The 72,089-nt window shown below is 46.9% G+C and overlaps 3 protein-coding genes and 1 pseudogene across 6 annotated transcripts in view; 1 reads left to right on the top strand and 3 right to left on the bottom strand.

Annotated features, from left to right (window-relative positions):
• LOC144105262 (uncharacterized) overlaps positions 1 to 1,239 on the bottom strand; it is a 13,194-nt gene extending 11,955 nt beyond the window's left edge. Inside the window, exon 1 of one of the 2 annotated variants that reach the window (XM_077638403.1) lies at positions 798 to 1,239. In XM_077638403.1, the coding sequence (XP_077494529.1) occupies positions 798 to 895 (98 nt within the window). In that variant the 5' untranslated portion in view covers positions 896 to 1,239. The remainder of the gene's footprint in view (positions 1 to 797) is intronic. The other variant, XM_077638404.1, reaches the window with a different exon arrangement.
• Positions 1,240 to 15,619: 14,380 nt separating this feature from the next.
• On the bottom strand, positions 15,620 to 37,475 carry LOC144105261 (fructose-2,6-bisphosphatase TIGAR-like). Its single transcript, XM_077638402.1, is given in 7 exon segments — positions 15,620 to 15,930; positions 15,932 to 16,513; positions 26,419 to 26,529; positions 28,007 to 28,081; positions 29,240 to 29,358; positions 36,499 to 36,536; positions 37,303 to 37,475. Coding segments are annotated over 7 exon segments (1,116 nt in total). The 5' UTR covers positions 37,329 to 37,475; the 3' UTR covers positions 15,620 to 15,765.
• Positions 37,476 to 71,566: 34,091 nt separating this feature from the next.
• LOC144105258 (uncharacterized) overlaps positions 71,567 to 72,089 on the bottom strand; it is a 22,263-nt gene continuing 21,740 nt past the window's right edge. For all 3 annotated transcript variants that reach the window (XM_077638401.1, XM_077638399.1, XM_077638400.1), the window contains exon 4: positions 71,567 to 72,089. This exon is cut by the window's right edge and continues 2,325 nt beyond it. The gene's annotated coding sequence lies outside the window, so the exon portion shown is untranslated.
• The window catches only part of LOC144105257 (neprilysin-2-like), a 1,419-nt pseudogene continuing 1,099 nt past the window's right edge, over positions 71,770 to 72,089 (top strand).

Here is a 72,089-nt window from a genome sequence, read left to right as displayed (position 1 = left end):
GTTTAACTTCCCAAAGCGACTCAGGCTATGAGGGACGCCGTAGTGAAGGGCTCCGGAAATTTCGACCACCTGGGGTTCTTTTACGTGCACTGACATCGCACAGCACACGGGCCTCTAGAATTTTGCCTCCATCGAAATTCGACCGCCGCGGCCGGGGTCGAACCCGCGTCTTTCGGGCCAGCATCCGAGCGCCATAATCACTGAGCCACCGCGGCGACTCAGGGCGCTTTCATTAAGTGCGTATAGGTAACAGCAGTATATAAAAGGGAGCACCTGGTTTGCACTAAAGAGCTAAATTATCTTCCTCTGCATGCATTTAACTTGAGCAGGCACTGTGCAGATCACGTACCTACCGGAATACTTAACTGTGGACAAAAAAAAAAAAACAAAGCAAAATGCACGCTTCTCGTCATATACTTGCACAGTGCTTGTAGTATGGTATTCCTTTTTATACTGCTTCAACCTGCGCATGCGGATTCAGAGGCAAGTACGTTTCATTTTCCAACTTGCAAGAAGACGCTGTCCACAATGAGCTCCTGCAGGTAACAATTAAGCATGCACATACTTTATCGTTTTACCGCGTGGATATGCGAGCAATTAACAACGCTGTTTTTCACATGTCGCCGGTAGTGGATTACTTGACTGAAGAGTTGTGCGCCTGAACCCTCTGCTGGAAGTCAACGTTAAGCACAAATCAAGGTCCGGGAACTCAAGTAGATACATAACTACAAGAGTCGCGCTTTTATTTCTCATGATTTGAACAAGCCGGCATTGAAGAGGAACCAAAAAATACTCACGCAGGGTCGTCACCCAGAATGAAAGTTTCGGTTGAGTCGAGACACACCCTTGCCTTGGCGTCATCTTGCGAAAAGGGGAAAATTCGATTCAAGCTCATCGAAAAGCACTGACGATCGAAACCCTTCCAAACTACTGCGAGTGCTGTTCCAATGAAATCAAGTAACCTCTCGCATGGCGTTTGTTACAGCCGCCGTGCGTCTTGTTTCGTAGTAAACAAACGTAGTTAAGCAATCGACTCCACTGCGCAAGCTACTGCACAAAAGCGCAAAAGCGATTGAAGCGCCGCTATTAAAACGCACCGCTCATCGTCACTGTCAACCTCATAAAGTTTCTATAGTCAATCTGAAGCGGCTAACAGAATAATTCGAATAAGTTATCATTGTGATGCTCACAGAGCATACCGAGGCATAGCCTCCAAAGGAGGCTATGACCGAGGGTCCCGAAAGTTATTTTGCAACAGCAGCGCGCTTATACAGATTAGTGGTATGATGTACAAGGCAACAAGTATCGGTTTCGTTTTCTTGTTGGTACCAGTTTCAAAGGAATTGAAAATTGGTTGTTGCTTAAAGGAAACGGCGCAGTGTCTGTCTCACTTCTCGGCGGACACCTGAACCGCGCCGTAAAGAAAGAGATAAAGGAGGGAATGAAAGAAGAAAGGAAGAAAGAGGTGCCGTAGTGGCGGTGTCCGGAATAATTTCCACCACCTGGGGATCTTTACCGTGCACTGCCATCGCACAGCACACTGGCTTCTTTGCGTTTCGCCTCCATCGAAACATGGCCGACGTGGCCGCCGCGCTCGGGTTCGAACCCGGGTGCTCTGGGTCAGTAGCCGTGCGCCCCAACCACTGAGCCACCGCGGCGGGCCCAGCTTCAAAGCAGAAAATTGGATTTTGAGGAAGGCGCAGTAACTATCTCATTCGCATCATCATCATCATCTTCAGCCTGACTACACACACTGCAGGGCAAATGCCTCTCCAATGTGTCTCCAATCAACCCTATGCTTTGTCAGCTGCGCCTGCAAATTTCTTAATCTCATCCGCCCGCCTACTCTTCTGCCACCCCCTGCTGCACTTGCCTTCTCTTGGAACCCAATCCGTTACCCTTAAGGACAGCGGTTATCTTGCCTTTGCATTACATGCCCTGCCCAAGCCCATTTCTTCCTCTTGATTTCGACTAGGATGTCATTAACCAGCGTTTGTTCCCTCACCCACTCTGCCCAATTCCGGTCTCTTGACGTTGCGCCTATCACTTTTCTTTCCATGGCTCGCTGAACTTAAGCTGAACCCTTTTCTTTAGCCTCCACGTTTCTGCCCCGTAAGTGAGTACCGGTAAGATACAGCTGTTGTACACTTTTCTCTTAAGGAATATTGGCAAACTGCTATTCATGATCCGAGACAACCTGCCACATGTGCTCCACCCCATTCTTATCCGTGTAGTTATTTCCCTCTCATGATCCGGATCAGCTATCACTACCTGCCTTAACTGGACGTATTCCCTGCTGTTTCCTTGCTAGACTGTTGAACATTACTTTGGTTTTCTGCATGTTCATTTTTAGCCCCCCCCCCCCCCCTTTTCTGCTCTGCCTGTCAAACTCATTGATCATGATTTGCAGTTCACCTCCTGAGTGACTCAGCAAGGCGATGCCATCAGCGAATCGCAGATTATTTAGGTATCCTCCATTAACTCTTATCCCTTGGAATACATCCTGTAAACAGGCGAATAGCATTGGCTAGATCGTGTCTCCTTGCCTCACGCCCTTCCTTATTGGAATTTTATTGCCGACTTTATGGAGGACTATGGTAGCTGTGCAGCTGCTATATATATGTTCCAGTATTTTGACATAAGGGTCTTCTACACCCCGATTACACAATGCCTGTATGACTGCCGAGGTTTCCACCGAGTGAAATGCTTTCTCGTAATCAATGAAGGCTATATATAGGGATTGGTTATATTCTGCGCATTTCTCTATCACCTGATTGATAGTGTGAATATGATCTATTGTGGAATATCCTTTTCAATATCCTGCCTGATCATTTGACTGATTAAAGTCTAAGATTGCCCTCACTCTACTAGCGATTACCTTAGTAAATACCTTCTAGGCAACGGACAGTAAGTTGATTGGTCTGTAATTTTTCAAGTCCTTGGCGTCTCCTTTCTTATGAATTATGATAATCCATTAAGAGGGTGCAGCGATGGCGTAGAGGTAGAGCGTCCGCCTTGCATGCAAGAGAACCGGAGCTCGAATCCCGGTGCTGAACAGTTCTCCACCGGTCTGAAAAAAAACAAAAAAAAACTCCACGTGTCGATGGAATTGCATAAATAGGCCTGGGGTGCGGCCTGCTCTCGGTGACCAGAACCGACAATGCACTCCCTCAACAGAAGAGGATTTGGCCACCCTGGTGTAGTACTTGACCACGACCTTCTATGATCAAAAACCAAACCCTCGGCCCTCAGTTCCCAGCGGCTACAGAGCAACTGACCAAGGCGGCGGTCAGACCTGTGACGCAGCAGAGGGTGCTAAGAATCTCTGGCTCTGGACAGGCCGCCATTGGAATCTGAACCTGGCGTCGTTTAACGCTAGAACCTTACATAGTGAGGCTAGCCTAGCAGGGCATTAAATGGGACTGGCTTAGTGAAGTTAGGAAGACAGGTGAGGCATATTCAGTACTGAAGGACAGGCACATACTGTGCTATTGCGAATTAGCAGATAGACGAGAACTAGGTGTGGGATTCCTCATTAATCAGCATATAACTGGCAACATTGAGGAGTTCTATCGTAATTAGGCTCATAGGAGGTAAAAGCTGAAGGTGGTGCAAGCATACGCACCTACGTAATCCAGCCATGATGACCAGACCGTTGAGAGCTTTTTTGAAGACGTGTGATTAGCAATGAACAAAGTAAAATCACAGTACACTGTATTGATGGGCAACTTCAATGCGAAAGTGGGCAAGAAGCAGGCTGGCGACTAGGCATTAGGCGACTATGGGATAGGTCTCACTTCTCGATGAACAGTAATTGACCTAGCCGTGTGGGAAGGGATAGAGGAGAGAATGCAAGGAGAGAGAAAGAGGTGCCGTGGTGGAGGGCTCCGGAATAATTTCTACCACCAGGTGCATTTTTGTTTTTTGAATATAGGAAATTTAGTGCCAGCCTCTAGCTACCAGACATGCGCATTAGTAAGCTAACCGCGTCTTTGTTATTTCTGAAACAAAATAAACAACAGGATACAACTAAAAAAAAATAGAAGTTACAGTGGACAACGGTCCACGGCTTCCTGTATTACTCCGCTGACCAATCACAATAGTGAACAGAACGTAGTTTCTAAGTAAGACACTCTATGGACCATATAATATTCCATGTATTACTTTATCAAACAAGCTAGAGGAATTAAAATTATTGAGCTTATAATTTAGTCTCATGATTAGCTTCTTGTTCAAGTTACAAGAAAAGATTTTTAACAGTCAGCTTTTTGCCACGGAAGAATTCTGTTCGGCAGTCCTGATTGTGGGCAGAGTTTCACTGCAGACTATTTGTATCTACCGACGCCCTCCTACTCCCCCATCCCCCTTGCCCCAGCTTAAAAAAAAAATGGCTGGTGGTTTAGCCTTGCTCAGCACAGAATATTGTGCGAATGCACAGTGGGCTAAGCCCATTCTGGCAGTGTCCCAGGTCGAACTTGCGGAACCCCTGGCCCATATTCTTACTCATCTGTTCCAGTTATCATTTCGAAACAATGTTGTTCCTGACGATTGGCGAATGGCTCGAGTGATTCCGGTTTTCAAAAAAGGTGACCGTCTTGATGTTGGAAACTATCGTCCAATTTCATTAACCTCCAGCATATGTAAACTCATGGAACATATCGTGTCTAACTTCATAATTGCATTTCTCGAAAAACACAATATTTTGTCGTGTTTCCAGCATGGATTTCGGAAAGGTCTTTCAACTGTTACTCAACTGGTAACTACCATTCACGAAGTGGCATCCTCTCTTGATAAGGCCGAGCAAATAGATATGATATTCCTAGACTTCAGCAAAGCGTTTGATCGTGTCTCACATAGCAAACTAATCCTAAAACTTCAGAACATTGGTCTTCCTCTACCGATAGTGAAATGGATTCAAGCCTACCTCAGTAACCGAAAACAGTTTGTCCACGTCAATGGCTGCTCCTCTGAAATTTTACCGGTTGGCTCTGGGGTCCCTCAGGGTAGTGTCCTTGGCCCTGTTTTATTCTTAATACATATTAATGACATCGTTGCCTCAGTTGACATCGCATCTGTTAGTATCAGGCTATTTGCAGATGACTGCGTTCTGTTCAAAACTATTCGTTGTACCGATGACCAAATTGCTTTGAACAATAACCTTAATGCTGTACACCAGTGGTGTAGCCTTTGGTCTATGGAATTAAGCCGAGAAAAATCCGTCCTTCTTCAGGTAACTAACAAGAAAACCCCGTTTCAGTTTTTGTACAAAATCAACGAATATCCAATAGTTCAGGTCGACGAGTATAAATACCTAGGTGTGACGATAACTAATCACTTGAATTGGACGAGCCACATTAATAAAACCTGTGCATCAGCCTTTAAGAAACTAGGTTTTCTTCATTTTAAATTAAGATCAGCCCCGTCCCATGTTAAGCTGCTTGCATTCAATACACTAATCAGACCTCAACTGGAGTATGCTTGTGTAGTATGTGCCCTTACTTGAAGAAAAACGTAACCAAACTAGAAATGGTACAGAGAAAAGCCGTCCGTTTCATATTGAATTCATACGGCCGATTAGATTCACCATCGTCTCTGATGAGTGCCAACAACATTTTGGCGTTAGAAAGCCGACGAATGATTTCCAGGCTGCGGTTTCTGTATCTGCTCAACAATCACCAACTTGGCATCAATCCGCAATTGTTCATTCATCCACGTGTGAGTCGTCAAACTCGGCACTCCCACCGTCACAACCTGGAACCAATCTTTGCACGTACTAACAGATTTAAAAATTCTTTTTTTCCACGCACTTTCTACGCAAGAGATGTTTTTTCCGCTGATAATGTAACAGTTTTTGAAGCAAGTGTACGAAAAACCCTGTGCTGATTTTTTCCTTTATAGGTATATATATATTTTTTTGCTTTAATGGTTGCCGATTCATTTTCCCCTTTTCTACTTTATATCATGTGTTTGCACTGCACCCTGTTCGTTTTATATTTTGTGATTGCTTCCCAATGGTGGTGCTGAATTGCATTTTTTGTGACCTGTATTGCCCTTCCTGCTTGGTCTTCAATGACTGCAGTATGTTTTAAATAAAAAAAAAATAACTCAATTTTCATATTTTCGGGAGTGGGCCAGCCCATTCTGGGGTTGTCCCAGGTTGGTTCCAAATGCGGGTCAACTCAATTTTCAGGGGTAGGCCAATTCCATATTCAGACTGGCCAAGCCAGTCTTCCGCCTGAGCATACCCAGATGCACCGACAAACAAATTCGGCCAATGCCAATCCAAGGGTAAATTTCGGGTGTCCCGACCAGATTTGGGACATGCCTCACGTGTTGCCATATCCACACCTTGCAGCGCCATCCCCGAATTGAGTTTTGCTTTGCTGTCTCGCAAATCTTTTAAACCGGCCAAGGCCACTCCGAGGTTGGATTTGTTTGGGTCATGCCTCATGTGCCAACCATGTGTTGCCATCCTTATCCTAAGGTCATCCCCAAAATTAAGCTTTGCTTGTTCCATTGCCGTGCGCACTCATTGGCTTGCAAAGTTTGGCTGAAGCTTCATTTTCTTCGTGCGAGACATCACCAATATCGCTGAGGGTAGGCTAGAAGTGCTTCCCAACTAAATGATGATGTTTATGGATTTTATGGCGCAAGGGCACCTGTGGCCGAAGAGCGCCATGACACAAGGTATTTTCTTAATCTCAAGGTGGGGTCAAAGACCCATTTTGCAAGCATTTCACCCTAAAGAAGCCGAACACCGGACCAACTAGAGAGAGAGAGAGAGAGAGAGAGAATGAAAAGAAAAGGCAGGGAGGTTAACCAGATGTGAGTCTCCGGTTTGCTACCCTACACTGGGGATGGGGGATAGGGGTTAGAAAGATGACAGAGAGGAAAACGAAAAAAAAAAGGAACGTGCACACATGGAGACACACACAGACCAACTAAATGTCTACAACACAGCAGGCCATGAAGAAATCGTTCAGGCCACCATCTCTAGTGTCCACTGCAGACACTTCCTGGTTACAAAAACTACTGCCTTTCCCAGAAATGCATGTTGCCGCCGTATTTTTCTAGGAACGAGCAATCGCACGACGCCAATTTCAAGCAACTATGCCTTTGGCCCTAGTGAGGTGCCATAATTAGCACAGTTGCAGGTCTGCGGTTCAGCCAGAAAACAAAAATAAGGCGTATTTGCTTAATTCGAGTTCTGGCAAACTGCTGCAGGCCACTTAAAACCATGCGAACTTATGTGAGCAAAGCAATCATAAGTAGCACTTATCTCCAGCAGCAATAAGAATGAGCGGGAAAGTGTGCACACAAAAACGCTAGAGCGGCTGATGATGGTGCCATGGTTCTCGCAGGTAGCGCTGATGAGAGGCGCTGTTGCACCTTCTCCAAACAGAAGACAGTGTGCACAAGTAAGCCAGTTGGCAACATTTTATTACAGGCTGTGTAAAGACCGGTGAACTTTCTTCAATCACTTCGTCATTAGTTTTTTTTTTTTTTCAGTTTAAGCTACATATAAATTCACCAGGTGTGTCTGCCACAAGACGCTGCCAAAGCGCACAGAAAAGAAAAAATCATCAGAATCCCAACAGCTCTTATGCCATCACAAAAAAAAAAAAACCGTTGTAGTCAAGAAAAGTCGATTCAGGGCAAGCATTGCAATGATAAGCCAGTTTCCGAAAACGTGTTTGCCACAATGGCATTGAGCTGCCGACATCCATGGTTAATCCAACAGGCTTAATAAAGAATTGCAGGCTGATGTGAGCACATCAACACTGCTGCATTACTACCATGGTAAGAGTAGCTGGTTACCACAGCACTATTGGCGAGCTGTTGTGAAGCTGTGCCCATACAAAACAAAGTTACTGATCAGTTGTTGCCAGAAAAGGCTACTGAACAATTTGTACCAAAAGTTTCTCTAGACAGCTGTCCATTTTTCCCCCAAGAACCACGGCAAAGTGCACAGACAGTTGCGATGTACAGCGAAACACAACTCCACAATGTGTTGTCACTAGCTCTGCGGTTCATGCAGAGACTTGGCACTGTGCTGATACAGCAAAGGGAATACGTGCGTGTCACACTAAAACTCCCAATAAAGTTGTACTTAAAGACAGATAAAAAAAAAAATGAGTACACACTTTCCATTTCTGCTTTAATGTCAGCAGCATCCAATGACCTGCTTTGCTGCCAAAGCAGGCCTTGGTTTCGATCTATTCACAAGGTGTCCTCCGTTCACAGTTTAGCGGTGATACAAGCCATTTCGCGCAGCGTTAAAAAAAATAAAAATGTGCGAGCAAAGGCACCAAGAGTCACTGACAGCAGAATATTCCATCACCCGCATAAAGGAGCAGGGACATTTAATTCTGATTGTGCATACTTTCTTTGGAACCATGCACAAGACATTAACCCTCTAACATCTAACCCCGCCCTGCACTCGTCCTCCGAGATTGTACCTATATTGGCAATGACAAGTCATGCTCATCCAATCCTATGTTGTGTTGCTCCCACTGCCAAAGACTAGTTACGGGCGTCAACTGTGTTGGTTGTAATTTACTACACTAGAGGGCGGTAGTTGTCTGTGATATGTGTTTTGCACCTTTAGCACGTTTTAAGACTGACAACAGTAACTTTTTCCATAAGTTGCCAAAAAATTTGGCGATTTTTGAAACACAATGCATACAGAAACAGACGAGTAATAGCTGCTTACCAGTTTGTAGTTCAGCTAACTTTTACTGCAGGCTGACTTAAGAGTTAAAGCGAACTAAAATGGTCAATCAACGATCATATTGCACAGCATGTATGCTTCAAGCAACTTCAACATTGTCTCAACTTGCCTGCGACATCACAGCCCCTGTTTGGCTATCGAGACAGTAGCAACAATAGAGAAGAAACAATATATTATTGAGTGAGGGTAAACAAATTTAATGTGGTGATCTATGTATACTGTTGTCTTGTGCATTATCCAACAAAAAAAAAAGCATGCAACCGGAAATTGTGTGTCCCTACTCCTATAACGTGTTGTAAGAAAAAAAAACAAGCAAACCCTCCCTTTTCCAAACACTTATCACCCTGCGCTAACACTATGAGAGGACCCCAACAAGGACATTTTTAATCTGCAAACTCAAGAAGCGAACAAGATTACATCACCATGTTGGCAATTCACAGGTAACAAAGACACACTGGCACGGCGGTTTCTAGCCACCCCAGACACATTCTCAGGAAGGCAAGAAAAAACAGAAGAAAACAGCTGTAATGCCCATGAATGATTGCTAACACCTCAGCTCTAAATTTAGGCACCAGAACGCACCGTTCAAACAACACTGCCTCTCGCAATCTGCCGCAAAGGGCTTAACAAACACAGCACGAGGGAAGTAAGTATGATATTAAGACACATTCATACTGTTAGCATTTGATGATCCTCGTAATTCACGAAGTGAGCTAACACATAACAATGCCATGTCATATTATCCAGGCTGCAGACAATACACTCGTCTAAAAAAAAGGTAGCAGAGTGAGTTCCACTTGGCTTCCAACAAGTCCTTCCCGTCCAGTGATGGAAAAGGCTCTAGCATGCACCACTGATCAAGTCTCTTGCATGCACAACACAGCAAGCGGCCGTAATGTGTACAATCCCTTTTATTGCTTGGCCAGGCAGGTGGGTAAACATGATACCCACCAACCGAACGCTCCGCTTGTGCATTCCGCACGTTTCCGCACGCTCACAACACACCCGTGTTACGGCATCACCTGCTCTCACAGCACCACGTAGCGGCAGCTCATCGATGTACAAGAAAAAGCAGTACAAAACAATTCCTTCCGCCCACCGCTTTATGTTTTCACCAAATGTCATCCAAGTAACAACAGTCACACAAACCTGTGTCTTTGAATAACCACCAATACAGCAGTCTTTGAACAACCAATACATCCAGCAATACAGCAAGAGAGCTTCGACTGGGAACATACAATGCATGTTGTTAAAAAGTGAACACTTTTCTATGCAATGTGTTCCGAAAACAGCCGGAAGACGAAGACAGCAGGAACAAGGGACCTTACAGCTACGTCCCGCACATAACAACAACAACAAAAAAAAAAACAAATTGCAAAACGAGCTTCCAAAACATGACAGAGCAGTGTTTGGGAAGTGGTCGAAACCTCGAATGACGTGATGTGCTCCAAAGAAAAGCCCGGAGAGCCTTACAAAACGAGTTTTTCACCACCAGAAAACTCCTGCAAAACACCCTTTATAAAAGGGTGAGTGCTAGAGGACAGCTTACTCCCTTCTTACTCCTTTCTGTTTAGCGTTCAGAACGGCCACATGTGGGCACTTTCAAATGGCTGAAATTCCAAGGCTACTCCCGCATGTTGCGCGCTGCACATACACGTTCTTGTGAACATCCACACCTGACAACAAAAAGAAGACTTCCAAGTACTGAGAAGGGAAGGCACTGCACGCAACAATGCATTACATCTGGAGGTGTTAAAAGCAGATGTACTATGCTCGGATAGCTAGAAGCCCTATGTATAAGCAACGCTTCAAGATCTGTTCTGTATAAAATGAGATGGAGAGAAAAAAAAAGAAAACCAAATACCAATTACTAAACAAGAAAGTTTGTGTCGATGACCTGAAAAATTATAACCTTGCCTGTAGTCCAAAAGGCAGGTCTTAGCAGTCAGTGTCACTTGCGCGGTGCCGCGACAACTGCAATGGTGTTACTAACCTCTGGAGTTTCTTACAGTCAATTCACCAAAAGCCAACATACAGCCAAACAATAATGTTACAAGCGTCCAACGCATCAATGAAAAGCAGAGATAGCTCTTCTAATAGCTTAGTAATATGCTGCCAGATTTGCTGCAACGAAAGGTCACTCAGGACAGACTGATGTTCGTTGGTGTCAATAGGTTGCTGCATTGCCACAAAGATGCTACTTTCACTGAGAGCTCTTGTGATCATAAAAGGGCAAACAATAAAATATAGGTGCTGCTGTCACTGGGCAATTCTGCATGTAAATTTTGTGCGCAACCATAGTTATTTTGGTGCAGATCTCAGAGGCTAGGATACATTAGCATTCACTTCCAACGGTAATCACGGAGTTTTTTTCAAAACAGACGTCATGAGTATGAGTCGAGCGGTGGGAAACTTTTTTGAATCAAATTTTCTCAGCAGGAAATGAGTCTTTTGCTGCCAGAAAAAACGCCACCAAATGCAGAAATAGCCAGAACATAAATTTTTGCAATTACAAAAAATTGCACGGCACTGCCTTCAGTGTCCATCTAAAAGTTATCAAGAAAAATGTCACATAATCCTTGATAACTTGACCCTGATGTTGCACTTCTGATTTTCAACAGGCATTATCATTTCATGTATGACTCGCTGTCCTCTAGGCATTTCTTGGCATGGAATCTGAGGCTCCATTCCGACTACAATTCCCAAACGGAATAATTCCTGACGACAAGCACAGGTTGGACTGTTATGTGCATGAAAATGGGTTATGTAAACAGAAGGTTATACAAACTTTTTCAAGCTAGAAGCACAAAATCTCCCAAGGCCGACTAACAGATTGCAATAAGGTACACCTGAAAATACGAAATTCGGAATATAAAGTACAGAGCAAGTTAATGCTGATTTATTATTGCAAGATGCATACAAGCACTTTGTGATCAAACACCTTGTAGCAAAAAGGGGTCTAGGAAAAACAACAGGTGGAGGAAACATCTTTCCATTTACAAGTGAAAAAAAAAAAAAATCTTTGTTGTCAGTGAGCCTGGTGAGTGACAGTTTCTAGGTAATTACGGTAGCATCATACTACCCTAAATGCCACGATCTACTCAAATAAATGAATGACTGTTCCGCACTGCTGTGTTTGGGATTACATAGCTTAAGATGGAATAACCATACCGGCTTCATTGACTGCTCAAAGAATAACATTTTCATTATCGAACGTTAAAACCATTTCCTATGCTTTCGCTAATCACTCCACCTTGCAAAAGAACAATCGTCATGGAGATGGAAGTCTGAATACGGACTGCCTACACATAAAACCCGTTTTTAAACCAACAGCATTATATTAGGAACTCTACACTCTAAGCACTTAAGGCCATTTTTTTTCATTTTTGCCTGGAGTAAGTAAGCAAAAAAACTCATTCAGCCAAAAGATGCCACCGGCACAATACAACTTACCATAGTTAGGAGCATTGCAGTGACTAAATATCAAACCTCGACCTCTTTCAGAAGTGCCGCAAAAGAAGGCTAACACACAAGGCAAGAGTAGCCAACATGAACAAAAATAATACAAAGACAATCTTGCTTGTGCCTATAAAAACTACAGCGAGTGAGTCAATAATCTCGCTACAGTAAAAGCTCTTTAATTCAACTCCCGTCAATCCGGATAATTCGAACTGCCTGCTTAGTCCTGGCCAAAGCCTATGTAAGTCTATGGCGTTGGATGCTTGGTAATTCGGATGCCACGGGTCTTGCACCGGTTAATTCGACCAGCCTCCCAAATGGAGGCCGCGTAAAAACAAGGCTGCCACATCAAGAGATCACTGAGATAGCCCTTCTCAAAACTGGTGTTCTATGCTGCAGAGTCACCACCGCACCATGACGTGCGTGCGATAGCAGGCTTGATGAGGAATGAATGGCCCCGTCTCCACGGACAGTCCAACTGCTTCGTTTTAGTTTCGCTTTTCTGAGCTTTGAGCCAGTCCGCAGCGAGGGTGGCTTGACCAGCCAGCCAACATAACAAGGCTGAGCATCGTTTCAAACACTATTTGGTGCAACACTATTCCCCCCTTCCTTTTTTTTCCTTCTTTCACATCGTTTCCTTTGCTTTGGCCCATGTGGTTCCATTCTTCCAGTGCACTGAAACTGCGTGCTCACGCTCGTCACGTGCCGCTCGTGCGGTGAAGCCTTCTCAAACGCGACGGTGTCGCATATGATGGGCATGTGCGGCAGCAGTGGAGCTCCACCATGTCCCATTGTGAAGGATGCAGGTGGCCACCACGATTCTGGAGCCATTCTTTTCCGATCCTCCTGACGGTGTGCATGCAATAAAACATTGATAAAAACGCGAAAAACGGTTTGCGCTGTGCTGTTCTCATCTCAAAATCAGGCAATCATTGCCCAGTCCAGTCTATCACCAAATAAATTTACCATGATGCAAGCAGTTCTCGACAGTTTTATTGGGGGTCATTCGACAATTCCTACATTTTTTCCGGTTCCTTAAAGTTTGGATTAACGAGCTTTTACTGTATTAGGAAGAAAAAAAAATTGAAAGGAAAGTTCGGTTTGGTTTTATGGTCTTTAATGTCCCAAAGCGACACAGGCTATGAGGGATGCTGTAGTGGAGGACTCCAGATATTTTCGACCGCGTGGGATTTCTCAACGTGCACCGACATCGCACAGTACATGGGCCTCTCTAGCGTTTCGCCTCCATCGAAATGCGGCCACCGCGGCCGGGATCGAACCCACGTCTTTCGTGCCAGCAGCCAAGCGCCATAACCACTGAGCCACCACAGTGGCTGAAAGAGAATTTTGCCGCCGCTTTCGCACAGGACGCATATGGCAGGACAGGAATCCACACATATTCCTTTAGCGATGAGATCAAGTCAAGAAAAAGAAGACAGAAAAGCATTGGCACCACATATTCCACCGCTTAAAAACACATCTGACACTGAGGGAACGAACAGCTGCGACCAAAACTTTCTTAAAAAGATCACAATTACTGCAGAAGCAAGGAACCTAGTGAGGTTCAAATGACCAAAACTTGTTCCTTTCACTGTAAAAACTGAGTGCAACTGTTAACAAGTCATGACAGTGAGGTCAACAAGGAAATATCACCAAGCATGTCTGATTTCCACTTTGCAAGCCTAGTCCCACTGAGCTGCGTTAAGTGAAGTCAAGCAGCCCAGAGTGAGTTAAAAACGCTGCCCAAGCAGTTTTGTGTCACTTTCAGCGAGTGCCTTTCGTTTCGCGAAATGTCATGGTGAATGAATTGGTGCTACATGGCAATAGAAAGGTCTGTCTGGAATTGGTGCTGACGACAACTGAGGAAAGAATGTGTGCTTCCAATTACTCGCAGTGCTGAAAAATTTTAAACAAACATTAGTTTCCGCAAAAAGCGCTGTCCCAAATGTTGAGGACCTGGCAAGGGCCCCCAAAAAGAAGGGGGTCCTTACCAACTTCACAAACACAGAGAAAGAAAGATGCACGCAACATCGATGTCGCGGTGAGGCTAAAGGAGAATTAAAAGTCAAAGGAAGGTCGTTGGGAAAAAAGACACCCAACTTTTGCAAAAACCTTCTGCTTGTCTTCACCTATATACCGATCCCAACACTGCTACCAAAATCTGACACCTCGGACTTCACTTGCTTTGGAGGCCACACATCAGGAAATTTGGCCGCTGTGCACCACTGACCCTGGCCACGAAAAGATAGCTGGCAGCCACGATTGTCAGACCAGTCCTTAAAAAAAAAAAAAACCTGCACAATCGATCACAAAAAGCTTACGGCTTGGTCTCGGTTTGTCGCCGATTGTGACATCAGCTAGCCACTGTCGATGCTCGAGAATACGACGCACTCCCGCTTTGTCGACAACGTTCCCAGCACAAAAAAAAAAGAGAGAGAGAGAGAGAGAAGGTGGGGAGGTCAAGGAGTGAGAGGCAGAACACAGCACCACACCCACACTGCCTTGCACGCTCTTTCACTTCCGACGTCTCGAAGTCCACACTTACAAGGTGCAAAATACTGCTTCCACGTGATGCACACACGAACAGGAGGGAAAAAAAAGAAGTAAAACGTAGAAAAAAAAAACCGCGCTGCTCGCACAAAGGCGGCGACACGAACCACAACAGTCCCCGCACTGCCACACGCTGTCTCGCCGAAACCGTGCATAGCTGCGGGAGCTACGGCGGGAACGTGAATCGGCAACGAAATTCGCAAGGAAGCAGATGGTTCAAACTCTGTGCCTGACTGGTTAGTCTCTGGGAAAGGCTCGTGCTCAATGGCTGACACTCTGTCAGCGTACATGTCAGGAAATTATGATTCTTATGAGTGCACAGAAGGATAAACGTAATGTCATACCATTAGTATAACTTCAGCTGCATCCAGCAAATGTTTACTGCATATAGGGACTGTACAAGTAGAAGCTACACAAAAGGGAACAAGTAGGCACAAAGATGCCCTTACAGCTGTTCTATACCATTGTGGCGTGCCCCATTGTGTTTCCATGCAGTCTGTGTAGAAAACAATGTGCCAGCTACGCATAGCGAGGTGCTTTTTAGAGCACAGTGGAGTTTTTAAAACTCTTCACTTTTAAGAAATGGAGGCACAGTCTGTCGCATTTGCAATTGGGGTATAAGCCCAATTTTAGAGCAGCTGGAGGCAAGGAATCAGACCGCATCAGCATGTGCTCATATTTGTGCCTTTCATACAGATTCCACTTGTATACAAATCCAGGCAGTGCTCAACACGAATAACGGTAATAGAGGTGACATGTTTAACTAGCATGCCTATTTCAAATTCGATACCCCATTACCTCCCACCACATCTGATTTTCAGAACAGCCCCTCTTATTCTGGTTCCACCTGCACACAAATGCAGGCAGTGGTTAACAGGAGTAAACGTGGTAGTGGTAACATGTTTACCTACTTTAAATCCGCTCACACCCAATTAGGTCATGCAAGCTTCAGCTCCCACAGTGTTGCACTGTCCCAGCGAGACAGACCACAGGGCTTCACAACAGTCCCGGTTCCCATCTCCCCACTAAAGCGCTGTCGCGTCCGCCGATAGGCCCGCGGGCTGCGGCTCTCGCCGCCGAGGCGTTGATGAATCGCGCCGAACCTCCACCCCACCAACGCTTTGACTCAGGAAGGGACACGCGCTGCCGCCCATCAGGTGCTGCCGGTCATGGATCAAGTGGCAGACGACGCTGGGGCCGGTCGCGCGGTCCCGACACGGTGAACTTGGAGATGCCCGCATTGGGGCTGATGCGGAGCGCCTGGCAGCGGCCGCCCGGCACGCAGCAGCCCAGGTCTTCGACCAGGTGCCGTACCATTTCGCGGAGGAGGGCGCCGTGGCTCACCACCAGGACGCTGGCCAGCAACGCACCTCCTCCGCCACCTCCTCCACTTCCCGCTACTTCGCCGTCGTCGGATGAGCTGCACGCGGACAGCTTGCGGGGCGGGTCTGGGGGCCACTGTTCCACGAGCGGTGAGAGGGAGACATTGGGCGCTGGGTCAGCGGTGACGCTGCCATCGTCCGTGGTTGCCGCTGCCACGGCGGCACCGGGGCCGAGTGCGGCACGGATGAACTCATCGGCAAAGGTGGGAGTCGTCGTTGCCGATGCTGGAGAGTTATGGGAAGGCAGGAAGGAGGGAGGCGAGCTGCTCAGTGGGGGTTGGTCTTCACGCTTGCGCTTGCTGGGGCTCAGGTTCTCCAGGTCCTCGGTAGGGGGCGCTCCGCGCAGCAGCTGGCAGAGGTCATCGAAGAAGGCGACGGCGCGTTGCCGGACCTGCGTGGCAAGCATCGTCGGGAGGTAAAGAAAGCATTTAGGTAGACCCATAAGCAAAATAATCTCAGCGGCGAGAGCGTGCAACAAATCTGAAACAGCACGGAACCAGGAGCGGCTTGCATCCACTTGATCCATGAGAGGTAGTGCTGTGCGTGTCTGCGTGACTCAGTGGCTTGAAGTGAAAATTACGATTTAAGGTCATGACATTACGCCACGAAAGAAATGTTACAATCAATTACTTTGGCACCCACACCCACACCACACTACCCATGTGCTAAGTGTGGTCATCACTTTACACCAACAGTCTCTTGCAGTTACTGTGGAAGCTCTATACGTGTTGCTGCCATCACCTAAGCTCTCCCCCTCTCCTTCTCTCATAACAGCACAGTTTTCTGCGGTGTTCATCTATCGACTGAGCACGAAACAAGTCAATTAGTCTGCTATGGGCTGAGGCATAGTGTAGCAGCTCGATTATGAAAGGACTGTTCGAATGCTGAAATACACCGTGCCGATGCAACCCAGGCAAGCCGAGGCACAGATGTGAGCAGACACAAAATGGACGATGACAATTGGCGGAAGGTGGAAATCAGAACCGGAAAAACTATACATGGATGCGAAAAAAAAGGCAGTGGCACACATAAAAAAACCAACAGTGACCAAACCTAAGACCGATGACCTGCCTAGTACCGGGTACCAACCGAGTGCCGAGTGCCCCCAGCTGTTTACAGCGGATGCGAACGGAAGCGCGCCCGAATCGGTCATAGTCGCATCGCTGGTGTCTCCCATGATAGAATCAAAATGAAAACAAAATTTTCGTGACACTTTGCTACGCCAGAAAACTGCGGTCTCTTGGATGCCGAAAAGTGGCCGAAAGACCGTGGGCAGACTTGCGCCATAGCATTCCATGGGGCGCGCTCAGTGAGCAAAATTTTACCGCTCTAAAGAACATTTTCTGGCGCTGAAACGTGCCAAAAAGCACAAAAGAAGTGTCCTTTCGATTATGTGCCCATTCATTCTTGCGAGTCGCGAGCGAGGTGAGCTTTCGGCAACGAACTGAGCTGCTCCCTGGCTGCCGCAGTCGTCGCTAAGCCTAACCATTTCACATCGGCCAAAGCAGACGAAAACTCTCGAAAGCGTGCGAACGTCATTCCCGAGAGTTTTCGCTTCAAACGAGAAGGCGACCCGCTGGTCGCGCTTGCAATCGTGAACAACGGTGTTGTCAGGCTGCTGCCTCGTCGCAAGCGACTGCTGGTCACACGCCTTTTGCCGTGTTCGATGCGAGGAGCTACGTTAACAAATCGTGAAGACGACTTTGGGGAAGCCGGTTTAGAAATTTGCTTGCCGCTTGCCATAATCGGCCTGCAATCGCAATAAAACACCGCCCCTAGCTTCGGTGCACTTTTCACGGCGCAAATTCACCCAATAACTTGTCGAAAACACGAAAAAACCCGAGCGTCGCCAGCGGCGAGTTGGGCTGTCAACATGGCGGGTCAACGCAACCACGGTCTTTCCCCGGCGATTTTCTCAAGCCGGTCATGCTTGATTCACGCCATCCGACTAGACAAACGGTCTAAATGCGCAGTAGGGTTATTGAATTTTGTTGCTAGACATCTGTCAACGGCGCGGACGCAACGCTGCGCGAACACTGACGCTAGAACCGTAGAATTAGCACAGTGTCGTCGACATTGATGCGCTCAAAAACTCTTGCCGAAAAACTCAATTGCAAACTTCACAGCTGTACACATCGGGAAAAAAAGAAATGCCCGTAATCATGCGAAGCCCCTACTGCAAAACCGTTCATTTTTCACGATCGCGCTGCGCACCTACAATGCGTGGCTAATCATTTTTTGAGCACAACAAACACAACCTCAGACTCGAGCCACGGCATTTCCGTGACCCCCCCCTGCCCGAAAGCGGCCACTGCCTTCGCAATTCGAAATACCCCAAAGGTTGAATGCATGGGCGGCGACCGCGGCCTAGTGCAATGCTTGGTCAGATTAGAGCAGGGGTTGCACACGCCCGGTAAGAACTTGAAACACCCAAAGCTCACTGCCTTTTTTGCACCTGAATAAAGTTTTGCTTCACTGAATACATTGTATTTTGACTTCTTGCCGTTGCGGTGCAATTAAAGCTCGACTGCTTTAGATTTTCTCGGGTGCTCGCTTATATCGAATTACAGCTTATAACGAATTTTTTCGCCGTCCCGCTGACTTCGTTATAACGAGGAATTACTGTATGTCTGCACGCATATATGTAAATTCACCACCAAATGGCCAACTAATGTGGGCACCTCAAAGCTGGCATGAAATGGGGGCGAGAACCAAGCGAAATTGCACTACTGGCACCTTTATGGCCTCGTTGCAAGGTTTTCACAAACACTTTGCAAAGAGAGAGAAAAAGAGAGTTCTTTCATGGAAGGGCAGAGATTTCAGCCAATGTATTTAGTATTTTTGTCACATGAGCAGCTTTCAATGCCCAATGAATCAATGGCTGTTTAACTCAATGGGGATTGGTCAGCCCTACACAGCAGTTTTCATTTATTACTGAACTCGATGGGAATCACCTCAATGGAGGTTTATAAGGGCCCTTGAGAGCAGCTTCACTAAAAAAAAATCACTACATAAAACTGAGAACAGATGAGATGAATTGTTCTGATTTAATTACAAATTTTTAGACAATGTTTACCAGTTCATAAGCTATATTTTTTATTCAGTAGTCGAAACCCCAGCTCACCGAGAGCAACTCAGCACCTCAGTAACTCGGTAATGTGCGAAACAGAAGTACCCATTCTTGCACTTGCAGTGGAGAAAAAAGGAGCTGAAAATTGTTTTTGAGGAAATAAAGGTGCAGTAACTTTCGCACTTCTCCATGGACACCTTAAATGCTCAGTGGCGGAAGGGAAGAAGGTGGGAGTGAAAGAAGAAAGAGGTGCCACAGTAGAGGCAGATATCCCAGTCATTTCCACTTGTGGCGATGCAGGTAAGCCATGGTTCAGTGGTACCCTAAAGAGTCTTTCACGTACGAAAAAACACCTTTTTCGCATTGCTAAGCAATCCAACTCAGCCGTCAGGTGGGAAAAATGTATTTCACGTGTCTCAAAGACTATGCACGACTACTGAAGCAGTACAAAAGGAAGTTCTTCCACGAGGATCTTCTGCACATAATGAACCAAAATCCCCAAATGTTTTGGAGTCTTCTTTCCCCAATTAGTCATCATACGCACGACATATCACTTTTTAACTCGGATGGTTCACATGTGCTGCCAGACAATCGATCCGATGTAATGAAGTCGTACTTTTCTTCAGTTTTTACCCATGAGCCGAAAGATAATATTCCAAAATTTCCTGGTACCAGTTTTTCACGGATGCCGCCCATTATAGTCACTGCGGAAGGTATAGAAAAGCTTATCGACAAGCTGAAATTATCAAGTAGCCCCGGTCCTGATAGCATTTCTGCCAAAATACTTAAAGCCACCAAAGTCCCAACCAGCCGTATATTGCAGATAATATTTGCCCAGTCCCTCGCTCAAAGCGCTCTTCCAACAGATTGGAAAATTAGCAAAGTAGTTCCTGTATTTAAAAGTGGCAACCGGTCTGATCCATCAAATTATCGCCCAATATCTTTAACACACATCGCCTGCAAACTAATGGAACACGTCATTTATTCTCAAGTTGCCGTACACCTTGACAACAACGCATTCTTCTTCACTAATCAGCACGGTTTCCGCTCTGGTCTTTCTTGTGAGTCGCAGCTTTTTGAATTCACTACTGATCTTCATTTAAACCTGGATTCATTTTTTCAAACTGATGTTATATTCTTAGACTTTTCTAAGGCTTTTGATTGTGTTCCTCACTTGAGACTCCATCTGTAAACTTTCTTCTCACAGCCTAGACCCATTAATCTTATCATGGATCAAATGCTTCCTCACTGACCACTTTCAGTTCACCGTCACGGGAGGGCATTCTTCAGCCTCAACCAAGGTTCTTTCTGGCGTTCCACAGGGCTCAGTCCTTGGCCCGCTTCTTTTTCTCATCTATATTAACGACCTTCCTTGTGGTATTTCATCATCAATACGCCTCTTCGCAGATGACTGTGTCCTCTACCACCGAATTTCATCTCAAACCGACCAGACCACGCTTCAGGATGACTTAATTTTAATAGATGACTGGTGCAAAGAGTGGCTGATGCAGCTTAATATCTCAAAATGCAAGTTTATGTAAGTTTCGCGCAAACGCTCTAACATCACCCACGTGTACTCTTTAAACTCAGTCAATATTTCACAAGTACTAACGTATCGTTACCTCGGTATCCTAATCTCAAGCAATCTAAATTGGCCCAAGCATATAATTAAACTGGTCACGGAGTGTTCCAAAACACTGGGCTTTATTTGAAGAGCATTATCGTTGTCGCCCCCGGCCCTCCGTAAACTGGCATATGAAACCTTCGTACGATCCAAACTCGAATATGCATGCGCAATCTAGTGTCCACATCAGACTTAGGTATCTCATCAACTCTTTAGAATCTGTGCAGAACGAATCTGTGCGCTTTATATCTTCAAAATAGGACTACAAAATCAGTATCAGCAGTATAAAATCATCGCTGGATCTCCCCTCATTGGTCTTTTGCCGTAAGATATCACGACTATGCCTCTTTCACAAGATATTCTATCATTTCACGCATCTGCGCCAATCTTTTCTTCATCCACCTTCATCCACGCTTATTGAACAGCTTAAGTATACAGCGCCTGCATGGATCAACATCTGCTTTTAATAAGTCATTTCTACCAATTGCAATACAGGAATGGAATGAATTGCCAGATTCTACTGTCATGGAAAGTTACCCTGTAAAATTCAAAGACCGGTTACTGCCTTTCTTTGAACATTAAATTTGTCAATATTCCTTTTGTCGACCATAGTTTGATGTGCTTGAGCCACTCGTTTGTAAATCCCCTTCTCTACTCGATTGATTTTTTTTGTAACTGTTTTAATAGTGTTCTCATTTGATGTTATTGATTGTATTTGTTGTCCTAATTGTCCTCATTGTATGTTTATTGCCCTCATTGTATGTTTTACTAGATTTGTTTTTTTTTTTCAGCCTCTTTGACTTTGTTCTTGTATTTTCCTACGTACGTCGCTCCCCCAACACTTATGTAATACCCTGAGAAGGGTCCTTAAGGGATCAATAAATGATGATGATGATGATTTCCAAAGGAGCTCTGCAGTGGAGAACTGAAGTGATAAGGGGAGGGGGGCAGAGGGGAGCAAGCTAGTTGATGCCGTCTTTTGTCCTGCTTCCCCACCTGCGTTTCCTTCCTTTCTTTTTACCTGCCACAAGGCTGCAGCTGTGGCAGTTCAGGAAGAGTGGTGCGCAAAGGGAGGAAGGCTCGTTTCTGCACCACTGCACAGTTCTGGCGCACTCCCTGCCATGTGGTGCATTACCAGAATGTGCTGTTCAATGTCTTAACTGAGAATTTCCCCAACTAGGCTCTAAAATCCGTATTTCAGGCACTTTTTTCCCTGTAGCAGCTTGAAAACTCCGGCAATTTAGAAAGCAGTAACACAATTTTGGTGGTTAAAATTCCCTGAAAAACTAAAAATTTCCTTTCTGCCAAATTTTACCCCTGAAATTCCATGAAAAAGGGAAAATTCCTCAAATGAAACATTGGTGATACCAGAGCATGCACTGCAGTCTGTATTAATTTCTGACAAGCTAGCAAGCAAGAATACGAGAGTTGCCCAGCTGAACAGGCAATTTCGCTGTAGTGATCTTTGCTAATGCGGCATTAAAATTGCATGGGGATACAAATCTGGGCAGGACATGCGGCATCCTTTCTTATACAGGTCATTTTGTAAAAGAGGTGTCCACTATAGAGGCATCTCAGGACATTTCCACTGCTGATACAAAAAACACTGATTTTTAAAAGATCACTAAAGCGGAATGTTAAGCTACATTGATAGGTTAGCGCTGCGTGATAGCAAATACGCAACTGTTACCAAAAACAAAGCACTGATAAGCAAGCAAACCGCATAAAAGCATGTAAAAGTAAGGCACATGCGGTGCCACCACTTGCAGAGTCCTGAAACTTCACCTGGCCACAACTGGTTCACAGCCAGCCACGACTGGAGAATTGCAATTGCGATTTTTCTATTTCTCTTTAGTGTCCCAACAAAACGGCCGATGTCCTGAAGGCACGAAAACTGAAAGCTCAGTGCATGCCATAGTCGTGGAGGGCAGGGGAAGGGACCTAGTACACTTTTATCTCCTAGTCCTATTTAACACTCGTGTTAAAAGGGCACTCTCAACTGCCGTTCAATTGAACGCTAATTCAGTTTCCAACTGATGAACTGAATGGCAATCAGCAGTAGGTTCTACGAAACTCAGTTTAGCCTCTTGATCACGTGATCCTGCCATGTCAGGGCAATTTATGTATAAAAATACGCTTGCACTAATGGTATCTATAATTTTAAACATCAATTTCACACACCTCACCATTCAATTCCAATTTGTGTGCAATTTTTCCATTTTGCATACACCACAGCTGAACATCACATCTAGTCAAGATATTCCAGTAGAGACATATTTGGCTTGCTCATTTGGCAGCATCCTTAAGATCCTGCTGCACGTGTTTGCACTCGTGCGATTAGTGAAAGTTGTAGGTTTGCACTTATACTAGCCAGGACAGAAACTTTTTCATGATTTGAGAACAGACGGTAGCATGAAATTCCACTGAATTATCCAATGCGGCAAGTCTGTCATCTTGACAGCTGACCAGCTCAATTGAGACCACCGACCTCAGCTAAAATGATCTTCCTTTGAGATCTCAACGGTATTCAGTGGAATCATCCGATACGGCAAGCCCATCTAACATCATCTTGTCAATTGACCCGTTCAACTGGACCCCCTCACCTGCACGACTTCAGCTCAACTGAACTGCCTTTCAGATCTTAACAGCACTCCACTGAATCACTTGATGCGGCAAGTCCGCCGGCTGCCATCTTGTCAACTGACCCGTTCCAACTGGACCCTCTCACCCCGACTTCAGAACTTCAGCTAAACTGAAATGCTTTTGACATCTTAACAGCACTCCACAGTATCACCCGATGCTGCAAGTCCACCGGCCACCATCTTGTCAATCGACCCGTTCAACTGGACCCCCCACCTGCACGACTTAAGCTCAACTGAACTGCCTTTGAGATCTTAACAGCACTCCACTAAATCATCCGAAGCGGCAAGTCCGCCGGCCGCCATCTTGTCAACTGACCCGTTCATCTGTACTACCCCCACCTGTATGGCTTCAGCTAAACTTAAATGCCTTTGAAATCTCAACAGTGTTCCACCACATCATCCGATGTGACAAGTCCGTCGACAACCATCTTGTGAGTTCAACTGCCTGTGACATTTCAAAGGTAGTTGGCGCAGCCGTGTAACATTAGTAAATGCCATTCAGTTCAATTGTTGGTAAATTGAAATGCTGGTAAAGAACACCCAAGTAAGATGTGTATTAAACAGTTAACAGGTGAACAGGTCAACATAAAAGTGTTGGAGAAGTATTGACGGCACATGATGAATGCAAACGAGAAGGCCAGAGGAGCAACAGCTAGGCTTGTTTTATGCACAGACATGGTGCTAGCGATAGGCGATCAGACTGCGATAACGAGGGCACCCGCGCAGATGACGTCTGGTGGTGATAATGCAAGTGCGGGCTACAAGAATAAGGCTCATGAAATAAACCCTTGTCTTTTTCTGGTTGCTCACTTGGCATGCGTGTCATGACACAACAGTGGCGACGAAGTAGGGACCTGATCGAATGGCCGGAGCGAGCTAACAGTATCGCTGGCGGTGTTAAAGAGATGCCTGCCAACTGGCCCCCAGATTTCATCAAAACTGATGGCACCTTATTCGCAGACATGTAGCCAATACTGCTATATATATATATTTTTTTCTGAATTTCTAGCAATGTGTGTCCTCGAACTGAAAATGATTCCATGATTCATAAGGTGTTAATTTTGGAAATCCTGAAATTTTAATATCCCAGTTTGGCAGTTTGTAAGAAGTGTTGTACAAGCATGTAAAAAATTAACCACTGATGTGTTCCACTGGAAAACTAATGAACTGGCTTTTTTAAGGCATAAACATGCTATTTAGGTTAAAAAATATTTATTCTGAACCAAATTTCTAAATGGTGCCTCAAAGGGTTAAATGGTGGGGCTGATATTCTCTGCGGGCTGGCACTTTGTGCACGTGGTTTCGAGTTTCCCGGACGCGAGCCCCGTATCGGCGGCAAAGGTTCAACCTGCGGCGCGTGCGGGCTCTCAACGCGTCCGGAACATCGCGCGCTGTCCGCCCACATGATACCTGCCGTGCTACTCCGCCGTGTCCACTGAAAAAGGGCCACAAGTTGGGCTTCTACCACACGAGGCAGATTTAGGGTTGCTTGACGGCGGAACTTATCTCTGATCTGTCAAGGGAACTGTCTGGTCCAAGACCCTTTTCCCAAGCATCTCACCCCAGAAGAGCCAAGTACCTGGCCGGGGTAAGAGTTGCAAACATCAGAAAACCGGTGGGTCCCCGGCGGTACTAGGGGTTGAACCCAAGCACCTCCCGACTGCAAGGCAGATGCTCTAACACAAAGCCACGCTTCGGTCATTCTCCAACGTCGTCTCCAAGTTGTCACAGTTTGCAGAACTCTGCTGTGCCAAGTCCTTTCATCGCGAATACACAAACAGGAAGCAGCGAAGTGCGTGGAAGGCATACAGTTAAACCTGGATATAACGAACCTCCATATAGCAAATTCTTCAACATTCTTCATTACCCTTTAGCTCGGCCGTGGTGCCCCCACCTCCCCCTTCATCAGACCCCACTCATAACGACAATGCGGGAGCCGTGGCGGAGGTGGCGGTGGCTGCTACTGTGGTCGCACTATTAGCGCAATCGCGAAACGTTTCTCCGTGTTTATGACTTCAAGTAAAGCAGTTTTCTGTAAACATTTTCAAGATGATTTCGCCTACATTTTTTATTCTGGTTTCTGTTCTGCAGTGCCCTTTCGACTGTTCTTGCGAAAACTGCGTGTAATGAAAACCTGGATGTAATGAAAAATCTTGGACTTTTGTCAATTTCATTATAACCAGGTTTAACTGTACACCTTTATGGATACAGTCAGCGGAGGAAAATGGTGGTGGTCTTCAAAGCGAGAAGCATGTACCCACGACAAAATGCACTGCAGTCCTGAATTTGTTATCGTGACACTGACAATATCTGACGTTTTGATGAGTGGTTATACACATGCTTACACAGAGTGCATGCAGTAACATATAGCCAGTTCTGAGGCTGGTATTCGACCCTGGTTGCAAGGCTTTCAAGGAAGGCCAACACCGATGGCACACGTGCTCCACCATCTTCACCTTTTCATTCCGGGCGTGCAGCACAGTTCCCACAGAAGAGGGTTCGCTTCCGCGTCTGGGCTCTGTCCTATCCAGTACATTGGTCCGCGAAGTGCCAAAGGCACTACAGTTACTAAACACCAGGCTCATGAAACTGGTCGCCACCCGCCATGTGCACATGTAAACTTGGGGCATATTCTGGGGCATATTCGCGTGACACTAAATCATGCCACGACCCGATTTAGTGTCACACAAAGCTTTACAATGTGCCTCAAATTTACTGACCCCTTCCTCCACCATACTGGCAATCAAAGGTTGGTGATTTCTTTGGGGGTGAAATTTGATTTTTCAGATATTTCTGCGGTCCTTCAGGCCCCCTCCGAGAGTAAAGAAAAAAAGGGGGTATTCAGGTGTTCACAAATTTCAGGTAGCGCTTTGTCGTTAGCGGGAAGACTTTCATTTGCCCTCACTGTCCCGTTGACAGATCAGAATGTGGGAGCGAGCAGAGTGACGTGTAGGACCCACCTGGGCTAGTGTCTCGGCGCCCGGTGGCGTGTAGGAGCCCACCGACTGGTTGGCCTTGTTGGAGGCCTCCTTCAGGTAGCAGAAGCTACGGCCTTCCACCGAGCCAAATTTCTGTGCAGAAAACATCACAATGTCCGGTCAGTGCTCCACCTGACCAGTTTTTGTCATTCACCGATTAATGAATCGATTCAACATTGAGTTCTAAGAAAGATGGCATGTTCTGGGATAAAATGCAGTGAAATTGTGAGACACAAATGCAGGGCCTCGGCTTTGTTGATTGGCAGCAAGGTGCCGAAAGCCATGGCACCTATGTGGCAGAGCCCTGAGCCGGCAGGCCTTTGTCATCATCATTACCAGCCTAACAACATCTGCTGTAGGACAAACGCCTTTCCCAAAGGCCCCGTCCTGTGCCAGCTGCACCACAATCTTTCTAACCTAATCTCGTCAGCCCACCTAACACTGTGCTACCGTGTGCTACCTAACTATCGGTCATCTTGCAATTAGCATAACAAGCCCTGCCCAGGCCCGTTTCTTATTCTCGGTTTTGACCAGGATGTCATTAACATACATTTGTTCACTCATCAATTATGCTCTTTTCCCGTCTCTCAACATTAAATCTAATTTTTTTCGCCACGGCTCATCACGCTGCGCTAACAATTTAACTTTAAGCCTTTTCGTTACCTTCAGGTATTGTGTCACAAACAGGTTAGACAGTTTTAAAAATTGTCCACAAGTACTTTGTGTGTTCTTCTGTGCTTGCACTTAACTTGCACTCCGTCTTGTCTCATTTTCATATTTTGTCCCTTTAACACCACTCTTCCGCCTGTGCAATGTAGCTGTCCAATTTTAAGTTTGGGTAACATTCCAGCATTTCCATACTCTGCAATCATTCCATTTTGAACGGAAAATTGAATGTAGTTCAACATCATGATAACAAAGTTCACATTGTGATGACATATTCCAAAGCCTCTGGTGACTGTAAGGTTTGAGCCATCTTGTTTCTCTGAGCAACAAGACAAATTGAACCGCAACATCTACTCGGTCGAAAATACGCCTGAAGTAGATGCCCACAGGTTTTGGTCCCAGGAAAGCCCAATCACGCACAAGGAGAGCACAGCAGTTTCTTACAAACAGTCATGTGACTGCGAGAAAAATTTGGGCACAAACAAGTGAGAACCCCACATATTGGATGCGCTTTTCATTAGTTGTCAGCAGCTCTCATGTTTTGTGCCACGAATCTTTCCTTCGAAGTGGCTGCAGGGTTAAATCCTGCTATAGTGAAGTCATAAGACCGCTCAAACTGCTTTGTTACAGTTACTGCATCGTCATATCCAAAGGACTTCAATTACGGCATGCCTTGCAGAGAAAAGTTTTTCTGCTTGGCACATCTTTACATTATAGGAAGTCATAGCACTAACAACAAGGTACAAGTCATTAGAATGCTGGCAATTCCATGAGGATCACGAAATTCCACAGGTTAAGCACAAAGGTACTTCCCGCAATAGTGTGGCTGCCTTGCAGTTTTCTGCACACAGCTGTAGTTTAGGCACTCCCTGTGAGTAGCGATCTCTCACAACAGAGCACTCACCCGCTCCCGGAGCCGCTGGTCTTCAACAATGGGACCGGGCGTCACCTGGTTCTTCTCCAAGATCGACAGGGCTGTCTGGAGACAAAAACATAAGCATACGCATGGTGGGTGAATTCAGATACTGCTTCGGGCAACAAAACATCACTAATGCTTCCCATGCCCTACCTTAGGCCACTGACTGGTGCCTAACAGGCAACATTTTCACTCAAAGGCTCCACTGCAGCAAACGTAAAAATAAGCCCAGATGCATGGATGCAGAACTTTCCTAACCAAACACCAAGAGAAAAAAGTAACTGGGTTAAAATATTGAATACAATATTTCCCGTTTACAAAATCCTGGGACAAACACACAGAGGCCCATGCTGTGAATCAAATCAATTTGCAACATACAAAACATAAGATGCCACTCCGCGGTGGAAGTGAATGTTCATTTGGTTATGTTGCATGCAAGACACCATTAACAGCAATTTTTGTCATAAACATAGCATTTGCATAACAATGGAATTTCATATAACTGGCAACACAAATGGAAAGTTCGATTATGCATCGAAGCAACGAGAAAAGTTATTTTTAAGAGCCCTTGAAAAGATGTAAAGGTAAGATACAATTCTGCAAAGCCACTGATTGCACTGGTGGTGCAAGCACTCTGTAATGGCTAGGCAGCATAAGCACCGGATAAAATTTGCAATCTTCATTATTTTCTCATTAGCAGACCTAACTGCACAAAAGTAAAAAGCTAGTAATTTTATAGCAAAAATACAGTTATTCGGGTAAATAAATTTATAGAACTATGACAATTTCTGAATGTAAAAGAAAGATAAAAATGCACACAAACACTCAGGACCAAGCAATAAATCTTTAAAAAAATTTAGAGCTGTTTCACCCTCTGCCTAGTGCAAGGGAAGAGCTACAAATTTTTGGCTGCTTTACCACTATGGTAAGCTATTCCAGTGACATGATGTGCCTGCAGGCCATCAGCCTCTCTGATAGGCTGCCACATTGGCCTTACACTTCGGAAAAACATGTTAGAAAAAGTTTGTTCTTCACTAATGTAAGAAAGGGATTGATATATACCATGGGAAGCATAAATGAAAACTGTACAAACTTTTGCTGTTTGCCCTGTATGCAATACAACCGCCATATCACAGGGTTAGAGACCACTTCACAACAGTCATCTCTACTTTCCACACGGCGCGTTTCTCTGCTTGGTTCCAGAGAATGTGCTGGACGCACCTGTTTGGCACGTGAAAGGTCACTGCTGTAGACGTGGGTGAACTTCTGCTGCTGCAGGTGCTTTCCAAGGAGCTCTGCCTGCTCCAGGCCGATGCTCGACAGCGGAACATCCAGCTGACCTGATTGAGAAAGTGATGCGCAAGGTGCAAAAGAGGTGCTTGCTCGAAATCGGCTGAGCAAGCAAGCATGCAAGAGCAAGCCTCGTGCTGCTCAATTTATACATTTATTCACTAGCACTGTAAGCCTTCGTCAGGCTTATATACTGGAGTGGGCCAAATCATGTGCACAAAAAAAAAAACAGCACGGACAAGGAAGGAATGATAGGAACAGGAGTGAAATGGTGATAACAATCTCATAATACTCAAATCACATCACTTTTACATGCGGCCCACCCCCAAAAGAAAAGACAGCTCTACTTTTTCTCCGAACACACCAGCGTTCAGAGAATTCACAACTTCACTCGGTAAGACATTCCCCACTTCAATTGTCTTTGGCAAAGCGTTGGTTTTACCACACCTTACACCAGGGTTTCTCATACTGGGCTCTGTAGGACTCTGGTTCCTGGCAGTCAGGCAAATAGCCAGAAATTTTTTTTGGGAGGGGCCTGTGGGGCCCATGGCAACAGAGTAGAGCAAATAGGGGGGGATGCAGGTGTGGGGTGTTACTGGGTGGTACATGCCCAAAAAGAGCACTGCCAAGAAAACCAGGGGTGTAGGCGGGAAGTAATTTCAAGGAATGTCCCCCCCTCTTTTCACTACACAGCCAGTGTCATTATTGACCCACTGAGTGCGGCAGTGATTTTCAGAGCCCTAATCCCGCTGTGTTATGACCCACCGGTGACCCAGGATGCAGTGAATGTGTTAACTGAATTTGGCTTTTTTTTTTTTTGAGGTGCTCATTTGCACATGTGTGTCTAGCAGGAAGGGACAGAAGCAATGACATAAAGGGTCCCTCAGCAGCTTTAAAAGGAATTTGTGTCCCCCAAGGATTTTCAAATGAAAAAAGACCCAGAACTTTTGCAAGGACCGTAAATAATCAGAATTCAACCACACCACAATAAACTACTACTAAAGCACGAAAATCTAAATGGCTCAGTACCATGCAAAGAAGCCCGAATAAGAACACTTTCTAGACTCATCTCTGGTTAAGAAACCAATAGCTTTTCTTGTATCTCTCTCTTCATTCCTGTCTTTGTAGCTCTATTTGTTTCATCCTTATGGCGCACCAACTAGCCTTAACTACTTTAACCGGTGCCACTGCACCTAATATCGCACGACCCTCGCTTTCTTAGTGACACTAGCTGGCTGGTCTTAAAGACTACAGCAGTATTATTTCGCATAACATGCAGTGATCTTCATGGGGGGCACTGCTTTCCACGCAAGCGGCCTTTGATATTAACGGCTGCAAAACTTTCCATAAGGTGCATCACCAAAAAAAAGCCGTGCGAGGTAACCAAAATTCGGATCTTTAAGATGGCCATGCTGTTCGCAGTCAATAACGTAAACTGCGTTCAAGTTGCAAACTTCAAGATTGTTGATCAACACACAACTGCCTAGCAACAAAATCAGTGAAACAGGTGCATTAACAAAAATCCTTACACATAACAGTTCGAAATTCCTTTCACTCAAAATAGGGGACTTTCAATCAAACGATAGTCCGAAAGATAAATTAAGAGGTAAAGAAGAAAAAAAGCTCATTTCCGAGAACAATGGTGACATACAGCAACAGCTTATATTTGTCTCTTCCAGATGGCGCCGCCATCTGTAAGAACTGGGAAGTGGCTGCTGAAAATAGTAACTTTTTGAAGCGAAGCTTCCCAATTGGTATGATTTCAGAGCTCTGTTCCACACTGTACTTTAATTCTAGTTCGCTGCAGTGTTATTCCACAGCAAAAGCTATCATACACGCTACTAGTTCCGGTGACGCCTCTGCTCTTCGTAGTCAGCCTGCTTGACATGTGCGCTCGACACTTAAAGCAGCTAATGAATGCAGGCACCACAAAAGGCCGCAAGAGTGGCAGCACCTGCCCAGGCACAAATTCAACTGTGGTGCCATCACGACCAGAAATGTGTCAGCTGAGATATATGGAGACTCCTTACCATAGTAAAAACCTGAATTAATCAATAATCATCAAAACTATCTATAAAAGCTGTTTTCAGTGATGCTATAGTTTCTGTCATTGGAACACAGTAATAAATCGACACAATCCATCTTCAATTTGCCTGCTACACGTAAAAATATATGTTGGCTGATGTCAGTGCCAACAGAACATTTAGGCTCGAAATGTTAGCCCTAACTAGGTTACGCTCATTTGACACAGCAGGACAAACCTCAACACCATTATATTTGACACCACTGATAAGCTTCCACGTTTAAAAGCGATCGTGGCAGTCTTCCTAAACAGCTAGATCATCTCGCACACAGTTTTTGTACTTCCCAGCGATGAATAGACATCGGGTTCAGTTGAGAGATTTGGCCTGGTTTCATAAGGTTAATCCCCACAACCTGATAAACGCCACATCTAAGCAATCTACACTTGAAAAGCTATATGGTCAGTATCTGGTCTGAAACCCAACATTAGCCCAACAACCACTGGCTTTCTAGCTGCAATGACGTTGGTGATAATGCCATAGTGTCATGAGCAAAAAAGAAAATAGGGATGAGTAAAACAGTGGACCTAATGAAAGGCATGTTAATTGGCACATGGCACTTGAGAGAAAGAGAAGAGGGAAGAAAAGAGAGGGGCAGTGGTATTTTTGGAAGATAAGGAGAAGACGACCACGAAACCGAAAACAAGGCAGAAGTAGAAAAAAATGAAGTGGACGTATAAAAGGAGGGGTGGCGATGTGGACAGGAGAAGCGTAGTAGGTGCGGACGTTGGCGCATGGCCGTCAGCTACTGCAGGAGGTATTCGATCGTGAGGCCTACTGACCAGGCGTGGTGCCCACTCGGTCCCGTGGACCACTACGCCGAGCCCCTTCTTCAGAAAGCGGGCCCTGTGTCAGTGCCTGCAGAGCGACGCTCAGCCAGTGGGTGTTGTTACCTCCCAGACCTCGTCACCGGTACGAGGACGTTCCAATGCCGACATCCAGCTAAGGCGACGTGGCAGCACCGACTCCCTTCACCTGATCCTCCTCAACATCCCCTCGTAGAACAGCGCCGTCTCTTGAAACAAGGTACCACTTGGGTTTTTGTCCGTACTCCGCGTCCGAGATAGCGTGTGAACCACCCGCGTTTGGTAGCAAGACTGTATGAGTGTGACTTTGTGGTTTATACATGAGGACCATTAGTGTGATAGGACTGCGGTGTTTTCTGTAGTGTTATTTTGGTGTATGTGTAGTGTGCTGTTTTGTTTGTTGAGTTTCCCCTACGAAGCCTTCTCTCTGCTTTATATGCTTGCACACACACAGAGTGCTTACCATTCTACCTCATAAGCACGCTTTTGCGCAACAAACATGATGCTTGTCGCCATAAAATCCAGCTTGCAGTAGTCAGGCTGCCACTGACATTGTTAAAACAAGCTGTCAATGAACAGCCTGGAGCAAAACCAAAGAGTAAATATATAGTTACAGACAGCTGTTACCTATACATATTGCAAATGAAATGGCAAGAATTTACCCTGGTCATTTGATACATGACCCTGTCTGTTGGATTAATCAAATCTGTACTAAACCTGTTGACCTTTATCTATAGATAACTGTGTTCTACTGATAAGAGATGCTACTTCCACTTAAAATGAAGGCTTTGTAAGCTGGAAAAGAGAATAACTGGAATACATATATTGCTTCCACCGGCTGTTTTCCCCCCCAAAAAACTGCGATGATGTCCAGAAAGAGTCCATGAGCTAAAGTATGTCATCCTTGAGATCGAAACGGTGATCGTGTGTAATCTTAAGTTTGACACGACGACGGCGCAGCAGGAAAAATAATGCTCCATTTTTAATCACAATTTTCTTGGCACAAACTTGGGGCCTTCTTAACTACACTGTTAAAGAAGAATATGTGATAGCATTTTAGGTTACCTGCTATGGTGTCTTCAATGAGTGTCTAATGGTCTTCTTGTTGGAACTCCTGTTGGAACCGGTTCGATTGCCCTTATATGGTATGCATGAGTCATCACCTTTTAGAACGTTTGAGTACCTTTCATTGTATTATCATATGGGACCTAGAAATCCACCTTAATCCACCCAATAATCCACCTTAATCCATTTTCTGAGTAGGCCTATTTCCAAAAGTTTGGGGGTGGACCAACTTCGGAATTATGGGCATCCTCAGATTTGGTAGTGCCCTATGATTATTCCACTGGTGGTCATGTGGTACTGATGATGTCGTGACCTTCTCGACCAATCAAGAAATTTCGTGACAGAGAAGTCTGAAATTTCTTGCAAGACACAACCTAAATGCTATCTCACTATTAAATGCGTATTTCAATAATGAACAAGAATCAACATAGGCAGAAAAAATTATAAAATCAATTTTTAATCTTAACAAACGTTGACTAAGCCGTTCCTCAGGGTTCCTTTAAAGCTTGAGCAAAAACGTAGCTGCAATTTTTTGCTTAATTCCTCGCCGTATTTTTGCAGGCTTGCCAAGATCTAAACTAGTGCCCTCGTATCACTGTAAAACTGCAGGTGCAAACCTTACAAAAAAAAAGTGATTCATTCAGGCATTAACAGATGCTAACCAGCCAGTCGTACATTCCAGAACAATGAAACCACCTATCAAGTTAGGTGACGCAACAAAACAGCTGCACAATGGCGACGTTGCTGACAACTTCATGGCACTATGGCTAGTTAGGAAAGCTAACCACTTGTCACAACGACACAGTGGTCAACTCGGGAACACTATTCAATGCATAAAGACGAGCGTTCCGGCATTTAATACAGGGCAACTAGGTGCTCTTTCAAGGCCCATGGGAACAGTGAGGATGACATCACCCAATAACTGTCCTCAATAAAAGTTGATTCTCTGGCTTTGGTCATGTCTGTCCAGCAAAAAAATTCAAAATTGGTTTTAAGGAAAGGAAATGACATAGTAACCATCTCACATACCTGGGGAGACAACCAAACCATGCCACAAGGGGAACATATAAAGGAGAGAATGAAAGAAGAAAGGAAGAAAGAGGTGGCACAGTGAAGGTCTCCCGAATAATTTCGACCACCTGGGGATCTTAATGTGCACTGACACCGCACAGCACTGCCCAGCAGCAAAAGAAGCTCCGGAAATCGGATTTAAAATGCTTCTCGCTAGTTAATTTAGAAGTTGCGACACCCTTACCAAAAAGGACGGGCTGCTGCCATTCTGAAGCGATTAGCGGAGTAGTGCAACCTCTCTGATCTGACCCCAAAATCGGTGTCAAAGCACGCAAAATTTAGTTGCAAAATCGCTCATTGACAGCGACACCTGTATTTCCATCTTTGGTCTTTTCAAGCTAAGTACAGCTGTATTTTCAGTGAGACTGGTCCCTTTGTAATTAGAATGCGGCACTCCATCGATGCAGGCCAGCTTCTGCCCTGAATGAATTTACTGTAATTTCCACCCCATCATTATCATTATCAGCACATTTGGCCATTGCGCGGAGTTCATTTGTGAGCAAATAAGTTAAAACACTTGCCACTTTTGTAAGCTTAATTTCAGGTGCCAACGTTTCTAGCACGTTGAAACCACTCCTCGATTGTCATAGAAGCGTTTTAAAACTAGTACATGGTTAGTTCAGCCACTTCACAAACAGAGTTGTCGTTATCACTGCTTCTTTAGCCATTGAAAGCTCACCTGAAAGTTTTTTCAAAAATAACTGACTGCCTCTGGTGATGCAACTGAGTTTAGGTTTCGTTTCACAATTTCAAAAATGTTTTACCAGGTATATTGAAAAATGTCCTGTTGTACTGAAGAGAGGGAAATGTTAGCAATATAAGAACTGCGAAATGTTTTCAGCAAATTTTGGGGCTTCCTTGTTATGAAATCAGCTACCTAAATATATTAAGGCATGTTTCTAAAAATAACTTTCAGCACGAATGCCCAAACTAAATTCATTATTTATGCTTTTCCGAATATTGTGCAACTGATGCCACATTACTTTTGTAGCTATAGACTCTGCTGAATACATTTCAAAACATATGTATCTAAATTGCCTACTATTGTTCACGTCAGAGAACCCCAGGTGGTCGAATTATCTGTAGCCTTCCAATGGCATTCCTTATAGCCAGAGTCGCTTTGGGACATTAAACCCCATAAACCCAGTTAAGACCAAACCTATTATTTTTCAGGGTACACAATTTATACATGTTTATACTAATAGCTTGCTATGAAACTTAGCACATTTTTCCTACCCACTTCCACTAGTTTCTCAATTCATAGCATATAACCTCCTCATCCCCTTCTCCCCAGTTTGCAGCTTAGGGACCTCCTGATGTATTAAAAATGATAACGCATCCAGCAACTCAGTAAGTTAAAAAAAAAAACAGGCCTGAACCCTGTCACTCCAACCTAAACCGTCCTAAACCTGGAGGTTTAGAGTAGTTCAGTCAGCAGTTTAGCACACTGTTCCATGGAAAATAGGCATGAAAACCCGACACAAATAACTGCGCAGTTCACATTACAATACGCTAGCTACAACGTCAGTCACGCATTCTAGAACGCTACAACTGTACGTCAAGTAGGTTAATGCAGCAAAGCAATGCACAAAGACAACATATAAACAACTTCAAAACTCTCAGTGTAGCTGAGAAAGCTTTGTGCTTCTGAGCACCATGGCACTTCGTCAACACACACTTGCGAGCACAAGTTATGGATGATCCTTGGCACTCATGAATGCTGAAAACATTCAAACACAAACCAGGCTGAATGCACAGTTTGAACACAAAGAGCATGACACATCGGTCTGTTGCTAAGCACAAGAAAGGCTAATAAGTGAACTTGAACATGCACAGATTCTGCCAGCTATGGAAAGATGCCTTTCCGTGCGGCTGGCTAGAAGAGATTCTCCAAAGATGCCAGCTTGCTAACAAAACAATCACGAAATGACGTTATCCATAGCACTAATTTCTCAGATGAGAGACACTGCATATTTCTTATTGACACCAGTTTATCATGGCTGGTCATATTCATACATTCGTCCTTTCTCGAAGGTGTGAATATGACTTCAGCAAGTCACCAAAGTTCAGGCGTCAGACAAAGCTCTAGCCAACACAAATAAAACTTTGAAATAAAGAAGGTAGGTTGTTGAAGGAATAATGTCACCAAATATCGCGGAAGCCTCACCTTGAATAACGTTGTCTTTGTTGTGTAGTGTCTCACCACTGAAAGGAATGTAGGGGAAAAAAAAAACGTGAGAAATGCGATCAGAGAAGCACTACACCATCGCAGGAAAGGCGGCAGACGTTCAGACGAGAGCACCCCGGCGCCGGCGTGTTTTTGTTTCTTCTTCACCACATCCCGGCACAATCGGACTGCGTCAGCGGCTAGCAACTGTTCCCAGCCTGCGGATTTCGCTGCCTCCATAACTCCAATGCGCGCATCATTCACGCCTTGCATAAACATACCGGCTAAAAGCATCTCTGCATTGATGATTTGGGTCAGGCGCGAAGCTGTATAAATATACCGCCGGTCTCGAACGAGTTGAGAAAGTTGATGGCGAATACGCGGCGACGCTGCGCCCGACAAGGCACGCGTCCTTTTTTTTTGCTAGAAAAAAACAAAACCTCCCCAAACAACAACCGGCGACAGTAGAATGAGTTGAAAGCGCATCTACATATCTCCAGTCACTCTAAAAAGAAACGCCGCGCGATAGCGTTGTAAGGCTTCGCCTTTTCGGGCCCGCATTCACGGCGAAACGCCGGGCTGCTTTTGCCAGCACAAACAAACATTGGCCGCACGGCCGACAGACTAAACGTTCGGCTCCCGCTCGATCGCGATCCCTTATTCTCATGCTGCCCGTAGGTCTATTCCGTAGCGGCGGGCCTCTACGGCGTTTACTCAAGTGCCTATGTGGCGGACTGGAAAGACGTGCAAAGGTTTTTGAAGGGGCGCCCGCAGCGGCTGCAGCAACGTGCAGGCAGTACTTACTGGCGGACCAACGTGAGTGCAAACATAACCCCCGCTTTTAGGGCAGTATCGAGGGCGGCGAAAACCTAAGGCACGCTCCCGCTGTGGCAGTTGTCTCTCACGATTCGCGCATATTACAAACTCGTACTACACACTTTCGCGAAAACACGCTCACTCGCTCGCACACATACACACGCACGCTCTCCTCTCTCTGGTTTTGCGGGACTGGCTGGCTCAACAGGATGGTGATGATGATGACAGCTACCGCGAGATTCCGTGTTGCGGGAGAGTGGCCAGCGCCCCCCTGCCGAGCACTCTCAATTCGATTCAAATCTAGACAAGACGTGAATGCGGTGCCTAAAATGCGGAGGTACAGGATTTTCTTTACTATCTTTGGAGCAAAATAGAGCCTCAGTTCCCATTTTGCCACGCATTTATTTCATGGCGTAAAAGCTGATTGCCAGAACTGTAGAAGCGTAGCTTGTTGGGCCAGCTTGTGCATTGGTACCAGGTGGAGAGACCAGCAGAACACGACGCGTAATCAAGAAAAGGAATTCATTTGTGTGAATTTCTTCTTGTGAATTCCTTCTCTTGCGTACGCTACCTGTTCTGCTTGTTTCTCTAAATTATTGCGAGAGCCAAAAAGGAGGGAAATTGGGCGAATTTGTGTGGTAAGATGTTTAAGAATTTTCATGGAATAACGTAGCCACAGCTGCAGTAAAGCAGGACAACGGGAAAAAAACAGTTGTTACAGAAAACTAGACTATATGCTACTTAGTTCACCGCATTATTGTCAGATGCACATACGGTATCCATGTTCTAGGACTATAGACACTTAATTTATCTAACCTGTTTTATTCATTCCGATGATACGTTACACAAGATAATAAATAAATCACTACGTGTTATTCACCTGCGACGTCTAAATAGTTCATAACTGATTTAGTCTTGACGCTGTTTCGGTTTCGGTTTCATCAACTGTACGGTCATTGTGATCACTTATGACGCGTAGTTGACCGTTAGATCAGATTAGATTGCGTAACACACACACACACACACACACACACACACACACACACACACACACACACACACACGCACACACACACACACACACACACACACACACACACACGCACAACAGAAATATAATCACTAATACGTAGTTATAATTCACTACAACACTGAAACCAGTCCGTTCCAAACGATGGAATGACAACAGACGGCGTATCAGCGTGCGTCACGTGACCTAAAGATCAATACACGTCACAACCATCGTTAGGTTGATGAGATCAAAACCGAAACGACATTAACCAGAACTTAAATTGTATATTATTTACGAGTAGGTGAATACCACGCCATGATCCGTGTACTCTAATGCATGAAACATACTCTGAAAGAAAACACGCAAGTAAAATTAGTGTCTAAAGTCATTCACTGTGCTCTATAAGACTGATGACGATGGCAATTGAGACAGTATGCGGCGATGAGGATCATGCGCACTAACGACTAATCTCATAGTTCGGGGGGTGGAAGGGAGGAGCTAGTGGAGTGCGTCGCACTAACTCGTGACAGGTGATATAAAACCGGCCCACGCGTATCACACATATCAACGCAAGTCACAAAGAATGAAAAAAAAGGCAAATACAGGGCGATCAAAATTAGCTTTTACAGATATTTTGAAACTAGGCTCCAAGGTACGAAATCCAGCCCTCCACGGTGCGGCTAAGGAACACAAACTGAGATTATAGATGTCACCGTCAGGCAACTATAAATGAACTGTAATATATTAACTTTTTAGTCAGAGATGGTAAGTGTCACCGTCAAGCAACTATAAATGAACTAAAATATATTAACTCTTTAGTCAGAGATGATGATAAGGGTCACCGTCAGGCAACTATTAATGAACTAAAATATGTTAACTTTTTAGTCAGAGATGATGATAAGTGTCACCGTCATGCAACTATAAATGAACTAAAATATATTAACTTTTTAGTCAGAGATGATGATAAGTGTCACCGCCAGGCAACTATAAATGAACTAAAATATATTACCATTTAGTCAGAGCTGCTGAATGTTGTATTGGATTACGTAGGGGCGGTGGAATTTCTAGACTAGTCTACTATGTATTATGTCACTCACAGTCACCGCCTGGTTATGGCCATTCCCGCTTGTGGGTATGCGCAATTATACATCGAGGGCAAAACAACAACGTTCGATTTCCGCAGAACAACAGTCCACGCCTAGCGTAACGATTATCTTCAGGACCCGGTGGCGGCCAAGTACTGCGGAGGACCGACAATGGCAGCCCCCGCCATGCTGGCCCAGCACTGGGAGCGGGCAGCGTTCCAGCACAGTCTCATGGAACTGTCCAGCTGCCTGGCACGCCTTCATTCAATGCCTTGGCCCAAGGAGGATGCCGAGAGCGGCGTGCGATCCTCGTGGAGAGCAAGTGACACGATGCACTGGCAGAGGACAGTTGCGACTCGAGAGGACACCTAAACTGTTTGTTTGCCTTCGAAGCTGTAGCTATTACACGGGCAGATTCAGCCTTTCATAAGGCATGCTTTTGTAAAAGTCATGCATTAATCTAGATCGCACAGGTTCCGGTCAGCAACCAGGTTAGCAGGTTAATAATACTTGAATTTGCCGCACAGCTATGCGCCGTGGTTGCCTTCACAGGGGTTAAGCCTCAGGCTTAACCTTGGGCTTGGGCTGCCTAGGGCGTTGCCAGGTGCTAGCGGTGGACCGCGACACGAAGACAATAATCGATGATATTCGCTCGAAGGCCTCCTTTGAGCGTAATATTGCTCAGAATTCAAGCATTCATTCTCTGCTCGGACAGAATTGCTCCCAGGTGAGCCTGAGAGAAGTGACCAGGGCAGTAGGTGCTCTGAGAACCCTATGTGAAAAAGAGAGGGGTAAGCCTCAAGGTGCTTGCCAACGTTTCGACAAGAGGACTTGTCTTCGTCTTGGCAAAGCGTTCATCATTGGCAGGGTTTAAATAGGGTCTTCTCTCCGAGGAGGAACGCCCGGTGAGGGAGAGGAGGGTGTGAAGTGAAAATGGTGTTCAGACCATTTCCCAGTACGTCATAACGCAGCTTTATTGTTTTTTTTCACACTATCCCTCCGCCCCGACGCGTCCTTTCCTCCCACAATCACCTTTTTTTGTTCAATTTGTCCTACATTTATCTTATGCCCTGCACCTCCTGCTATAATTTTTCACGAACCATTCGCCTCCGCATTCCTCCGCATTCCTCCCCTTCCCCCCTTTGCATTTCGCGCTTTTTCTGAACTCGCTCCCAGTTTCTGTATTCCTTCAATGTCCTTTTTTTGGCCCTCGGTATTCCGTTCCACCATGCTGCTTAATTCCTTTATCTGAGTTTTTCAGGTCAACGCAGCCACTCATACAAAGCCACCTGTCGCAGCTGGGCACACAGCCTTTCAAGCCGACGTTCGCTATCTATCCATGCTGCCCGTCCCCGGATTCCTTTCTGCTGAGCTAGCCCTTTTTTCACACTTTTGCAGGTCAGCCGGTTAATCCTCTTTTTTAAAAAAATAATACTTTATGCCCGCAGGCACACTGTCGCCGTAAAGAGGAGCAGCCATCATGCCTGGACAAGAATCGCCCTTCCCATTCTAACACCCTGCCCACTTCAACCTTCCTCCTCTCACCGGGCTATCTTCCTCGGCGTGATGACCCTATCTAAACCCGCCAATGATGCACGCTTAGCCCAGGCGAGGGGTGGCATCCTGGCCTTGCGGGGCTGGGAGCTAGAGGCTCTCACACATGTGTTGAGAGCTCCTTGTCACTGAGGATATCTGTTGCTAAACCGTCATCATTGCATAAGATGACGCGGTTGTTGCGATGCGCGTCCTCTCTTTCAATCTTTCCTCTTCTGTCTCTTTCAACTCTTAAGGTGTAACCGCATGAGGCGAAAATTCGCGGCGACACGCCGCGCGATGGGCTGAGGGCCGCCGAAGCACTGTCGCTCATCGCGTCGCCCAGGTTCCGGGTTTGCAGAAAATTTCGCCCATAGCCCGGAAGTGCCGTGCGAGACTAGCCAATGACGGTAGGCCTTGGGGGCGAGTAACTTCCGACCCGTCTTGCGCGCGAAAGTCGATTTTTTTTTTCAGCGGGCTTTCCGCGCGGAGCAACAGCCGACGCATCCCTCACCATGGCAGCTATGCAAGAATTTAATGAAATGCTCATTAATGAAATTCGAAAGTAAAGGGTGTTGTGGGTATGTCCTACACGCCCTATAAGTCGCAAGAGCGCAGGAATGTCGCCTGGCGCCTCATCGCAGCGTCCCTCGGGCGCACTTTTCTGCGTCACGTGACTTTGTGTAGACTAAAAATAAAATTATTACCTAAACATATCTTTCAATGTTTATATTGTGTTTTATCTTGTATGAAGCCTTAAGAGCGTTGTTCTACGCGTTAATTAACGCAAAATGACAACGCTGAAGCGGCCGCAATCGAGCAGCACTGAAAACGCGCCGCTCCGACGCCGAGTCCCGTCGCTTCGTGCGGTTTGCGCCAGCGGCAGCGATGGGCGACGGCGGCGTCATCGCGCGACGTATCGTGAAGGAATATCGCCTCATGCGGTTACCGCTTTACTGTCGGCCCATGGCAGCGACTGTGGCTCAGCTTGAGCCAGTGGGCAGGCCCGTGCATTTTCCCTTTCATTCTTCCTTCAGTCCCAACAACAACAACAACAACAACAACAACAACAACAACAACAACAACAACAACAACAACAACAACAACAACAACAACAACAACAACAACAACAACAACAACAACGACCACAACGCTTAGCTGACACAAAGGCAAATCCTTTTGGCGAACCGTTGGCAACCAACCTAAAGCTTCCCTCTCCCTTGCTCACTTCGTGATTTTCAAGAACTATCGCTAACTCTCTCACTACCATGGACTATTAAAACCCTGATATTTTTGTCCTCGTAGTCTTAGTGATCCTGGGATCGGGTGCAGTCGTGGTGACAGCTGGTGCCGTGGGGTCGTAGTTGTCGTTGCCACTTACGTCCAGGGGAGGGCACAAAGTCGGCATAAGCACGGTACACGTCCCAAATAGTACCACTGCACATGTCCCTGCGCCTGCAGGTGGCCAAGGTGATGTCCGCCTGCCCCGTGGAGATGTCCCGCGACGTGTACCACACCGACCAGCGGAGCCAGGAAGCCGTGATCGCAATCAGCGTGTACCTGAAGGAGTCCGACTTCCAGCACTACGAGTGTATCGTGCCCTACCCGATGAAACTGCTGCGCGGCCTCCTCAAGGCCATCTTTGTCGAGGAGGTTAAGTATGAGTCCGACGGGCACATCCCTAGGCCTGTGCAAGAGCTTCTACTTCCTGAACACAGTGCTCTCGGACGTGGCCTACCTTTATGAGGAGCTGAGCGAGGATATCGAAAACTGCCAGACGGAGTTCCTCGGAGCCTTGGTGCGATGGTTCTCAATTATTATTTACTACGGGACACCCTTTGCATACTGTCTCTTGAGAGTGCCTTCAGTATTTTTTCCCCTGTTATCAGCTATCAGCCCGAACAAAAGTTTAACCACCATTCACCACCAGCTAGGGCCCCTTGAAACGCTGGTAGCTTCTAACAAAAACTACTATGCACCAATACAGAAAGCTGAGCGAGTTGGTTCAGTGGGGTCAATTCTGCTTGGAAACAGCGGAAACCGGGCACAACAAGCAAGGTTTTGGGTCGTTTTCATTGTGCGCCTCGCTGTTGAGAGGCAGAAAGAAGTTCCTCTGACAGAACAGAGAGGGGAGACTGCGACAACCTCGCCTGACTGCCCTGAAAAGGTAGTGGTCCCGAGCTTGACCCACGATCCAGGACAAAAGTTTATTCAACAGCAAAGATCTGAGTTGCGTACCTTTCCTATGTAGCCGCATATCTGATGCTTCAGGTGGATGCCAATATGTGATTACTCTATGAGAAGTCCAATGCCTGGCTCACAACCGTCGAGCGCGAGCTGGCAACCTTCTCCAAGAACTGCGCGAGTGCAGACGAACCCGTGTGCCATAGGCGTAAAGAGTGACCTCAAGACGAAGGCGCCTTACATAAGCCCTCATGAGGTCTGGGCCAACTTCATCGTTGAAAAGATCGAGCCGGCAAAGTTCTGCAGTCAGGCCCGGATCGAGACCTTCGCAAACCTGATCTACCGCTTCTTCTATCTTAACATCGGGGAGGAGAAGTTCACAGATTCAGAACTTAAGGGCTGCCATAAATGCTTCGGTGCGCGGCTAGGAAACAAACCACTGTCACCTGGTTACTTTTGGCAAAGACGGCACATTTCTCGATGCTTGCCATTTAAGAGGTTTTTACTTTTTATTGAGTATAAAGCATATGAAGCACTGCACATTAGATGACACAGTGACAAGCAGTGACCACTTACTATCGCTAGGTTTTGAATGAGCAACCATTCTGAGGTGCAGAATATTCCTCGCAGGCGATAGACGTGCGTTTTCATCACAAGATGTACCATCTCTGCTCAGCGCTATGTTCTGTTCGCGTCCAAAGTGGCAAGAAAGCTAACGAAGTAAATAACTAAAACTTCTTCAGGACACCTGCTGACGTCCATATGAAACATGCCCGAAAACAAGCACATAAAGTCACAACACAGAATGTGGAGCTCTTTGCAAAAACGCCACCTCTCCTTGGGCAGGGTCATTGAAAGCACGGCTTGTATACTTCGTCACACGAGTTTGGTTTAGTTTATGTGGTTTAACGTCCCAAACCGACTCAGTGTATGAGAGACGCTGTAGTGGAGGGCTTTGGATAATTTGGACCACCTGGGGTTCTTTAATGTGCACTGAAGTCGCACAGAACATGGTCTCTAGCACTTCGCCTCCATCTAAATACGATCGCCATGACCGAAATCGAAACCGCGTCTTTCGCATCGGCCTCCGATCAGTACAACCGCAGCGGCTTTTGAGCACGTGATACATTGGCTAATTGTAAATAAATGAGCGTAAACTCTGAAGAAAATTCATTCGTGGTCAAAGCATGTCATGCGGTGCTCGTCCATTCGCTGCGAAGGTAAGTTTCGCCTTTTTTCGTATTTTCCGTCATTCTGAACCAACCCCAAATTTTTTTTTCAGTTCGTCCGACGCCCTGCACGCAGAGGTCACCAAGCTGGCGCAGGTAAACCCCGATCTCTTCTGCCACATGTCAGAGGACCTGCAGTACGAATCACCCCGGACTTTGTGCTCGAGGGCAACCATGACCTGTCCTACCTGTAGGCGTGGGCTCCCGTATCCCCGTCAAAGTGCTCGCCTTCTCCCGCCTCTACTTGCCGCATGCGATCAACGCCACCAGGGTGCTGTCCTCGTGTCCCTCGGACGTGCTTATGTTGTACATCCCACAGCTGGCGCAGGCCGTGTGCTACGGCACCACCGGGAACATCCGCAACTTCACCATCACGCAAGTCAGCATAAGGCAGCTTGTGACGCACCAATTCATCCGGAAAATGCGCGCCAACATGTTCCGGGACGAGGACTGCCAGGAGAAGGAAGCCGATCTGTACGAGGTGCTAAACTTGATGGTCGACACCATGGCAAACCACCTGACGGGCAAGCAGAACTTCTTCTACGAGCTCGACGTCTTCACCAAGATCGCCGCCATTTAAGGAGTGCTGCGACACTTCCCCATGGTGTGCGGTTCAGGCGGTTATGCGAACTTGTAGAGGGATATGCTTTTGCTACTATTTGAGCAGCCTGCAGCTCTGCAACTGAATAGCAGATGAAAGCGTGCCATTGCCTTGATAATGCTAAAATGCACTGTAGGATTTGAGACGCGTCGCTGAAGAGACTAGGAGGTACTCCACTCACTCCAGCTTACTCATGAGTACACCCAGAGACTCTTGTTTTTGCATTTAACACTGACTGTGTCGAAACATACACTAGTAGATTAAAAAAATCACAGACGACCGATGAATGCGATTCGTTCGGCAGAATGTGCGTTAGCATTAGTGTCCTCTCCTAACAGAGCGAAAGGGTGGCGAAAGGGCCACCGCAGTGCCCCTTATTCCGCCAAGAAACTCAGGTCTGTGTATCGAAACGAAGAATTGGTGGCTTCGCTAAAGCTCGTTTTGCACTGCATTATTGCTCGTCTCGCAGAAAAACCGGCGTCGTTGTCCGCGTGCATTACCGTGAGCGAAAAATCCACGAAAAATATCCACAGAAGCAACCCACCGTAGCAGGCGACAGTTAAATTAATGAGTGGTGAGATTCCTCGGGAAGAGCAACCTGGGTCGCACAAACGCCACCGGTGGCAGCACCTGCCATCGCTGGGCAGTGGCGCATCGCTTAACCGCTGCACCACTTCGCCAGGAGTGGTATGAGGACTCCCAGGGATCTATGAATGTAAAGTCGAGAATGACTCATTTCGCATACAAGATCATTAACCCATGCATTTACGCTATCGCGTCATACACTTCAGGCAGAGCGTAAGTGTACCCCCCTCCCTATTTTTTTCTGAGACTATTATTGTTCAAAATCCAGTAAAGATACTTCAAGGGTGCTTGATAGAGGCAACTGCGTCACTTTAGTCTGCATAGGTTTACTTTGTTTGAAAACAAAAGCTAAGGTCATGTGGGGCTGTTTCCAAGAACTGCTCGTACATACGCGTCACACGACAAGACTCAAACGAACGGTATCTCATTATATGCAGTTCCCATGCAGCTCCAGCAACGTTCCCGCTAAGAGCAGCACTAAATGTCCCGTGGGCTCTTCTGACCGACAGCTTGAAAACCATTCTAAGCTAGCAACATGATGTACAAAGCATTCACGAACGCACGCCGTGAAATACAATAGACGCCGCAAGTGTTTTGTCCTACCCGAACTCACTGGTGAACTTGCCGGCCTCTCTTGTAGAGTACACAAAAAGAAACATGGGCATAAACAATTGAACAATCAATAAGAACAGGAATAAATGTATCGAAATATTATTTTAGCGTTATTCTAGTGATTGAAAGTAAAAAAGTAACGCGTTTACTCCGTTCTTCTAGCCTTTTCTGCTTGTTCTGCTGTGTCGTCTTGCCAGCAGCCTTCCCAGTTTTACTATTACTAGTAGCTGTAGTATTCGAACAATAATTAGGCACCTAAGAGTCGATGGCCGGCTGCACGAGCGAGTGCTGTTCGTCTTCTGCTCCGGGTCTATGCCACTCCAGCCAGGTCCCGACAGGGTGGGAGGGTGTTGGATTGCACAGCAGCCGGGCAGGAGAATAAACAGCGGGAGACGTTGCCAAAAGGGACACAGGCAGTTGAAACATGATGGATCGTGACGGAATTTGTACAGGTGAAGCCGTGCAGGTGGGAAAAGACTGTTATACAGACTTTATATCCTTATGCAAGAGGGAATGGCAAAAGATAGGAAGAAAATTTCCGAGGCAATAATCAGAGCAAGAAAAAAAAAACAGTTACTCGCAAAACAATCGTAGTGATTATACTAACAAAAGAAAAATTAACGTTAAAATAAGCCCTATTGAAGAGCTCAAAATTGGTAGAGAGAGAGAGAGAGAGAGAGAGAGAGAGAGAGAGAGATAAGCTTAAAGGAAAGAAGGGCAAATAGATCGACCGGGAAAGGTGGATATCTGGCCTGCTGCTATGTAGTGGGGATAAGGAAAAGTAGAAGAAAGAGGGTCGTGATGGGTGACGATGGGGTGAGAAGAGAGATGAGAATATATGCACGCATATTTGATGGCATCACAACCGCGAGTCGAGGCCCGCGTTGCTCAAGGAACGTTAAAAGCCTTGACTGCTTTCCAACTCTGCGTTCAAACACCTGGCAGTAAGTCCTCGGTGAGAGGCCTGTTGCCTAAACACTTCAGGGAAGCGGCCAACGTTAATCTGCGGCCTGTATCCGCAGCCGTTAAGCCTGCATGTGCGGCCAACGCACATACAGGACACGCCACTAGTGCATATTCCACAGTTGGTTATGCCACACGTGGAACGTCCAATTAAATGCAAGTACTTTCGCGTGAAAGCGACCTCTAAACGATGTCTATGCATCAAGCATACGTGAGGCCGCAGAATTTCACGCAGGACCCAAACTTTCATAATCGGATCTAGTCTTTTAAGGAGCATGTGCGGAGTGTCTGGCTGGGCTCAGCATTTCGCCCTCGTACCCTTCACAGTCCAACAGAAGGCAAGGGGTGTCCGGTCTTGAGAAAGGCACAACCGTACGGAGTCCATTGCTGAGAGCTTTCTTTGCTTCTGCATCGTCCCTCTCATTTCCATCGAGGGATCAACTGAAATAGTATACGGTGTCCTTTTTCTTGAGCAGACGAAAACAGATCAGTGACCTCTAGTGCCAGTGACTGGTAGGCGATGTGGAGTAGGAAACGCCCTAAAATTAGTAGCGCATCTTTTGAGTCCGTGAATATACACCACTCCTGAGGTGGTTCCTCAGAGATATGCCGTATCACTTGCAGGAGAGCTGCAAGCTCAGGAGCAGTTGACGATAAAATATCTACTAGAGCGAATTTTATAGTCATCTACCGAGCGGGTGTCACCACAGCTTCTGTTGAAGCCATTGGTGACACAGATCCGACAGTGGATACGTGAACGTTGTTCGGGTACTCTGAGCAGTCGCACACCAGAGCAAGTTTTTTCAGTGCGGTGACTGTGGTCATGGATTTCTTTAGTATTCCGGGAACACGCAGGCATACTTAAAGCTGAGTTATCGCCCACAATGGCTTGACAGGGTGACATGGCAGGCCATAGCCTGATGCTATTTTGAGAACTATGCAGCGCTGGATAAATGGGGCGAGGGGGCCAAGGGGGCTGCAGCCCAGGGCCTCACCTCAGACAGTAGGATAAGGGAGCCTATTTATTCTAACCTGTTTAGTATATGGAACCATGGGCAACGGAACTTCGAGCGACATGTATGAAGCGAGAAAACCAGAACAAGCAGACGGGGTCCCCCGCCTAATGTAACAGCATGCGTTTAGCCTGATCATTTGGGGAGAGCTTGTCGAACTGCAAAAACAGGAGTACCCTGCCACCCCGGCGGGGCCCTCTTTCTTACGAAGCGAGGTGCGTTTGCTTGGTAAAGTTTTCGTGGTTTCCTGTCAGTCCGTCTGTCCAGTGCTGTCTGGAGAGGAGGGTCAAGGGGGAAACACCTAACCCTTGTAATGTGGGATCAGTACCTAAATCTCCCGTGCCCCTCGTCACCACCACGCCACCCTCCACCTCTCAAATAGTTCCGCCGCTGTCCTTCTCATAAAAGGATGATCTGCAGTACCCAACAGTGCCTCCCATTTGACTTTTCTGTACCATGATGGTAATTTGGGCGGGGGAGGGTGAGTCCGATAGCAGATGATGATGATGTCTGATGACAGAGTCTAGGCAGGAAAGGAAAGAAGACGTCACACGTGCTTTTGTCCGCGTGCCGTGGGGCATGGAATGTTCACTGTTCGGGCTAGGGTTGTAGAAGAGTGAAGGGGGAAGTTAGAGAGCTGGACACAAAGGCCTATCTCCAGAGCCCATTCCTACCTAGTGGCGGCGCACCCTCGCCCGCGCTCGACGGAAAAAGTAGGTCAGACTGGCCGCCGAACTTTCCTGAAAGAAGCAGAAAAAGATAACTCAGAGGCGACGGAGGGCGCGTAACTTCGCCCACTCTAGGAGTCGCCCTCTCCCCTTCGTTCTCGTGCTCGGCGTCGACGGGGCGAAAGAAAAATCGAGAACCTCCCAAAACAGACGATTGCTCCTAGCCAATAGGAAGACGAGACCGGACCGTAAGAAGAAGTGAGTTTGTACGGAGAAGGAGGGAATTTGTACAAGGAACTCTATGCGTATGTGAACGCCCAGAGCTATGCACGGGTTCGGGCCGGGCCGAAAGCCCGGACTCGGGCTTGAGCCGGGCCCGGGCCATGCTTTCAATGTCTCGGACGGGCCGGTCGGGCTCCCCGATCTCGACTGCGTACCTTATGCGAAAGTATGCTTGTCGTTTCGCATGTGGGTACAGCAGGAAGTGCAATGTATTTATTCATCAAAAATGGAATCTACAGGAACCGGAGAAAAATACAAACGCTAGCAAAAGGCAAACGAAAGCTAGCGGAGGCTCGGAATGTGTTTTCGGTTCTACCATGTACCGACGCTGTGGAAAAGCCGCCGCTCGCAGGCGAGTCCCAGTAAAAAGGCTGAGAAGGGAAGCGTTTGGGAAGCCAAGATAAGTCTGTACGGCGCACGCGGGGTCGCCTTTGCCACACATACAAATTAGCCAAGCGGCGCCGTATAGGGGACTTTTCCAATGGGCAGTGGTATTGCTTGAAGACTGGTCGTTGACCGAAGTCGACAGGAAGCACACGTCGTCACTGCCCATGCTGAAAGGTCACTGTTTTCTTTCAGCAGCACCTTAGAAACGGGTGAACTTTTTCAACCCGCCGCTGTCGGCACCCAAAAAAGGGGACGATCGGGTGATTTGTGGCATTCTCAGGACGAGGCTTCACAAAGCTCCAAAGACACGCACACGGAAGCGCTTGCCTTATTTCTTGTTCGTCTTCCCGGTCGGAGCAAGTAGCTAGTTGCACGGCCGGGCGCGAGGAGAGGAAAGCGCGCGCCGCCGTCGCTCCTCCAGTCCGGCCAAACTAGTTGGGAGCAACAATGGCGGGGGCCGTCCACCGAAAATGTCCCTCGTTAAAGGTGCGCTGGGGGAGCCCCTTCTACATGAATGGCGGTAAAGATATGTCGCCTCCTCTGGTGCTCATTACCTCCCTGCGCACGCTTTTTCTGCGTGTGTGTGGGTTCTGTTGTAATTGCTTGTCGGCGAAGTACAGCACCCACCCTTCCCATAAAGAGAAACATCGGCAGGAGTCAACGCTGCGTTGTCGCATCTTATTAATTTTTTGCATATCCACTTCGACACCACAACAGACACCACCTCGAATTCATCAGTCAAAATGTCTTCCAGCCGCGGCACGGTACTCATGGCCTACGAGAACGAGACCACGCCTCTGCCACTCCTCTCGTATTTCGAGTGCTTAGTTCCTGTAAGGCCGCTGTCGTCAACGCCGGGCGTTTTCGGCGCGCCTGCCGAAGGAAGAGAAAGATCTCGAACGAACTGGAAGACGCGCGCGCCCGCGAGACCGTACCAGCGCACGGTCCGGGCCCTCCTCTCCCGGCGGCCTTGGCGAGGCGGCGCGCGCCGACGGTAGCTTCTAGAGTTCGAGCTCTGTCTAGAAGGCAGGAGGAGAGGGACGTAGCTGTGCATGCGCTGCGGCACCCACCTCCTCTCCAAGCGCCGCCACCGTTCCAGAAATTTCGGGCCTGGTTATAAAAGAGCGCATTGCATGCTTCAGTTCGGTTTTTGTCAGGCTTTGTAGAGTGGAGTAGACAACCCCGGCTTACGGAAAGTCGTGAGAGCGAATATTGTAAGTTTTTTTTTTTTTTTCAGGCTTCGTGTAGCGGAGTAGGCGAGGCCCGGCTCACCAAGAGTCGTGAAAGAGCGAGCGCTGAGCTCGATAGTTTGTCAGTGTGCGTATCTTGAGTTCTTTATCTGCGTTTGTGTAACTGTATTGTGTTCAAGTCGTATATAAAGTCCAGTCTCTCTGTTTCTGCGTGTGTCGTCCGCTCATCTTCTCAGAGTCTGTGTGCCACCGTCTTCCGCCAAATCAGTGTACCTCCAAGAAGAGAGGCGAAGAAGAAGAACCTGTGTGTGCAAGAAAACTTTACTGTTCCTTTCGCCGCGAGCTTCAAGCAGTCAGGCTTGTATCATGGAGAAGTATAGGGCTGAAAACCTAAGAAGTAGCATTTCAACCGGACGCTTTAAGCTTATTGCCAAACCTGATGCGAAAAGCGTTGTATGGGATAAGTTTGTCATCGTAGTTAACTGTGCAACTGATTCGCCTGTGGGACATGTGCAGTGCAAGGTGTGCAGGACCTTCTTCGCTTACAAGTTTTCTAAATCGGGAGCATTGCATCTGCAGAGGCACCGATGTAAGAACAGCGCTGCTAACGCAAGTACCATTACTTCTTTTCTTAAGCCATCAACCTCAAGCTCACATATTCCAGCATCTGCAAAGAAAAAGTTAACTGCAGCTTTAGCACATTTATGTGCCAAAGATATGCGCCCATTTGACATAGTCAGTGGTATTGGCTTTGCAAAAGTGACTCAAGAGTTAATCTGCATTGGAGCTCGCCATGGCAATGCTCAGGTTGAGGATGTCCTTCCTCATCACACCACTGACTCGAGAAAGGTAGCCGATCTAGCCTAACAGATTCGGAACAACTTAATACCGGAACTTGCTACAACTATCAACGAGGGTCGCTGTGCGATCACTACGGACATGTGGACAGGCTATTTCCGCAAAGTGGCGTACACGATGGCTACGGCGCCTTACATTGACAGTGAGTGGCGCCTGCACTCCAACGTTCTTTTTACATGCACTTTTTCTCATGAGCGCAAGACTGGGGAATACATTCGAAAATAGTTGCAGCGGTATTTCGCGAAACTGGGGATCGACAGGGACGCTCTACAGAAGGCTACGTTTGTGACTGATTAGGGTGCAAATATCATGTGTGCTCTCGAGCCCTACAGCAGAATGAACTGCTGCGCCCATCTCCTGAATACTGTTCTTTGGAATACATTCTCTGAAGTTTTTATTGCATCTGAAGCCCCGTCTTTCAGCGAGACACTGGAAAATGTCAAGTTACTCGTCAAATTCTTGAAACAAAGCGGCCTAGCTAGCCAAATCACTCATACTGTATCCCAGGAGGTTCCGGCAAGGTGGAACTTAAAGCTTTCTATGCTAAAATCTGTATTTGACCAAATTGCTGAAATTGAAGTACTTCTTGAGGAGAGGAACTCTTCCATGATGGACAATGTGGATAAAACAATTTTGAAAGACCTAATTGCATTTTTGGAGCCGTTTTCTGAAGCAACGACCGCTTTGCAGGCGGACAAAAGACCAACGTTGCCTCAAGCCCTATTGCACTTTGCAAAACTTGAAATAATTCTTCGTGGGCAAGCCGAACCATCACAGGCCTCAGAAATGGCGAAGCTCCAGCAGCGTGCCCACTACTTTCTACGGACAGAGGTGAGGTCATCCTGACCATGGAGCACAAGATGGCCACAATGTTGTGCCCGCAACTCCGACACCTTCGAATGTTTTCCGCCGAAGAGCGTGAGGAGGTATACGATCGCGTAAGAGAGCTCGTCGCGTCGATACCATGGATGTACTCGTGCACTCTGCAAGAACTTCCCGCAAAAAAGCCATGCATAACCTTCAGCGAGTAGAGTGACGCAGCCAGCAACCAGACTGCTGAACGAGACGAGGTGACCGATTACTTGGCCGCAGAATCGACACCGTACTCGGAATCTGAACTTGTGCAGTTTTGGAAAACCAAGGAAGCCACAGTTGAGATCCTGTGTCGATTGCGCCAGTTGAGATCCTGTGTCGACTGCGCCAGTTGAGTTTCCCCTTCCAGGTGGCGATGAGAGGAAACTACTTGATGATGAAATCGGGGTTTCTTGATGACCCGGTGGTTCTACTCGCAAGCATTCACATTACTCAAGGAAAGGAGAAGGTTAACTATTTATTTACAACATAGGTAAAAAAAACGAGAAGAAACAAAGCAAGGAGAAAACTATTTACATGACTAAATCGTGGATCAGACGAATTCAGCCCCCGCTCAACCCAGAGCGCTTGGTTTTAAACCCTCTGTCTCCGCCCTTAGCGGGGACAGCAACCAAGAAGATAACAAACGACCCATCTCGCCAATCAGTGGTTAGGGAAAGGAAAACAAGGTCCGCCCACTGATCAGAGATTGGGGAAAAAGTACTGATTAAACATTTGGGAAAGGAGAGGTTGCAATCAAATAGACAAACAACACAAATGCGACTTCCGTTCCCCACGCTACCCACGGCACCACAGACGCTAGAAACATGTGCCGACGAGGCGATGACTCAGGTTGTTGACAGCAACAAAGAGAACACAGTCGTTAAGGGAAGTAGACAGTCGTTACAGGAATAGTGGGTTTCCGGTCACTCGGCTAATACTCAGCCGTATCTCGTGCGCCCCCGAAACCTCGTCCACCCCTTAACAACCACATGTCGTCAGCTGTACTTGGTTCGCGTTTTTCCCGTCGGGTCATCCCCGTGACGGCGCGGCGTAAACGAGGACGTCCGCTGCACAAAGGGGAGGCAGGGACGGGACGGGCCCCTTTGTTGGGGACTTCCGACCCCACTCGAGCGGCCTTCCTTGCGAACACAGGGCCAACGAGTTCGCGGAAAGGTCAGCGAACTCCACAGCCACGTACCCAAAACTTGCTCTTCTTGCTAAGAGGCTGTTAGCCATTCCGGCCACCAGTTCAAGCAGTGAACGAAACTTCAGCGCTGCCGGATTCATAATGCAGGAGCGCTGCACTTGCCTTAACCCTTCATCAGTGGACAACCCGTTGTTTTTACACAATAACTTAGAATAAGAATTCTGTGCGCGCGCTGCATCTGTATATATTAACGATTTTGTCATATGGAATGCAAGAGTTCAAAATTATAGGGTCATTTAAATAAACTGATTTTCCTGATATTGTTTCTTTTTGTGTCGGCGTCGCTTTATTGCAGGTCGGCCCGGGCCCGGGCCAGGCCTTAACCCGCCTTAAGGCCGAGCCGGGCCGGGCCGGGCCGGGCGAACTCAGGCTTCTTTAGCGTCGGGTCGGGTCGGGCCGCCTGTGGTAGTGAAGGGCCCGGGCCGGGCGCGGGCTCAGAATTGCGGCCCGTGCACAGCTCTATGAACGCCTGCCTTGGTGCTAGTAGCAGACAGGCGCGGGGCGCGTTTATGAAAGGAAGTTGATCGCGAGCTGCGATTCAGCCCCGAGCCGCCGGTTAAGCTTGCATAAGCACGCCCGCTGAGGAGCTCCCGGGGGACGCACCACTCTCGGCCAGCCACGGACCATCCAGGCACCGTGCGCCAGTCATCGGGACGGCCACCGTTGGACGCCTGCGGTCGCGTCGGACTGACGAAATGCCCTGTGCGGTGAACAATTAGCATCCATTCATGCGAAAATGCTCGGTCGGAAGAATTAAAGTGGTGCGTCTACACGAAAGGCGAAGCTAAAAAGAGAAGAGCGTGAAAAGAAGCTACCGAAGATGACAAAGTACCTACTGAATGCAGCTTCCGCGGAGCTGTATGATGGCTCTACCCAGAGTCTGGGTCAAACTACCTAAAGTACCGAATGTGCCTCTGTGGAGAATTTGCCAACTGCATCACCACGGTTTCCTGGCAAGAAGCAAGGTTTGACTCATCTTGGTTGTCTGGATCCTGTGAAAATGGTGCCAACCTCGGTCGTCCATATTTCTGAGCAACCGACGCTAACCGAGACCTGTCCTGTTACTGAGTCAACAACGTCTATGCTACTCGGCCGGACCTCTGCCACAGAGCTCCAGGTGTCCGGTCCGCCATGCCCGATTTTCACTACTGCTGATCAACAGGTGCCAAACCTCTCCGATGAGCCTCCTTCTACTGACGAGTGTCAGGAAACAACACTCCAAGAACCGACTCACTTGTTTCCTGTTAGTTTGGCTTCAAATAATCATGTTCTCACCCACAAAGTGTGCCTCGAGAGGACGAATGAGAAGCTTCTCGCTGCGACAACAGAGAAGAGCAGACACCCCCTTTGCAAGAGGTACGTTGCGAGATTCTCCGAAGTGACCCTGCTAAGTATCCGGACGTTATTACTGACAGCATTCGTAGTGTATGCCTTGAGAAAGGGTCATTGTATTTTCAAAATATGGCAGAAAATTTTCCGTCTTCCGAAAGGCAATACAAACTCAGAAACGCTATATGTCACCTCACCTTTTCGTGCGAAAGGCTGTAAATGGGGAGGCCTACGAGCGACACTGGTTAATGTACTCGGAATCCAAAGGTTCCATTTACTGTTTCATGTGCAAACACTTCAAGCAACCCCAGTGCATTCACCACGCACGGCTTTTCTGATGGGAAAAGAGCAGAAGAAAAGGTTTGCGCATATGAAAATAGCGTCGAACACCGGAACTGCTTGGCAGCATGGCTCGCCCGCTCTAACTCGATCAGCACAATTGACAAGGAGCTGGTTAAGCATCTTGTCACCGAGACCGCTTACTGCACAAAGGTGATGAAGAGCGTAGTCGTTGTAGTTAAGCTTCTAGCTGAGCGCAACCTAGCGTTTAGGGGAAGTGAGGAGAATTTTGGTTCAGCGAGAAATGGCAATTATATGGGAGTGCTTGAGGCCATCCCGAAGTTCGATCCCTTTCTAGAGGAGCACATCAAGCGCTACGGGAACAATGGAAGAGGTCACCCATCGTATCTGTCAAAAACCATTTGTGATGAATTTATCGAGCATATAGAAAAGGCTGTGAAGGAACGTCTCGTTGACGAAGTGAAGCGCGCAAAATACTTTTCTTTAATTGTTGATTCGACTCCAGACCTTACTCATGTTGATCAGCTGTCAGTAGTTTTACGATACTATTTAAATGGGAAAGTGTACGAACGCTTTCTTGGATTTTTTCCAATCGAATCGCATACCGGTTGCATCTTTTCGATACCGGGATGTCCCTCTTGACGACCAATGGCATCTCAATTGATGATTGTAGGGACCAAGCTTATGATAATGCGAGTAATATGTCAGGAGAATACAAAGGACTGCAAGCTCAAATCAAACACTTGAACTAATTCGCAGTCTACGTCCCGTGTGCTGGTCCTTTACTGAACTTAGCGCGTGTAGCGTTGACAGTTGCCTTGAGGCAGTCAAATTTTTTACTGTAATTCAGAGACTATATGTGTTCTTTGCTGCCTCACCTAAGCGATGGAGCTATCTTTTTGACAGCATGGGCGGAACTGGCCAGCAGATTGTTTTGGAAAGTTTCTCTGAGGCCAGGTGGTCAAGACACGCTGAATCATGTAAGGCCATTCTGAAAAATTTCAATGCAGTCTTGTGTTGCCTTGAAGCTATATATAAAAACAAGGAAGTAAACGGTGACACTAGAACAAAGTGCACTCTCTCTTCAGAAAAATGACAAAACTAGAGACTGCATTCATGGCGATTTTCGGGAGTGAAATCTTGGAGCGCTTTGACAAAACGAGGGTAGCACCTCAGAAACCAGGCCTAGACATTTCAACTGCTGTAGACCTGCTGAGCTCTCTAGAAGGATTTGTTAATTCTTTGCGACCTCTCTTTGATACCTTCTAAGTGAGAGCACATACGCTAAGTACCAATCAATGTTATCAGGATGAGGGCAAACGCATCGTTTTGAGTAAGCACCCGGACGGAAAGAGCGATAGTGCGCTACAAGGAAGAAAAAAGTTTATCCTAGAGACCTACAATGTTGTACCTGACAGTCTAGGCTCTGCTTTGCCCGTGCGAAAGGCTGCCTACACTGAACTCTTGGAAAGGTTCGGATTCTTAAAATTGCTGACAGAAGTCGGGAGCGAGGCCTCTCTGGCACAGCAGGCTGAGAAGTTGGTGAAAACCTACAAAAATGATTTGGAGCCCGCATTTTCCGCTGAAATCGTTCAGTTTGCGAACTTTCTGCACAACTCTGTGTGCCAGGACACGAGTCCCCTGGGAATAATGAAGTTGCTGCACGAAAGAAAACTTATTGATGTGTTTCCGAACCTTTCTATTGCTTTGCGAATGTACTTAAGCATACCCGTGGCAAACTGTGAGACCGAACGATCGTTTTCCAAGTTGTCGCTGACAAAAAATCGCCTTTGTTCGAGCCTCCTTGACGACAAGGTGAACTCGCTTGTTATCATGTCTATTGGAAGTGACCTCCTCCGCGATCTATCCTTCGAACAGACAATATCTGATTTCGCCAGAGTGAAGGCGCGAAAGATGCCATTTTAAAAGAGAACTGTTTGCGCTATACATGAATAGCTCCAATAAATTTGTTGCGTCGCCTCCCACCCTCCACGTTGCCAATGAAACGCTGAGCAGTGTAATTCAAGATATGCAAATCTTCGTTGTTCGTCTCTCGTTTTTTCTTCTTGTGATATTAAGCGTGCTTATAAAGAACTGTATTTTTGTTGTTTTTGATAGTGCCACGTTTATTTGGTGTCGTCCTTGCTTGTCTTACATTTAACGAAAATATTTTCAAATAATGCTTTGTAATTACAGTTGGTAACTTTCATCTGTATTCTAGTGCATTTTTATGTTGTTTGTATTGCCTTAAGTATTGCATATATCTACTGCATATTTATAGAGTAACGTGTATAGCGATTACGGCAGTCTGATGCTTGAATTTTAATACACGGTGTTTTGGATACAACCATGCGTCTCCTCACGGGATTAAACTTAGTGATGCGAACAAAGCCTAGCTTCAGAAGGATCGACATCTGAGCTGTGTTGTATTTTCTACGTTCTTGTTCGTCTTGAGTGCATTAAACTTATCCTTGAAGCCTAGCTTCTGCTTAAAACAGAATGCAGATTAATCACAAAGTGAACACATCTGTTGGTGTTTACAACAGCATGCGTTTCAAGCAAGTTTTGTTATTTTCCTTATAATAATAACATTAATAATAATCCCGTTGATCGCGCTTCGTTCATTTTAATTTGGGGGAATTAAAATGAAACATGGCCTATTTCCAGTAGCGTAGCAGACGACGGGGGGGGGGGGCAGTATAAGGAAAGGGGGGCCTGCATGCGCATTAGCCCAGGGCTCCCATTTTTCGTAATTCGGCCCTGGAACTATGGCAGCGGAGTGCACTTTAAAAACTGTTTTCCGGCCACTCATGCAGAATCGTCGTCAGTGGGCGACAAAGGTGTCGGGTATGCGTAAATACACACGAAATGGTTCGTGTGACAAGCATATAGATATTGAGCACGCACAAGCTCCTTCAATCGTGCCTTTGTTAGTGGTGCACCGTGTCAATCCAAAGCATGTACGCTTGAATCCTCGTTAAAGACCGCAAGCAGGAAATGCTGATATTATAGAGAATACTGGGAGGCTGTATCGAATGTAGCTTACGAACAGAAGCAGGTAAAGTCAGCAAAGAGCGCTCCGTGTGACCCCCATTTCATGCCTGCTATGAAGCGAAGAATATGGCAAAAATTAGTCTTTTCTTTAGCATAATCATGTGCCTCGACTATGACAAACAGCGGTCAGTGGTAAAGGCCAAGAATGCGTGGTGGGAGACATAACGTATCTCTGCCCCGTGTAGTGTTACCGGGTAGCGGAAAACATCTGCACGTAGATGCGACCACGCCACACTTTTCCTCTGTTAAGAGCAAACCTTGGCGTCATCGGTATCTCGATGTAGATGTTACGGCTCGCTGCAATCTCGCACGCATTTGTGGGCGTGTTGAACCAGAAGCCCAGATGCAGATGTCATCAGCATATGCACTGGTGTGGACGTTAGCTGGTAGTTAAATCACCAAACCCATAAACGCAACATTGACTAAGATTGGGCTGAGGACTCCTCCCTGTGGAACTCCACGGTAGACCTGCTGACGAGCAGTTTCTCCACCAGGCGTGGACATGTAAACTGAGCGGCCGCTGAGGTAGCTCACAACCCACAGGTAGAGCCGGTCGCCAAGATCCAAGTCGTCAAGTGCATCAAGAATAGCGTCATGAAGAGCGTTGTCGTAAGCCCCTTTGATGTTTAAGAAGACAGCTGCTACGAGTCTGCGGCGACGTTTTTCATGTTTCACAGTCGTGACGAGGTCGATGACGCTGCCGATAGAAGAGCGTCCCTGCCGAAACCCGCTCATTATGTCCGGATAAAGGGAATTCCTCTCTAGATACCACGCAAGCGTCGCCATCACCATGTGCTCCATAACTCTTGCAACACAGCTTGCAAGGCAACTTTCACATATGAGGTAAGCTCATAACCAGGCGTTCCTGGCTTCAAAAGAGTAACCAGGCGGCTGATCTTCCAGTATTCTGGAACATTACTGGAAACCCATGTTTCATTCTATCAACTGAGCAGCGCAGGTCGACCATTCATACTAATGTTATAGAGAGTGCACGGGGTAAGAAACGCCATCAGGACCGGTGTTTTAAATAGTGGAACCAATTAGGACGTGTGAAAGCTTTTGCGCACGAATTGAAGGTGATGGAGACGACGACGTCCAGTGCACAGCACGAGGGTGTGTTGCAGTTTAACACAAGGCGTGACCGGCTGTGGTGATGGTGATAGCTAAGCGCTCTCGTGCAGTGGCCAGCGAAGCTGATCTGTTCGCGCCGCCGCGGGTTCGAAACCCATTCGCGGGAATATTTATTTTATTTCTAACCCGACCGCGGCGGCTGCGTTTTTATGGAGGAAAAACGCTAAAGCGCCCGTGTGCTGTGCGATGTCAGTGCACGTTAAAGATCCCCAGGTGGTCGAAATTATTCCGGAGCCCTTCACTACGGCACCTCTTCTTCCTTTCTTCTTTCATTCCCTCCTTTATCCCATCCCTTACGACGCGGTTCAGGTGTCCAACGATATATGAGACAGATACGGCGCCATTTCTTTTCCCCAAAAACCAATTATATAGTTTGGCCATGGTCACCCTTACTCAATGTCTCTAGATTCCGGCCGCGGCGGTCGAATATCGATGGAGGCTAAATTCTAGAGGCCCATGTACTGTACTATGTCAGTGCAAGTCAAAGAACCCCAGCTGGCCGAAATTATTTCCGAGCTCTTCACTACGGCGTCTCTCATAGCCTGAGTCGCTTTGGGAAGTTAAACCGCCATAGACCAAACCAAGCTCAAAGTATCGTTTATTTCTCGCTATTTCTCGCGTCACGTGGCTAAATTCAGAGGCTTCAACACACACCCGTATTTGAGTCTATGAGGCTAATGATTTTGCATTAAAATGCGGTATGTGAGGGATAAGGTTTTGTATCTGTACATGGGCTAAGAGGTAGTGGAGTAATCCAGGGGGAATCGAAACCAATCTGGATCTTCTGTGGAGGGTTTCGGCTTAGTTTCGACTGTCAGGGTTCTTTAACATTCATTCACATCGCATAGCACAGGAGCATCTTGTTGAATTTCACTTCTATCAAAAAGCGGCCGCCACGGCTGGGATTCGAACACACGACCTTGGGTTCAGTAGCAGAACACCAGAGTAGCTGAGGCACCACGCAGGTCATTATAAATATGTTTGAATGAAGATAATCAAGAGCAAAGTTGGGGAGCTTTTGTGCATGCAGCCCAAATTTTTTGCTTCTGGGCCATGCTGTGGGGCTCATTATGCGTCGGCAGCATTCCAAATCTTCTGAAGAAGAAGAACTCCCGTACAATTTCCAAAACTCAGGACTACCGCAGAAAAAAATCCATTCTCATCCTCGAGTCCTCGTAAGATAAACAGCTTTGTCTTTTGTAGCGAGATCTACATTGCGGTAGCGTTTCGAGCCTTCAGCGGTGGCGCGCCACCACGCTGTCACGTGGTTGGTCACGTGGTGCGGAGCAGCTGCCGGCGGCGCAGCGCCACGGCTGATCAAGTGGTTCGTCACGTGACCAGCCACGTGGTGCGGCCGGCGAAACCGAGCTGCAACAGCTATGCGCATGCGCCGTGTGAAGTGGGACGAAGATGAAGAAGGAACGCGCAACGAAACGGAGCGGCGAAAGACTGTCTTTGAATTCGACTGAGCGAGTTCCACTCGGCCAGCTGTAGCTATCGCGTCACTCCAGGTTTAACCAGAGCTAAACCACCGCCAATTTTTTGTCATAATTATGACGGATTCATTATCCCTGCGTTCCTCTATCACATCGTCTACGGGATCACAGGCATTCCGCTTAATCAAATGCTTGGTAACACACCATGTGTGCTCATTACGATTGGTTTGGGTGACTGGGCACAGAGATTGCTGATATTCTGGAAAAGGCATATATTACAGCCGCCGGGCTTCGCAGGTATCGGCTATTGAAAGAATGTGCAGGATCAACACTTATCTACTCTCCCGACTTATCTACCCTTAAGGAGCAGCGGATCTTGCCTTCGAGTCACATGCCCTGTCCAAGCTCATTCCTTGTTCTTGATTTCACTAGGATGTCGTTAACCCTCGTTTGTTCCCTCACCCACTCTGCCCGTTACCGCAGTAGGTATGCGCCATTATCTTCTTGAGGACAACAAACCACCACTGCGACCGGCGCGAACAGAAGAAGAATATTCAGGCGGCCTCTACCATGGTGCACTGTGGTCTCGTTTCCATGCCCCTCAGATTGTGTTTGTGCAAAGACTACTTGAGCCTTTAGACGTGAATGTTGATAACATCCTTCCTGCGCTATGTAGTGGCTCCGCTGTCCACATTGTAATCGACGAAATTTTTCCTCCAAAATTTTGCCACTCCGCATAATAAATGGTCTATAGAAGATAATTTAATGACTCTATCTACAAAACATTGCAATAGCAACCGACGCATCGCAATGAAACGAAAGGCACGTGTGGGAACGTTCTGTTCACGTTTACGCTGGTCATTTTCACTGCGCCTTCCGGATTTCAACCCCCTTTTTTTTTCAAGCAGAGTTTCTGGCAGTAGTACTTGCTCTACGCAAGCTAGACCCCTCTATCAGCGGAGTGGAAGTCATTATCGATTCTTTACCTTTGTGTTCGTCACTCGCCGCGTAGGTTGACGGTTAGACTTTAAACACATTAATGTCCTTGCTTTCTTCACATTTGAGCCGTTTTTATTTAATATGGGTTCCCGGTCACAGCAGTGTGACAGTAAATGAGATCGCTGTTAACATCGAAATGGCTTCCCTAAGCGGCCCCGTGTTGCCTATCGTCGCGGCTACAGCCTATATTACAGCATCTATGTTTCGGAGACGTGCGTTTTTAATCGCGCAATACACAGCACTTCTAACATCGGCGGATTATCAACACCTGAATTATTCTAGGAGCAGGAAAGTTTGTCGATCTCGGCAGCTTGAAGTATCTCTGACGAGGCTTTGCTGCCGTATCCCTTTTCTGAATTTCTATCTGCACATGTCTGGTTTCGCGCTATCTCCCTCGGTGCATTTTGCCATGAGCCTGAATCTATTGATCATTTTTGGCTCTATTGTCGCCGTTTCACCTCTTTGAGAAGAAGGTTGCTGGAGGAGCCCTTGCAGCATCTTGGCCTTAGTTTGAGCAGCCTGTTCTTGCTATCATTTGGTGCCACCACACTTGGGTCCAGCCAGTGATCTGCTTGTACCGCTTTTCTAAATTTCTTGCTAGAATCTCATCGACTGCCTTGCTATGTGCTGCAACATTTTTTTTCTATTCATTATTAAATTTTGACTTAATTATTCATTTTTAATTACTCTAATTTTATTTTTATTACTTTTTTGAAATCAAAACTCTTATCCCTTTTCAGTCCATGCCATTCTTGTGGTACAATCCACCAGTGTTGCTTTCCTGCGTGCTTTTCTTTTGCCTTTACTGAGTACAGGTGAGTAGCAACTTCTGTCTCCCGATTCTTGGCCAATCCCCCAGTGTGGGTATGTGCCATTTTTTTTAAATGCTAACAACAACTCTACCACGGGCATTGTCGCAGCCGCATCCCTGAGGAGAAGTCGCCTCCCAAGCCATGGCGCGCCGCCGAGGACAAAAAGTATGGTGGAGCTGCCATAAGAAAAACGTAAACCAATAAGCTCCTGCTTGTGCCACTACAGTGCGACCGGAGCCCGCGGCAAAGTCCCCGCCGCCGCCAGGACCGCAGTGCCGTCGGGAGGTGCTCGTGGTCATCTCCACGTCGGCACCGCAAGGCGGAGTAGTCTCAAGGACGGGGACGTAGGGGTAGGCGGTCCTCGCCCACACTTCGAAACCCACACTTCAACTGCCGCCTTATGGATGTTGATCAATCCATACTGTGTTCTAAGACCACGTAGATTGTTGACGGATCGAACCTTCGTTGTATTCAAAGTGACTACATTATAACGTTTCTGGCCTGTGCAGCAGGAAAAGCATCTAGATGAAGGCGGATGACGGGTCATCTACATTCGGGTGGAAAGTCTCATGGACACAGCTCTGCAGGTCACCTCCTCCTTTTTTCTTCATAAGAGCACCCGCTCAGCGCTAAGGAAAGAAAAAGCCGTCTGTATTGCGTTACCAACCATGTGCACGACATATGCTGGAGAAAGTGCATGCGCCGGCCCGCCTGGCTAACGGTTCTTACTGGCTGCGACTTAAAGTAGTGAATAGTTAGAGTATGTTTAAACATCCGAACGTTCTCGAACGAAACAAAACAGTCAAAACAAGACGAACTGGTAGGCATGTGACTCAAATCCTGGCACTTGTGCTTTGCTTGTAAGCGTCTTTCCTATACTTGGAAGTAGGGATAAGGGTACAGCTTGTTCTGGTGGTATTTAAGAGCTTTTATTACCTGTACACCTAGCCCACAGCTGTAAAAGCATTGTTTGGAGTTTCATTACACTAACGTAGGCTTAGCATTTTATCACCAAATCTGGTTTATGCTCTTTCTTCGATGCACCAGGACTCCGGCGGCGCCTTCGGTCCGGAGCTACCACCCGGCGCGGAGGCAGGACGCCGATGGCACATACCTGGACTCCGCGGGCTTCATCAAGAACAAGGGTGCCGACATGACACCGTTGGGTACGTATGGCTCAGATGTCTGCCTCTGGGAAGGTACATGGCCGCGCAAGGAATTTTTATTCTTTCATGGTCATGTAGAAATATGGTAGTTCTGCAGCTTGGCTCAAAGGTGCAATAGCCTCTTACACACCTTACCCCAAAAAGATGCAGCATTACGAGGCAGCGCTGAGCTCGGGACAGCGCTCAGCTAGCGGCCCATAGACTTCAACGCAGTCACTAGCCGTTTGTTTGTTTGTTTGTTTGTTTCTTTCTTTCTTTTATTCATTTTGTCTTTATTTCTTTTTCTTCCTTTCTTTCTCTCTCTCTTTCTCTCTTTCTTCCTTTCGTTCTTCCTTCCTTCCTTTCTTTCTTTCTTTCTTTCTTTCTTTCTTTCTTTCTTTCTTTCTTTCTTTCTTTCTTTCTTTCTTTATGGACGGTGTCAACGTGCTATTTTTAAATGTTCAAAGCCAATGCGTCACGTGTTGGGAGCCAGAGGAACTAGAAGCGCCTCTTCTGAATTCTCGGTAATGGCCCCAATGAAAATTAAATCTAGTGCTAATTTCGAAATTAACGAGTGATCGTATCCAGACAGATGACCTACTCATCTTGACACGCACCCGGCGTCTCAGGGCGCAACTTGTACGAGAAGTTCAACGAGTCCGTGCACTCGTGCAACGACTTCTACGGCTACGTGTGCGGCTCGACGAGCTGGTACCGCGCTGACCAGCGCATTGACACGCGGCCCTACCGCGTCCACGGCTGGCGATAAAGAGGTCTGTGCCAGAGGAAGACTTATCTCGTGCAGTGAACTATGTTGCTAATTATAATGTGTTTAGAAACGCCGATGTGTCTGATATAGAGTCTAAGCGGGCGTAATCGATTACGTCGCCGTAAGTACCACCACACGTGTCACTTGGGTGCATGTCGAAGGGGGTGCTGAGTTACGAAGGTGATGTGACCTTCTGGTGGTCACAATTGATATACTATACAGTCGCATCATGCATGGTGATCGCATTGCCATAATTCATTCTATGCGCACGGTTAAAAACGATAATTATCTGCAGCTTTGGCTACAGTACGGGGCTCAAGCAATGGAGTCAGGAATTCGTACCTTCGTAAGGGTTAGCTGACCAGAGAAGGGAAGAAACGGGCATGCCCAAAAATAGAGTGTATTGTTACTGGACGGCAAGCCAATGAAGAGATGACTACATGACAGATGGCGATGGAATGATTTATTGGCGGTGGGCCTAGTGCGAGAGCTCCGTGCCGCGCCACTGCCCAATTTGTCGTATTCTAGTCCGTGACACTACCCGGGGCCGCCGAACGATCGTCCCGATCGTGTGAACTAGAAAAATGCAGTGACGATGAAAAGTAAGACGTGGCGATGGGCGTGTTAGAAGGTATGAACAGAGAAGAGAAAATGAAGGGCTTTCCGTCCTGAGGAAAGACATGAGCAGATGATGAGCGGATGAGGCCAGGTCTACAAAGACTGAGGAGCCACCGGACACGGGAAGTCAACGCCGAGGCCCATGGACGCACCCAGCAGCAGAGGCGGGGCACTGTGTTCTAATGTGTGGGTGGGTGGTCAGTGGGGTCTCTGGTCAGTAGCGGCGATATCGGTTCAGTGGGGTCGTAAGGTGTGGGCGGTCAGTGGGGTCTCATGTCAGTGGCGGCTGTTGTGTCTTCTGATCGGGGCGTGGGTCAGGGCAGAGGAGAGCGGCGGCGTCGGGGCATATCCGGCAGGCTGGGAAAGCACCGGCCGGTGCGAAGCCACCAGTACTCCACAGAAGACCTCGGTGGACAGCAGGCTGCGGAGCTCCGGGACCGGGATGACGAAGGTCACCCCACACCTCCACCAAGTGTTACGTGACGGCAAGTCGATGAAGAGAGGACTACATGACAAATGGCGATGGAATGATTTAATGGCGGTGGGAAGGAAGGAAGGAAGGCCTCAAACGTTGCTGGCACATGCCCACTACGGGGGAGTGGCCAAGACACAGGCGGTTAATTACTGGATACAGGAAATTTTTGACGGGAAAAGCAGTGGAAATAGTATGTAGTCTGATAGATTGGAAGAGGGAAGGAAAGCGATTCAGTTAACTTGGAGATCGAAGACGGGACAGGTGCTTAATGTGCATAATAGTACACAATGCCTGTAATGTTGCAATGTCTTACTGACTGAGATCGGGAAAAAAAAATTAGAATGGGAGTCGCTGCGTTTCTTGAAGAAAATTTTGCACAGCAGAGCGCACACTCCTGTCGCTTCGTCCAAGCAAAGAAGCGCCAATGGAAAGAACAACCGCGGAAGACACAGGCAAGCCCAGTTGATGAAATGGAATTTGCAAAAGACGCTTCCTCAAATGAGAAAAGCGGCGGCAGAACAGCAGGAAGTGATCCATTGTCTCAGGTTCGGCACAAAAAGGGCACAGTGGGGAAGCTGCCAGTCCAGATCTGTGAAGGTAGAAATTTAGAATGGGAACCCGGCAACGCAAACGCGTGAAGGAGACCTCTAGTCTGCGTGAGCGCCAGTCTTTGCTACTCCAAGGATGCAGAAGATGCTGATATTCAGGAGATGATGTAAGAGCCGAGGCAGCAAATTCCTGAAATATTGTGTAGCTGCGAAACCTCACCGCAGCTGTATATGCACACGATGGTAGGACAGTAACAATTGGGCCGCTGAGAGAGGCTCTTGCTAAGGAATCTGCAACCTCATTTAAGTGAAAGCCCATGTGACCTGGTACCCAAAGCAACCTTACCGAATTTAAATGCAGCGGAATCAGGAACTTAAAGAGGCGTAATGGCCGAGAGTCAGTGGGTGAGGATAAGGAAGAGCAAATGGACAGAGAGTCTGTCATAACCACGACCTGGGAAACGGTAGATTCTAATTTTCGTAAGGCTAAGATTACTGCTAATAATTCAGCCAGAAAAATTGGAGTGAAGTCAGGAAGACGGAGAGAAAAAGACCAATCCAGTGAAGGTGAAAAAATTCCCACACCTGCCTTTTCGCGATCCTGCGAGGCATCGGTAGCAATAAGAACATGAGAGGGAAAGGACCTTAGGTGGTCCTGCAATAGACCCTGAAGAAGCGGGAAGGGCTGCAGCTTTGCATTCGATGGGAAAATGTCATCGAATTCAATCTGGACAGATGAGGAGTTGTTATATATTTGGCGGACATCAGTGAAATGAATATTTATGCGATCAAGGAGGGACTGCACGTAACATATCTGCGGGGTATGAAATCAAGACCAGGCAGCACCAAAAAAGGCGGAAGGTTGACTAAGAAATATTATACTGGAAGCGTGAAGAGGTGAGTCGCACAAATTTAAAAATGTTTGAACTGTTAAAAGGCGAAACCTAGCTGATAACGAAGGCATTCGCGCCTCAAGGTGCAGAACAGCATTGGCGACATATTTTGGAAGCCCCAGACAAAGGCGCAACGCCTCACGCTCCAAAAGCACAAGAGGGCGAAGTTTATAGGCAGGAGCTCCTGAGAATAAAACACACCCGAACTCCAAAATTGGGCGGACGTACATTTTATAAATCATCAGAAGCGTATGCCTTCTCATGCCTGACCTAGCACTACAAAGCCTGCGCAGGATGCCAATGGCCCGAACTCCTTTTGCAGAAACTTGCTCAATGTGTGGCCGCCAGGAGAGAGTAGAGTCGTATATTACACCGAGATACTTCACCGTCTGAACTTGAGGTATTATGTTATTTCTATAGACCAGGCAGATGTTTACAGGAACAGAAACTGGAAATCCTAACAATGCGCATTTCTTCACATTAAGGGACAGATGAATGGCGGTGGGCCTAGCGCGAGCGTTCCGTGCCGCGCCACTGCCCACTTTGTCGTCTTCTAGTACGTGACAATATGTAGCGCTGACTTGGCGCATTTTATACCGGCGTTACAGGAAATTATACAACACCTAAATGATTCGTGGAAATAAAGTGGTCTGCAAAGATATCTTAGGTTTCACCAAAGAAACAACGCTTCTGGACAAAGGTAGAGCTAAATAAGTGGCAACTTGCACAGCTCAATGTTTACTACCGCAGTCTAATGGCGTAATTTAGAAGTATAAAGTAAGCCTAACCGGTTTGTGCAAAAATGTTGTGTCATGACCTCTTCTTTCAGGCAACAAAAAATAGGAGTGCGCGAATAAGAGAGGACAGGAGACAAAAACGTAAGAAGACACCACGGGCGTATTGGTACTTAGAGGAAGTCTGCGACCGTGGTGTCGTTTTCGTGTCTGCCTCCTGTCCTATCTTATTCGCGTAGACCTGTCTTTTATACAAAAGAAGCAACTAGCCAGCAAGAACGTTCCACTTGTGTTCAGTCCCCTTTCTTTTTAGACAATTAAACGCCTCCAGACGAAGGCCACACAGCTCTGACTCCCACCCTTGTCCTGTTGACTGTTATATGGCCGTACAGTCTACTGCTCGGCGTGCAGTAGCGGCACCGCTCACTTCTTTGATTTACTTAACGTCTTTCGTTTCCCGTATTGATCGCGAATTTAAAGTCACGACATAAATCGGGAGAAAAAAAAAGACGGGCGAAAATCGACTGTAGCGTTAAAGAAGCGGGTGAAACTGCAGTTTTTCCTCGGGCTGGTCAAAACACGGAACACGCTCCGAATGCCCAGTATCGATATTTTCTTGTTCTGTGCTCAAGGCATGAAAAGCTGGCGTGTATCTCCGCGACCTTGACCTAATAAAACTTGATCACTTCGGATTAACTTTTCATGACTGCAAAAAAAAACTGGGAAAGCAAAAAGTTGTGAAGGACAATGTCGTCAAGAACTATAGACCCCCACGTAAAAAAAGAAAGCTGCAAAGAACTATGTTAGCCACTGAAAAGGAGAAATGTTCCAATGTGTAGTGTAATGGACCTTCCTAAAAAGCTTGAAAGCACTTTGGGAGTAAGTGGATGTCTGTGAGGTCAAAAAATTGTACAGGCACTAAATTTGTGGAGAAAGGCACGCGAGCTAGCGATTCTGCTGTTTCACGTTTTTGCGCTGTTGTCAATGCGTCGCTAATGCAACGTTCGTACTTTTCTGTCTAGCATATATTTTTATTTATATTTATAATCATGTTCGCTGCTTTTGGGGGGCTTGGAAGTGTACCTAAGAACTTCCTACGTAACCGCCTTTACGCATGCGGGGCGCCAGCACACAGTCAAGATAATGAACTTTGACCTCATTTCTTATGTCTCCACAACCATCTCTCTCCTTTCCGCCCTCTCAGCTGCTGTTCCTCCAGAGCAATTGCACCTAGGCGGAGAAGAATGAGTCGGTGTGGGCAATCGTGAAAAGGATGTTCGAGGAGAACCTTCCGGAATGCTGGCCATTCAAGAAGGACCTCAGGGTGCTGCGCATATCGGACACAGCCATGGTCCTCTTTGCCTTCGTCAAGGTGACGCTGGGCAAGGACCTCGAGGACGACGACTACGAAGTTAACCTGGAGGCCCCAAAACTGCTACTCAAGAGGCACCAGCTCGTCTTCCCGAACGAGTCGGTGACCGACTACGCCAATCGGGTGGAGCGGCTCATGTCCACCTTCACCAACGCCAGCATGGTCAAGGCCGCTGAGGACATCGTGCAGCTGGAGCAGACTCGTGCAGATCAAGGTGTCAAGTTAGTCCTCGTCTCTTTGTCGCTTCTTGGGTAATAAGTCTTCGCGAATCTATCAGTTGCTTGCAGTAGAGGACGTACAGAACGCGCACATAACGCTACGCACCTTTGGTGTGCTACGTACTGCGCTCGTGTTAAAAGTGTATGGCCAACTGCTCCAGGAAGGCGCTACACTTTGTGACAAGTGCAATACGAAACGTGGCAGCAGTGCTCCGTCTTCTACTACTCGTTGTGTAGGTGGTGGTTCGAATGATTAATATCCTTGCTACAGCTTAGGCCACATTACTTGCTCATTAGAAAATTGGTCTTTGATGAAGGAAACATTGATTGGTGGAGTGTTTGAAGGCCTACAGACTATTACATCACCCTACGATGTTGCATCACGCCACCTCAGACTGTTTGATCCTCATAATTCGATCAAGTGCTGAACACTGCTGAGAAGCTGTAGAAAGCGGCCAAATAGGTGATGCTTTAGCTGCTGCTTGTTGCTTGAAGGCAGTCAAATTGTTGACTCGCTTCCAAATTCTCAAGCGTTTCGTGCTGCCCTTGGCACAATGGCGTGAAAACGATACCTTCACCCACCTTCCTACGCCCGTCCTCCTTAGGCGCCCATTCAAATCCTACATGGACCTTATGAAGACACGTGACACATTGTACAGATCGACTAGTGCCCGTGCCAAATGTTCCTTATACAGCCAAGGCATGACCTGGTCAGCAGTCTCTGCATGGCAGGTGAACGCTGGTCTTACCATTGGGTATGTTGTGACACAGGCGCTGTTTTACGCCCGGGAAAGGCCTTTATGCAGCTGTCGTTGGCTAGGCAGTATTGATTTCGAAGATGAGTTTCAGCATTGAAAATATTTACCTAGTTTTGGAGATCAAGGAATTTATTGTTCGATGTGTCTAAAACGAGACTCATCGCAGAGTAACCTGTCGGATCATATACTAAAGAGCAAGTCGGCCGAGGCATAGTACTTGAATCTTTCACGAAAATTATTAAGAGGCTCGTCTACATAAGTTTTCGCTTCCGTTCGAAGTGCAAACGCCAGAACATGGTACAATGGCACGACGACGAAACAGGAAAATAAATTACTTGCGTGCCTTGTATTGGGATGCTGGGAACCCGACTGGGAACTGAATTTGAGTGACCGCTGCATAACATGAAATATATGAAAGGCGTTTGAGGCAACGCAGCTGCATTGATCTCTAGCGGGCACGCACTGCCTAATTTGCCTAATTCTGGAAAAAAAAATTGAAGACGCCCTCATTACATGAGACGAAATCTTACTACGCTGCTTCGTCACTGGAGCCAATAAATTGAGCCTTAACCGCTGGTTACGGCACCTCATGCGTTGCAAGGGCTAGGTGGAGGAAAGAAACGAACAATGCTTCCGATTTAGTGCGTGACTGTAGAAAGCAGCTTCCTTGTGTGGAAGCTTATAAGTTTGTTTTTACCGCAACGATAAAGTGGTAACTAATGAATATCTGCAGAGAACAATGGGGCACGTGAGAAAGGCGGCGTTTCTTCGATTGTATTAGTTTTCAGAAAGAAAATTGTTCTAGAAAATACAACAACAACAGCAAAAAAGATGTCAGTCGTATTTTGTACTGGAAGCTTACCCTGGGAAAAGTGTTCTGATCTATTGAACAGTTATTTAAGTACTCTATACCCGGTAGCTAATGCTGAGTAGTTATTTGGCCGCGCTTTCCTCGTATTTCGGCGCCGGTGCCGCTACGAAGGTTCACATAAAAGACGAAAGCATCTCAGTTGCTTCAGTCTGAGTTCACAGCAGTGTTGAGCGGAGCGGTCACGAAAGAAACGCCGTACTTTCACTTGCGTTTGTGCATTTGGGGGCAAAAACGTCGCTATCCTATTCATTGGTTGAAGAGGTTCTAATAAGAAAATACAGGCGTTTCAGTTTTGCGTTAGCCGCATGACAGCCTCCGTCGCTTACGTGCCATAAACCCAAGTAGTAATATAACCTGAAGAAAACAGCACTTTGTGGGCCTTTTCTAGCGCACTTCCTGCGGCTTCACTTTCCTAAGATTCCGATTTGTGGAGGCCTTCATGTGCTGACGTTAACTTGCAGTTGAAGAGCGCAGATGCGGAGTTCCACGTGTCTAGGACAAAATGAATCAGGCAAAACTACAGAAACACGTAGACAAACACTGTATTCACAATTACAAATAAATAAGCAAAAGCGACACAATAGTGCAGCTTTAATACACGTGGCACCGGCACAGCACTCGTTCAAATGCAAAAAAAAGCGATGAGACAGCCTCAAAACACGAACAGTGCTCTTGGTAATACCGTCAAATGGTGATTCAAGTGAGTAATTTCCCCTTTCGTGCTTCAAAATGCCCCTTAACCCGATGAATCCGCACATGCCTCGGAGATTTCTACTGTATGACAACCGGACGGCCACCATCAAAGAGCTCCAGCGGCGGAACGCGTGGCATTGGCTGACGTGTACACCTAAACTACCTGCTCGAGGACACTGGCGTCAAATTCCAACGGCAGTCCAGCGTGATGGTCCTGGACCGCGAATACGTGGGACGCCTGGCGCTGCAGCTCAAAAAGTTTTCGGGCAAGACACTGCTGAACTACCTTAAATACGTCCTCGTCATCAAATTCTCCTCACTTCTGGCCAGCGTCGTCGACTTTGCCATGCCGTTGA

Source organism: Amblyomma americanum, chromosome 9, assembly GCF_052857255.1.
Source record: "Amblyomma americanum isolate KBUSLIRL-KWMA chromosome 9, ASM5285725v1, whole genome shotgun sequence".
In the NCBI taxonomy this organism is placed as follows: Eukaryota; Metazoa; Arthropoda; class Arachnida; order Ixodida; family Ixodidae; genus Amblyomma; species Amblyomma americanum.
This window is presented reverse-complemented; position numbering and strand designations above follow the sequence as displayed.